General features: G+C 35.0%; 3 protein-coding genes across 4 annotated transcripts in view; 1 reads left to right on the forward strand and 2 right to left on the reverse strand.

Moving 5' to 3' along the window:
• LOC138311018 (E3 ubiquitin-protein ligase NRDP1-like) overlaps positions 1 to 11,931 on the reverse strand; it is a 16,666-nt gene extending 4,735 nt beyond the window's left edge. Inside the window, exons 1-8 of the mRNA XM_069252446.1 lie at positions 11,795 to 11,931; positions 10,613 to 10,710; positions 9,984 to 10,283; positions 8,800 to 8,931; positions 8,161 to 8,240; positions 7,277 to 7,518; positions 3,374 to 3,492; positions 1 to 1,126 (exon numbers count right to left, since the gene is read on the reverse strand). The exon at positions 1 to 1,126 is cut by the window's left edge and continues 4,735 nt beyond it. Of these exons, the coding sequence (XP_069108547.1) occupies positions 3,389 to 3,492; positions 7,277 to 7,518; positions 8,161 to 8,240; positions 8,800 to 8,931; positions 9,984 to 10,283; positions 10,613 to 10,702 (948 nt within the window). The 5' untranslated portion in view covers positions 10,703 to 10,710; positions 11,795 to 11,931 and the 3' untranslated portion in view covers positions 1 to 1,126; positions 3,374 to 3,388. The remainder of the gene's footprint in view (positions 1,127 to 3,373; positions 3,493 to 7,276; positions 7,519 to 8,160; positions 8,241 to 8,799; positions 8,932 to 9,983; positions 10,284 to 10,612; positions 10,711 to 11,794) is intronic.
• A 3,691-nt stretch (positions 11,932 to 15,622) lies between these two features.
• Positions 15,623 to 23,984, reverse strand: LOC138310905 (sulfotransferase 1B1-like). 2 transcript variants are annotated; one of them, XM_069252231.1, is made up of 6 exons: positions 23,865 to 23,984; positions 21,945 to 22,137; positions 20,340 to 20,663; positions 19,184 to 19,287; positions 17,781 to 17,955; positions 15,623 to 15,874 (listed from the first exon to the last, which is right to left on the reverse strand). In XM_069252231.1, exons 2-6 carry the CDS (start codon positions 22,114 to 22,116, stop codon positions 15,762 to 15,764), a joined length of 888 nt encoding a protein of 295 aa, XP_069108332.1. In that variant the 5' UTR covers positions 22,117 to 22,137; positions 23,865 to 23,984; the 3' UTR covers positions 15,623 to 15,761. The 2 variants fall into 2 exon arrangements, with proteins under 2 accessions (XP_069108332.1, XP_069108331.1); XM_069252230.1 differs by lacking the exon at positions 23,865 to 23,984 and adding an exon at positions 23,594 to 23,747.
• Positions 23,985 to 36,239: 12,255 nt separating this feature from the next.
• On the forward strand, positions 36,240 to 57,755 carry LOC138311117 (WD repeat-containing protein 86-like). Its single transcript, XM_069252561.1, has 4 exons — positions 36,240 to 38,006; positions 52,835 to 53,009; positions 53,790 to 53,893; positions 56,894 to 57,755. Exons 1-4 carry the CDS (start codon positions 37,236 to 37,238, stop codon positions 57,056 to 57,058), a joined length of 1,215 nt encoding a protein of 404 aa, XP_069108662.1. The 5' UTR covers positions 36,240 to 37,235; the 3' UTR covers positions 57,059 to 57,755.
• The last annotated feature ends 3,193 nt before the right edge of the window (positions 57,756 to 60,948 follow it).

The raw sequence follows: 60,948 nt of genomic DNA on the forward strand, positions 1-60,948 counted from the left end.
TGAAATACAATGTACGTATGTTTCCAAATCAACACTTTATGGAGAAATATTCTTATCATAAAATGTTATAATCATTTCAACTAAGATGTATGACAAAAACATTTAATGAAAAATTTAATCACCTATGGTTTTTTTTTCATTATTTAACTCATTGACCGCTGAAATTCTATAATGGACTGGTCAAGTGTTTGATTTAGAACAGTCTAAATGTGTCTTCAGGGGTGAATGAGTTTAGAGATGACAATGAAGGGGCTATCTTCGGTTCAACATAAAGATAAAACCTATCCGTCCAATTAAAATCAATACTAGTCTGTGTATAAAACTATAGATTAATGGTAAGATATTCTTTTCAATATTATGTATGTTGTATTTCTGAGATTCAGAATATAATTGATCTTCTGCTCAATATCTAAACTGGCACCTTAAAGTAACCCTATAATCACAAATACTGAAAGAAAACTCATAAGCATTGCCTTTAGTAAAAGGTATTGTGGCTTTTCTTCACTATAGTATATTTAATCAAACACTGTGGAGCAATATACCACGGCAAAATGCACATCTTGTGCTAACACTGGGCAAATTACCCATACACCTGTTAAATTGAATTGTTATTTTGTTGGTGACTGAAAGTCTACCCACTCCAGGTGGATGAATACACTCAGTCTTTAAAAATTTGAAATAAATTAAAGACAAAAATCTTATTCAGATGAGACTTAAAAGTCGAACATATTTTTCATCTTAAAAACTAGTGCTGAGTCCCTCATAGCCTATGAGTATGATAATGTTTTTGGATGTTAAAAATTGCTCAAGAACATCCCAATGAAACTAAATAAATAAATGTTCACACCTGAAATCAAGCATTACTTCTTTTCAAAGCGAGCTTTCAAAAAGTTGTAGGATGAGAGATCTCTCGATAATTTCCAAAATGACTAAGAAATGAATTCTGTGGCATTGAGTTTCTAATTACCCCTTGGCCAACATTTCTCTAGTGTAGACATTCTGTAAAAAATAGTTCTCTATCCTCATCATCATCGTCCTCACTGAAGTCTTTCAGGGCGACAATAGCAGCAAGCGCTTCATAGGATACGTGACTGCCGTCTTCAAGGAACAGGATAAGATTTTATATCTGGAGGGAAAAAAAGAGAAATTTCATACAGTTAAACCTGCTCTTAACAACCACTTGTATATAACGACAGAATTTTAGTCAAACCTGCTCTTAACAACCACTTGTATATAACAACAGAATTTTAGACTCCTGGAATATATCACTTATTTTCTTTTTTAGTCAATTGACAAGTGATTCAAATCTTCTGCCCCCCAGGTAGGTGTTCCATGAGTAAATATCATGACAAAATAGATATGTTGTACTACTAAACTCAAACTCCATGAGCAGATATAACAAATTTCACCAACAAAACAGTAGCACATTCTACTCCATTAGCAACAAGAGATCCCAAAGGGATCTTGGCGCCCACCCAAAAATGATCTATGTCTGACAATGGAAAGAGGGATCTTTTCCCTGCTTTTCAAACTTTTTCAAACACACTACATATAAAATTTGAGACAGATCGCTATAGTACTTTCCAAGAAATAGCGGTAACAAACTTCAACAATGAAATCTAAGATGGCGGCCAGTTGGCCATCTTGTTTACCGATAAGTCCCGAAAGGCATTATCCATCAGTCCTAAAAGGTACTATGCACAACTAGGGTACAAGGGGAACCTATGCATGGAATTTGAGAAAGATCACTTCAGTACTTTCTGAGAAATAGCGATAACAAACTTTAACTATCAAAATCCAAGATGGCCGTCAGTCGGCCATCTTGTTTACTGATCGGTCCCAAAATACAATATGAACAACTAGGATGCTAGGGGAACCTGTATATGAAATTTGAGAAAGATCCCTTCAGTACTTTTTGAGAAATAGCGGTACCAAACTTTAAATATCAAAATCCAAGATGGCCGCCTATCGGCCATCTTGTTCATCGATCAATCCCAAAATGCAATATGCACAACTAGGGTCCTAGGGGAACCTTTATATGAAATCTGAGAAAGATCCCTTCAGTACTTTTTTAGAAATAGCGGTACAAAACTTTAACTATCAAAATCCAAGATGGCCGCCTGTCGGCCATCTTGTTCATCGATCGGTCCCAAAATGCAATATACACAACTAGGGCCCTAGGGGAATCTATATATGAAATTTGAGAAAGATCACTTAAGTACTTTTTGAGAAATAGTGGTAACAAACTTTAACTATCAAAATCCAAGATGGCCGCCTGTCAGCCATCTTGTTGACCGATCGGTCCCAAAATTGCAATATGCACAACTAGGGTCCTAGGGGATCATACATGCGAAATTTGAGAAAGATCTCTTCAGTACTTTTTGAGAAATAGCGGTAACAAACTTTAACTATCAAAATCCAATATGGCCGCCTGTCGGCCATCTTGTTCACCGATCGGTCCCAAAATGCAATAAGCACAACTAGGGCCCTAGGGGAACCTGTATATGAAATTTGAGAAAGATCCCTTCAGTACTTTTTGAGAAATAGCGGTAACAAACTTTAACTATCAAAATCCAAGATGGCTGCCTGTCGGCCATCTTGTTCACCGATCGGTCCCAAAATGCAATATGCACAACTAGGGTCCTAGGGGAACCTGTATATGAAATTTGAGAAAGATCCCTTCAGCACTTTTCGAGAAATAGCGGTAACAAACTTTAACTATCAAAATCCAAGATGGCCGCCTGTCAGCCATCTTGTTCACCGATCGGTCCCAAAATGCAATAAGCACAACTAGGGCCCTAGGGGAACCTGTATATGAAATTTGAGAAAGATCCCTTCGGTACTTCCTGAGAAATAGCGGTAACAAGAATTGTTAACGAAGACGGAAGGACGGACGGACGACGGACCACGGAGGAAAGGCGATTTGAATAGCCCACCATCTAATGATGATGGTCTAAAAATTAGATGGAGGGCTAAAAATCAGGACAAAATAGATTTGCTGTACTATCAAGCTCAAATACAAAACAGTGGCTCATTCTACTCCCTGAGCAAATATAACAAAACTCACCTAGGAAACAGTGGCTCATTCTACTCTCTGAGCAAATATAACAAAACTCACCTACGAAAGAGTGGCTCATTCTACTCCCTGAGCAAATATAACAAAACTCACCTAGGAAACAGTAGCTCATTCTACTCTCTGAGCAAATATAACAAAACTCACCTACGAAAGAGTGGCTCATTCTACTCCGTGAGTTAATATAACAAAACTCACCTACGAAAGAGTGGCTCATTCTACTCCGTGAGTAAATATAACAAAACTCACCTACGAAAGAGTGGCTCATTCTACTCCCTGAGCAAATAAAACAAAACTTACCTGCTAAATTGTGGCTCATTCTACACCGTGAGCAAATATCATGACAAGTCCCGGTTCCATGATGAGATCCTCCGGCATGTGTTGGTTCTCACAGGCCATCACCACCACAGCTTGTTTACCTGGGGAACAATGAATTGGTTAATGTAAGGTAACGAACAGTCAGGAAGTGAATGATCAGGATCCTTTTTGGCTCACTTGAATGTCTATTTGATACATTGATAACTCAGCAGCCTACATTAACAGGCTTTGATACAATCAAACATATTTAAAGTGAACAGTCGGGCAAGGATGGCTAAAGTCAGTAAAAATGGTGTGAATGTATCCATTATACTTTCTTATGAAATGAAAAAAATAAAATCTCTCGTCAAAATCTGTCTGCATACGAAGAAATTAATTTAAAGTATGGAAATTCTAAAACGTCCTCCCGGCTCACTATGTCCGTGGTTACATTTCCATGCAGCCTCGCTTTCAATGCTTTCAACTTTTCTTTACTTTAATGGTCAGAACTGGGAAACTAAGCAGAACTTTACCGTCGTATTAATATGTGAGAACTTTTGAAAGGCCAATGAACGCATTTAGACTGGTTTTCTTTGCCCGACTATTCACTTTAAATCCCTCTCTTGCTTTAATTATTTCCTTTTTTCTGCACTGCCGGTAAAATTGGGCAAGATGACAGCCATTTTATCATTAGTAATTACCTTTAAAATTATGTAACATGAAATTTTATTGGTGATGTAAATAAAATTGGGCAATGAGGTTGCACTTCACATAACTTGAAAAGAAATGGCAAAATAGCTGTCAATTTGACATGGAAAGCTATCACTGCTGAAGAAAAAAGATATAGGAACCACAAGAGGGAATTTTAAAAGAAGCGTCAATCAAGTCAAAGCCTGTTATTGTACCACTTCAACCGTATTGCAATTTACACTTATAATAAGATTAAACACTTGTTTGCATACCATTTTTATAAATGTTTTCTCACTGACATTATATCCACCCCTGGACTATCTCATTTTAAAACTGAAGACAGTTCAAGAGACACCAGTAATTTGTTTCATTGGAGACACCAGTAATTTGTTTCTTTGGAGACACCAGTAATTTGTTTCTTTGGAGACACCAGTATATTGTTTCCTTGGAGACACCAGTAATTTGTTTCTTTGGAGACACCAGTAATTTGTTTCTTTGGAGACACCAGTATTTTGTTTCTTTGGAGACACCAGTATTTTGTTTCTTTGGTGTACATGAAATAAATTGAATATTCGTAGACTGTGTTGCTTTGAAGTTGGAGGTCACACTCTCTCTCTGTAATCTTCAAAGGAAGTCTCTGCTGGCCTGTGATTGGTCAGATTTTTATCCCCTGAACTGACTCCAGTTTTACTATGAGATAGTCCAGGGGTGGAGTCAGTGATAGTAACTCCATGAGTATCGAGGATATATGATGTATTTCTTACCCTATCTTTATCAACAAGAGGCCCATGGGCCTTAACGGTCATCTGACTCATGGCACAAAACAACAAAGTCACAGTATAAAGTATTGGTTAACGATTAATATAAACAATACAAGGAACTCCTTAGTTGAATATGTAAGTTTCTGAAATAGGTAAATGTCATTTGTTGAACAAACTTGGTAGCCCTTTATCCATATATGGTTGCAACCCATTCAAGAATTAATATAAGGAGGAGTCAGATTTTAAAGCCAAATTTCAGCAAAGCTCCCATTTTGGACCTCCGCCATACTATCCCAATGGGTCTTAGCTCGGTCCTTTATAAAATATGATTGTCTTAATTCACCTAAAGTTTCCCCTTCTGAATCAATTAAAACCCCTATAGACCAAATTTTCATTGAGATTGGAGACTGAAACCTGAAAACAGGAAGTGGGCCAGCAGCCATCTTGGAATACAAAAATCTTTACGAAAATGTTTGCATGTTGTTCGGCATCAATTAAAACCCCAATATACCAATTTTCATTGAGATCAGAGACTGAAACCTTAAAACAGGAAGTGGGCGAGCGGCCATCTTGGAATACCAAAATCTTTACGAAAATGTTTGCATGTTGTTTGGCATCAATTAAAACCCCTATATACCAATTTTCATTGAGATCGGAGACTGAAACCTTAAAACAGGAAGTGGGCCAGCGGCCATCTTGGAATATCAAAATCTTTACGAAAATGTTTGCATGTTGTTTGGCATCAATTAAAACCCCTATATACCAATTTTCATTGAGATCGGAGACTGAAACCTTAAAACAGGAAGTGGGCCAGCGGCCATCTTGGAATATCAAAATCTTTACGAAAATGTTTGCATGTTGTTTGGCATCAATTAAAACCCCTATATACCAATTTTCATTGAGATCGGAGACTGAAACCTTAAAACAGGAAGTGGGCCAGCGGCCATCTTGGAATATCAAAATCTTTACGAAAATGTTTGCATGTTGTTCGGCATCAATTAAAACCCCTATAGACCAATTTTGATTGAGATCAGAGACCAAAATCTGAAAACAGGAAGTGGGCCAGCTAAAATTAAGAAAATTTGCCCTTTTGGGACCCCACCCCTTAGCCCCTAGGGGTCGGACAAGACTCATTTATATAAAATATTATTGTCCTTCCCCAATGATGTTTCACACCAAATATGGATGAAATTCATCCAAGGATGAAGGAGGAGTAGGATTTTAAAGCTAAAATTAAAAACATTTCCCCTTTTGGGGCCTCAGCCCCTAGGGGTCGGACCAGGCTCATTTATATAAAATATGATTGTCCTTCCCCAATGATGTTTTACACCAAATATAGATGAAATCCATCCAAGGATGAAGGAGGAGTAGGATTTTAAAGCTAAAATTAAGAAAATTTGCCCTTTTGGGGCCCCATCCCTCGACCCCAAGGGGTCGGACCATGCTCATTTATATAAATTATGATTGTCCCTCCCCAATGATGTTTCACACCAAATATGGATGAAATCCATCAAAGGATGAAGGAGGAGTAGGATTTTAAAGCTAAAATTAAGAAAATTTGCCCTTTTGGGGCCCCACCCCTCAGCCCCTAGGGGTCGGACCAGACTCATTTATATAAAATATGATTGTCCGTCCCCAATGATTTTTCACACCAAATATGGATGAAATCCATCCAAGGATGAAGGAGGAGTAGGATTTTAAAGCTAAAATTAAGAAAATTTGCCCTTTTGGGGCCCCACCCCTCAGCCCCTAGGGGTCCGACCAGGCTCATTTATATAAAATATGATTGTCCTTCCCCAATGATGTTTTACACCAAATATAGATGTAATCTATTCCATGATGAAGGAGGAGTAGGATTTTAAAGCTAAAATTAAGAAAATTTGCCCTTTTGGGACCCCACCCCTCAGCCCCTAGGGGTCGGACCAGGCTCATTTATATAAAATATGATCGTCCTTCCCCAATGATGTTTCACACCAAATATGGATGAAATCCATTCAAGGATGAAGGAGGAGTAGGATTTAAAAGCTTAAATTAAGAAAATTTGCCCTTTTGGGGCCCCGCCCCTCTGCCCCTAGGGGTCGGACCTATCTCATTTATATAAAATATGATTGTCCTTCCCCAAGGATGTTTCATACCAAATATGGATGTAATTCACTCAAGGGTTTAGGAGGAGTAGGCTTTTGTATAAATAGTTTTACGCACGACGCACGGCGGACGGCGGACGGCGGACGGCGCACGGCGCACGACGACGGACGAAACACGATGACAATAGGTCATCCTGACCTTCGGTCAGATGACCTAACAATATAATGGGCATCCCAATTATTTGTATGACTGAAAAGGGATATTTCTCATACAATAAATGTCACATTTAAAGTGAAAATAATCAAAATTACACTGACATAATGATAGAACTAAACAGCCACCAATAAGAAACCGAGGTTAAATAATCTACCTGGAATTCTCTTAGTGACGTAATTCTCATATTGCCTTCTGTTGAGCTGTCGGGTTTCTAAGGTGCTGAGTCCACTGGGCCATCGACGCTCATGGGCATTTTCCATGAGCTCATTTACGATATGTGAGGGGCACCCACTGTCAATTAGGGCACGTTTAATGACAGCTTGGAGGACTGCGTCGGGTGTTGATATCATACCTCCCCAGCGAGTTACTCTGGCTGCCTGTAGGCTACCAGCCCACCTGTAAAATACAAATTTCAGTTAACCATACATCTCATTAACACACAGACTATGGGACTCAAAATATCAGTGAGTTACTATTCAGGTATTATTTTTGTGCTTTTACTTATTTTCATAAAAAAATATAATTTTTAGTGCATTGTTATCTTAGCCAATAATAAAGTTAATATATTTATTTTGGCAAATGACTGTGCCGCTTTTAAGATCTTCCACAAAAACGTTCCTCGTATATAACATCATAATAACTTTACAATTATATACGATTCTTTCAAACCAATATAAATATTCATTCTGAAATAGCACATAACAGATGACAAAACACTGGTGACTATTTTAATTGGTTATATGCACAAACTTTGTCTTAGATGCTGACTTAGCCAATCACAAAAGACAAAATATATAACATTTAGTTTTTAGCTTGGTTTGAGTTATCATTGAAATTATATTGCATAGTACTTTAGTTATTGTGTTGCATATAATTTCATCTTTTAAATGATATTAACATCACAATCAATGATTCCAAATTATTCAAGGTGGTCAAGAGACGAAATCATCTAACTAACAGACCGAAGCCAGGTAGACCAGGTAGGTAGATCACATCAGGGGAGGTAATTTTCAAATCTTGAATGTAAAATGTACCTACCGAACAACATCGGCATTTTCCATTTCTGACTGAATTTCTCTCATTCTTGGGTTTGACACTCTCATAGACCGCATATATTCCTGTTAAAAGATTAGTAGAAAACTTTTTAACAATATTTAATAATTAAGTATTTGTGCAATTTTGTTTCAATTTCATTATTTATCTTATCCCTATGAAATCATCATAGATACTCCAGGAGTTATTACTTGACTATTGTCATAATATCCATCCTGCACGCTGTCATAACAAAGTCAAAGCTTATAGCCATGTGTGCAGTAACAGATGAAACAGGTAGTTTGGCCTTTGATCTACATCAAAAGTATTGAATAACGGTACACTGTTGTTGAATGTGTGGCTTTGAAGTTATACATCACTCTATAAAATCTTGAAAAGAAGCTTGTGATACGTTAGGGTTTTTTCTCTCCTGAACTGCCTTCGATTTCACTATGACATAGTCCAGAGATGGATATGATGGCAGTGATAGTAACCAATGGAGTATTGAGGATGCATGAAATATATAAAGGTAATTATTAAATAATTTGTCCTAATAGAATTGCATTTGATTCACTTTAAAGTGTATTATTGATCACTACAAATCTGTTACAATTGAAATGACAGATATTTGAGATTCTTTTTTACCTTGAGCAGTTGTAATTCTCGTTTTTGTTCACTGATCTGTAACTTGTGGTCCGAGATTTCCGTCTTCATTTCCCCGATCCTGTCTAGCTGTTGTTGTACAAGGTTCCGTAACTCCCTCACACAGTTGTGATCCTAATAATAAAATTCATTTTGTTTGATTTGGAATAAATTAGATGTATTTACATTCACTTTTAATTCTACTATATAAACTAACTGAGCAAAAGTGAAATCTATCTGGATATAAATTATATCCTTAACATGACGACACTTATGTTTACATGGAAACGTTAACTGATTGCTGTTGATATTCTCCTTTAAGGCATGACAGGTTGTTTGTGGATAATAACAGGAGTACTTAACAAACACTACCAACAAGCTATCAATGGTTTTAATAGTCAGATATTTTCTGTAACACAGACTAAAATGAAGTACTCACAGAGGTTTGATTCTTGAACATGATCATCATGAGTGTGTTTGATTGATGTATTGACGCTAGCAGGCAAAGGGAAGGAATTCAAAACTAACACTGCACTAAATGTACCACATGGGGGCTAATTCATCAATTGGATTTTAATTAGAATTCAGAATGCAATACTATAGTACTTTTGCAATTGTAGTTTACAATAGTTAAACTAGCACAAAATAATGTTTTCCTGATAGCAAAAGTATTGCAATAATTAAAATGCTAAGAAGTCACCCCAAGGATTTATAATTGAGCAGGATTTGTCACTTGGGGTTTTGGACTAATACGTCGTAAGCGCTTTTGTGTTGGTGCAGTGATCGTGATGTTGGGCGATTGATTTTCCTTTGATATCTGCCGGCCAATGTTTGATGTAGCTTGCGGTTGCCAGGTTTGTCGTCATTTCATGTACTGTAGTATTTTTTAAATGAAAATTTAAGACAAAGGTTTGTCATCATTTCATATACTTTCGTATTTTTTAAATGAAAATTTAAGACTTCTTTTTATAAATCCTACTTGTTATACCAAGGACTAATATAATCATCGTGAAATCTATTAAGCTTTACATTGGTGTTTCTTTTGACTCGATAAGACAAGTATTTGTTGAGAAAAATGGTTTTTATTCCAGGTTCATAGGCGTCTCTCATAGTATTTAGTAGTGGAGACTGTGACAATTCCTTCTCGTTTACAAATTCTTGGTCACTCCTAGTAGGCTAGTACTTACTTTGAGTTCATCCTTTGGTACGACGAGACCACACCCCTGCTCACAATGTACAGGCTTTTTTGGGTTATGTTCACACTCTAACAAGTGTGAGGCCAACATATCAAGTTTGACTAGAGCTGTGCAGCCATACGACGCATTGTTACAGTTGATTTGTAAACGAGACAGAAGGTTACGGAGGATTCGCGGGACAGGCTTGAGCTGGTTGGGTGTGATCGCGTTCCGGTCGACCGGACACGTAGGCTGATGGGTCAGCCATTCTCGTATACATGCTCCACAAAAGGCATGCTCACATTGTGGTGCCTGAAAAACAAATTTTATTTGCATTTATTTGAATTTTATTGCAATGAATTAACAAGAGGTTACAAGTTTACATTCGCCATTCTGGTGTCCCATTTTGTTGACTTCTAAGAGTATAGCTAACATCACTTAAGGGAGATCATTAATCAAGTGTCACAATACAAATCAAGAATAAACAATGCACCATGCTGTGATTCAATACATTTGCATTTGGGTTTACACAGTCCCCCTATCCTTTTTAAACATAGAAAATCAAAAGGACTCTATTTTTTTCTGGAATTCCATTCCGGTTGATGTTATATTAAGGGATCGACAAACAAAATCAACTTTACCTGTAATGGTTCCTCAAGGACACAGCTACAGATTGGACATATTAATTCCTCATCTGGTTCAGTCTGGAACCTGTTCACCTCGTAGCCCATGTCTATTCCTAAAACACAATATTCAGCAATTTAATTACGTAGCTATATGTAATTGCATACCGAGTTATTTGCCCTTGTGGGTATGGATTATATTTTACTGCATGCGTTTCCTAACTTAACGTAACACTTTTCATATAATATGCAGAGAAAATGACGTGAATTTCATCCACAAAATAATGATATCACAATCAATACCTTCCTGCAAGAAAGGCAACTCTGTAAAATGCAGACAGAAAATACATGTATGTAGTAGGATTTTTCCCAAGCATTTAGTTCAGAACTCTTTTTTTTTCCGATAGATTCTGTAAACTAACTTAATTTCAAGGCTACTAAATTTCACGACTCCAATTTAAAAACAGGTTTCCGAAGATAACATTCACAAATTTTAAAAGTTGAATGGAATATATATATGGTGTAGATATTTATTTGCAAAGACAAACTTTCCCGAATTTATCTTTATCATGAAATTCACTTAAGAAAGTTGGTTTACATTATCTAGAGGTGTACCTCCACTGATCACAAAAAACCCATATGGTCATTTCAGGCTTCTGGATATGATATACTGTACAAAATAAATCAGAATGTAGATGATTTACTTCTAAGTATCAATACAGAAAACTGATACTAAAGATCCAGTAATCGCATGTTACCAAATAAATCATACATGTCTGACACAGTCATAAAGACGTCAAACCCATGAACTAGTCAGTAAGTCTATAAGCCATATGAAGTCCTATTCTTCTGCTCGTTTGCAAGTTGTCATCCGATTCCGAGACCAGATTTGTTTGTCATGATCAGTGACAAACGTAATACAGCAAGTGCTCGGACACAGTTAGACCGCCTTTGGTAGTGTGTTCGTTCATTACGTTAAATTAAATTAAGTTTCGTCGTGAAATAAAAACATCTGCAGTGCTAAACCATCGGATTATCAAAAACAAATATTTGTCGTCATGAAAATCAACAGTGTGTTTGCCAGACACAGAGATGCATTTATTATGACAATATGTCAATTGTTAAGATTGACACGTGGAAAATAAATAGAAAAACGTCTGTAGCTTCGTGTCAAAGGTAGAGTAAAGGAAAATTGATTACCACATAGGTTTGCCACCTGCCAAAACGAATTTTATGTTGTCCAAATTTATGTCAGAACATTTTTCTGGTTCCTACTTCCGCTGTAGCCCAAGTCAGTGCGCAAGTCTAAAGAGTTTGTAAAGGGAAATAACTCGTATATAAAACGCGTTTTGAGAGATTAGCCTGTTTCTGCAAAGGCGCGCAATAATTAATGTACATCAAGGACGTATATCTCTTATAAATCAATGTGTACATGTTCACGTAAATGAAAAAAATCAATGATTTTGATCATTATTAATTTCTTATTATTAAAAATTAAAAACAAAAAGTTAAAAAGATAGATCGACCTTCATCAAATTATATTTCATTGTAACATCTTTGTACACAAATTGATATTTTTGTTCATATTTATACTATTGTTTTTGTAGCTTTGGTTTTGTTAGTTATTAGAAAAATGTTTGTTTTTTGGTTGTTTTTTTATTGATAGAACGACTTATACAGTAACAGTGTCGAAACTTTCATTTTATCACATGACGTGTTACACAAATTAATATCCAGAAAAGCGTCTGGTACCGCGAGATCCTCTTCACCCATCAATAGTTCACACTGAAGAATTGTTGATGAAAAAAAGTGCAGAAAAAGGATGGTGCAAGGAGGGCACCCTGGCGTGGTCACCATCTTTAGCAGTTCGACCTTCTCTCCGAATAGCCCAAACCAATTTGTAAGATAATAATTCAATTTTTGGAACAATAGACATAAGTGAAAAATGACATGGTATCCACTTTTCCGCCATACACAGCAGAATGAGTTTGTAACCAGGCGTAGTTACACGTGGAAATTAATTTCAAATGAGCTAATGTAGTGTGAAGTAGATATACAAGTACAACGTGTAAATATCCAAACGTAACATAAGAATTTACTACACAGTGTTATATACATTATTGCATTTTGATATTTTTTACTTCCACCAGTGCACATTTTGACATCAATATGTTCATAAACAATCTTACTTCATAATTCCGCTTCTGAAATTTATAAAATAAAAAATATACATTTATTATATCCGCCTTTATTAAATTTCTTTACGTTAAAACGATACTGAATTCATTAAAAACGAACTGGTGAAAATAAATTGAAATGTTGTCAAAATGCATTAAATATATACTCTAGTAGAAATATTATGTTACTCAACACGTTTGTTTCCCCTATCGTACATGTTATTGAGAAGATATGTACAGCAGGGGCGTAGGAAGCGCGGGGGGGGGGCCCCCCCCCCCCCCCCCCCCCCCCCCCGTTCCCCAGGACGGTGGGGGGGCAAACATGTCTTTTTGCCCCTCCCATTTTCGCCGACTGAAATTTTGTAAAAATGCTTATTTGAAAGAAAAAAGGGTCCTCCTGCACATTTTTCGTACTTCATTCTAGAAATTTTTTCCGCTGCGCGGCGCATTTCCTAAAACGTTCAAGCACATAATGTCAAACCTTAAATAGTAAAAATTCAATACACACGAACTAGACTAAAAATGTCCATCAAGGGATTCTATGTACTATTTAAAAATGTCTCTTAAAAGATCAATTTGTTTATATGTCTTAGCGAGACAATTAATTCATTTTTTATGTTACACAACAATGCGCCGATGGTGTGAAGCCGGTATATTCAGATCGAGTAGGGTTGCATAATGTTATGACGACACAATTATCATTTCTAAATGCATGTAGCTTTAAATCGAAAAATTACCATGTAAAGAACGCTTTATAATCATTAAAATACATCGTAAAACTCATCTCAGCCATTCTAAATCGTATTTTTTTCCCGAGGAGACCCTCGAACCCCCCTAACACCAAATTCTCGCGCCTTTGGGCGCTCGCAAATTCATCAAAATGCATCGTAAAACTCATCTAAGCCATTCTAAATCGTGATTTTTTTCCGGGGGAGACCCCCCAAACACCAAAATCTCGCGCTTTCGGGCGCTCGCAAAATCTTCAAAATACATTGTAAAGCTCATCTTAGCCATTCTAAAATACAATATTTTTCCCGGGGGTCACCCCCAGACCCCTAAAACACCAAAATATCGCGCCTTTGACGATCACACGCTAATTTGGCCAATTTGCGTATTCGTTAATTTCCTTTCAGCGACCCCACTGCCTATAAATGTGTACAAGGATTAAATTTAATGATATATGAAAAATTTACATAAAGCATATATGGTTGGGAGTTGATTTAATCTCTCCTCCTGAAGGTGCGACGGCGGGGGGGGGGGGGGGGGGGGTTACGAAATATTGAGGACCTTGCCCCCCCCCCCCCATTACGTTTCATCTTCCTACGCCACTGTACAGCTACAAAAAAGTGTACCTTGCGAGAAAATCAATGGATATCACGCGTTGATCTGACACTGGATGCATGGATAAAAAGAATCATGTGCTCTCCTCAAAGTGTAAAAAAAAAAAAAAAAAAAACATTTCCTAGTACCGCTCGTCTCGGGAGAGCTCTGTTAGACCCCTTAATGTGTAAACACGACTTATTTCAGTTAGTTGGTTAACAAATATTTACGGCAAATGTTTAAAAACTTCAAACTGTCTTCCTGTGTTACTACGAATTGTCCAACCCGAAACCAAAGCCCATTGGAATTTCGTTACTGCAATACATTAAAGGTCACATTTGGCGAATATCATAATTCAACTTTTTCTTTGCATGTAATTGATTCGGGCAGGGGCCTTCGTCACAGGGTCGAACATCCAACTGATCCTGAAGACCAAAAGTGAGACGGCGTCCAGGGAGACATTAGGGAAACGAAGGTCAGTTTTGAAGGAAGAGGAGAAAAAGTAATATTGTAAAGTAACTTTAGTCGCCTTTTACGATCATGCAATAGGCACAGCAGGTAAAATACTAACCCCCTACCTGCAAGGTACCCTCCCGTCTGCTGGCATCACGTTGTCAGGATATTAGATTGATTACGTATATACTTTCCGTCCGGAGTTAATTTCAAGTATCGTATACTCGCTTATTTTTGCGAGAGAATTATTTCACGATTGTAAATCCAAAGTGTATTTTAAAGAGTTCTTTACGCGATCAAATTCAATATTTTTTAATGCTTCGCGAATCAAATTTTCGCGATTATTGCGATGTCCTAGCGTAAAAATAACCGGCTATACTATTCATGTGTAAATGGGTATCAATTTGCCGAATTTTAAATAAATTTTACGTTCTTATACTGATATTTCATCAAATAATATAACAATACCAAAAATACACATTACCAATAGACCAACAAGTTTCATTTTCCGAATCGTCTGGTGTTTGTTTGAATTGTGCAGCATCCCGTTATATGCCTGTTGTCAGTATAATGTGACCGGATGGGATGTGCTTGTTCGCTCTATTTTAAAATACTTTGCATTTTTAAAGTAGTATCTCGTTGAGGCATACCGCCAATAAGACCACACACACATGCATGTTTCACATTATACAGACAACTAGCAAAGCTGTCGTCCCAAGTAAAGTCCTCTTTGAGACGATAGTACATATTAATGTAACTACTAGTTGGATTTGAATCTATATACATGTACATGTATCCTACTCTTATTCCATTATTATTTAAAGGGCAAGTGTTTCACGATTACAAGGAGACAAAACACGAATATACCGCAGCCTCCAAATATACAGAATTTGAGTCCAGAAACGTTACAGGCATTCATAAAACACATTGTAGACATGTAGAGAGGACGTCCTTAAATAATCATGGTTGTTAATGGGCGTTTATCTAATAAACCATACCAAACCAAATGTATATTTGTGATATCTGTAATCCATTCGTAAAGTGGCGTTGTTGAATTGGAAAATAAATCAAGACAACATTTGGCAATTGGCAGTATAATTTAATGCTTAATGTAAATGTAATCTTGTTTTGTTCATGAGCTTTCCTTGACCAGCAGAATTCAAAATGACGTGAATGTATTTTCAAAAATAATGCTTATTTGACAGTATGGTATTTCGTCACAATGTATATTTGACTTCCAGGTCGATGCCCTCCATCTTTTCTGCGAGCACCTTGTCAAACATCTCGTTCTGTGCGACAGTGAACCAATTCTTCCAGTCTCCCACATCGCCTGAAACCGAAAATATAAAAGTGAATCATGATATATTCTTATATGCCAGACAGTGAATAAAAGCATTTATCATTTTGATGTCAATACGTCGGTTGGTTGGTTTGGCCTTATTTAGTTACCATCCTATTAATAGCTAGGGTCATTTAAGGACGACTTCGTTGTGTGCGATACGTTGTCTTTTTTTGTTTTGAAGTGCGTGCGTGATTTGGGAGACTGCGAATGTTCGAATTGTGCCGCTTTGTAATAGTGTAATCTAATCTTTTTCATTGAAAAAAAAATGATTGACAGAGGTCGGCGAGATACTCTGGCCCTAACACCAGACTTAGACATTATGACAGATAAATGTCTGGTTTAGGGCCAGTGCGCAGCAGTACATGAAAAGGTGGAATTCGCCGACACCGTTTGGTGTCTCCTGTTCAGACTGAACACCGAGAAGGGCCACTTATTTTTTTTCAACAAATGAATAATTTATCTACCAAAATATAGCAATTCGTCGAGATTACAGGCGATTTGCATGCTATGAGAAAATGGCGACGACGAGGAGGGAAATTTAAAGTTGCGGAAAAGAAACTACTGTATTGACATAATATAACGTGCATGCGTGCTAAAATGGGTTGCTATGGGTAGACAAATTATTCACTTGTTGAAAAGACCAATATGAGTGACGCTTCTCGGTTGTAGTATTATGTAAGTAGTCTGAATCGTAGCTATATATAGATGACCTGGCCCAATACCAAACAGTGTCGGCTAATTCCAGATTTTCAAGTACTAGTGCGCTCTGGCCCTAACCTAGACATCTATCTGCCATAATGTCTAAGTCTAGTGTTAGGGGTAGAGTATATTGGGCTAGCATTTTGTATGATAACAATTGCAACGGCCAAGGTGTAATACTGGCTGATTTCCTGCAATACACTCTTGTCGCTCGAGTTCTGTATTACATGACTACCCATTCAATACAGCCTCGTGACATCAACAAAATTACTTTTCCTCGGTATTTAACTTTTTTTTACAGAAACTAGACTGGTTTTACTATAAACGATGTAAAAACGGAATTGAAAATATCATGCAATTTTCATGTATGGACAATTGATTTTCAGATCGCGGTTTTCTTCGAACTTATGGCGGGATATCATAATTGTAAACTTGAAATAAAACGTCGAAGTATAAGAGAAATATGCTCTTTCATATATGGATATAAAGGATATGGATATTCTACCCAGGGATCACAAAATACTGTAAAACCTCAGCAAGAAATTTCCTTTGAAGATTGCATAAAGTGCTCTTCCCAACTTCAAAGCCGCACAGTCCACCACAGTGTACCATTATTTTATTAATTTGATGCGCATAAAAGGACTAACCTATACCTGCTCATCCGTTGTCTTACACAAAGGTTTTGCTATGGCATATTCCAGGGACGTATCGTTCTCGATACTACAGGGGTTACTATCACTGACATTATATCAAACCTGGACTATCTCATAGTAAAACTAGAGGAAGTTCAGGAGAAGCAGAAGACACAATCAATTTGACCCTTTGCTGTACATCAAAGGGATTATATAACGGTACACTGTGGTTGAATGTTGCTTTGAAGTTGGGCTCTCACTGGAATCTTCAAAAGAAGCCTCTGGTATTGCAGGTTTGTGATTGGTTAATGTTTTCCTGAACTATTTCCAGTTTTATCATGAGATAGTCCAGGGGTGGATAGGACATTAGTGATAGTAACCTGTGGTGTATCGAGGACGGGGTGGATATAATTGCAGTGATAGTTGCCCCTGAAATATTGTGGATGATTCTCGGTTATTATATCCTTAACCTTTTTATCCACATATGACAGAGTCTTATAATCAAATTCATATTTGTTATAATTTTTTGTCTAGAAACGTTGAGAACAGATTGACAAGGTTACCTTTTCTATAGAATGGGTTACTGCCGTCTTTACTCAGCGACAACTCTTCTGTGTTTGTACTTTTGGCTTTCGACATGGCGCCGAACTGACATTTGTTCGCAACTTCATCAAAGAACTCTGGGTCCTGTTTTGATCCCAGGAATTCTGCTATTATTTGAACATTCTTTCGGAGGTCCTGAAAAGACACATAGGGAGTTTGCAAATTTTTTGCCATGTTAAATAATACGCCTAGTTAGAGAATGAAATAGTTAAATCTCTCATTCATTCTTGAACATTTATAATGAACTGTTACATCATTTTGATAAGAAGAGTTGAAATATGTATCCAGTTAATGTATAAAATTCATACTCTCATGAACATTGTTGTTATTACCAGACTACATGAGCCACGACCAGAAGAAATTATCTATGATAGACGGTGGTTGTCCAATAGGACAGTATAATAGCAGGGCCCAGTTTAACGGACATTTCCTAACGTGAAGGAATTCCTTAACTTAAAATTCTGCATTTTTTGCTTCTGTAATGGTTTCTTATGGGGAATTTTAAATGTTAAGTTAAAGAATTCCTTAAATTTAAGGAATGTTCGTGAAACTACACCCTGACTAAACAGTGAACACACGTGCAAATGTACATGAACATAGATAAAAATACGATATGTAAATAACAACAACAACAAATATGACAAAGTTATAGACAAAACTTCAGGGATGTTCGTGAAACTGGACCCTGACTATCAAAACGCGTCATTTTTCCCGTAGGAAACACACGTACCTGAACATAGATACAATAAAATATATAAATAACAAAAAAAGTTAGAGTCAAAACAATTATCGGTGTAAATAATAGGATAGTAGGTCGACATCTGGGGACTTCAGGCTTTGTGATAAGAAATTATCATACGAGTTATGTTATATTGAATACTCCAGAAACAATAACCAGGTTATCTCTAACTCTTGTCTACGCTCTCGATCTCCTACTGTGTTATCAAAATATGAATAACATTTAATCTACTGTGTATGATAGCCTTATAGGGAGCTACCAACTAAATGAAACATCGACATTCGAAATGACTTGTGTGTATTATAGATTGAGCCTAGGATAGTATTTTGTCAATGCCAATTTTTGACTTTTTAGTAATTAATTTCTAAAGTAAAAACGTTTTCTGACAAGTAATTATCCCTACGTTATAATGACATGAATTTGGAAATCCAGTTATAATTTGGAAATCCAGTTTATAATTTATGTTAAAAATATCTAGTGTAATAAGAACCTAGTAATAGTAATAGTTATAAAAACAATAAATATAATTCAATTGATTAAATACTAGATTCAACTTTAACACCGTAAAATAAAAGCGTTCAGTTGGATGGTCTCTCAATGTTGATTAAGCATGTAAATACTAACCTGTTTCATATCCTCGAACGATAATATCAGCACGGGTACATCCGGATTTTTCTTCTTAAAGTCCATCCATGACTTTATGTGTTGGAACCAGGAATTATAATGCACTATATAATAAAAAAGGTTAAATTATCATGTTTGGATTTCCAGCAATGTTAATATCTATAATGTGTCTACCTAAAGAAGTATATACTATCCTTTTAGGGTTAGGGTATTAAACACATTGCTTCCATTACTATTTATTCAACAAATCTTAGCGAATGGTTCATACCGTATAGCGCTTTCAATTCACGGTGTCAATATTTCGCGCTTTCCTATACGGGGTACATTCGCGGATTTTTTAAACATTTCGCTGGTGATTACAGTGAATTTCAGTGAAAAAGAGCGGAAATAAAACACTCACGATATCTTATCAGAATAACTTCAATAATTCAACTAAGGATTCAGATTGTCACAAAACTAGTAACGGAAAAGGAACCAAGGTTTTAATCTTCAAATGTGGTAATTTGTACAACAGTAAGCACACATGCCAATAATAGTTATTTCACTGTCTCATGAAAATGCAATTGAACAATGAATAATTATAAATAATGCCAACATTTATCATAATATTAATTAGCCTAAAAGGTATGTTATCAAACATTTAAAACTCCTGCCTCCTGATTCAAATTTGACTTGTTCATTCGCGTAAGATGATTATTTGTATAAGATATATATGTTTAGCTGAACGTGGTTAGGCATAACAGGACGTTGCTAAGCATAATGAGCCATCCTTTTGATTAAATGAGAAATATGTGTAGAACTGAATTTTCATTAGTTACCCCCGCGAATATTATATTTGTTTTGTCATCACAGTAGTCTTAAGTGGTGGTGAAGACCAAATGTATTTAAAGGCTATTTAACTCTACACTTAATATTCTGTATTTGCATATAACAGAGTTATCTACCCTTGCGGGTATGTATTGATTGTGACGTCATGTGTTTGCGAGCGTAACGTCATACTTTTCTGAGAAAACGACCTGACTTGCGCTCACAGAATAATGAGCTAAATCTATGATATGCAAAGACGGAAGACATGTACATATATGACAAAGTTGACGCGTATAAATGGTTATAGTCTAAATATATCAAAACAAATGATTCGTTTACATATACTCACAATCATGTGTAATGAAAAATTCAACGAAATCTTCCCATGTTCCATTGTAAGTTTTGATGCTTTCAATATTCAGCCGCTTCACGAATGTATGCATGGACACAACCGTGTCTTTTGGGTTCCTGTAGATGTAGACAACCTTGCATTTCTTATCTATCACAGTTTGAGGAATATGTTGAGGGTAAAAATGTGATACGAGGATCCTGGGACTCTTGATGGCTTCTAATTTACTAACGTCTTGAAAGTCCACGGCGGATACATTACCAGTCTTGTATTCCGCCTTTCCGTTTTGTAACATGTACATAATATCAAAGCCCCAGTGTGTTCCTGAAACGAAATATATATATATTGATGATAATTATAATGATATAGGGCAAAGAAGTAATCCTTAACGTTTAGCGTTCGGCATGAAGGGAGTGGGACGACTGGTTTGCCCGTTGTCAGTACATTGTGACCGAGATGGGTGTGCTTCATCGAGATATCAGTATAAAAGGTAAAAGATTCCTCTATCCCAAAGAGGAACAACAAAACAAGCAGCGCGTATTTCAAACAGAGACCTTTCACGGTAGGTCGACCTTAAATGACCATAGCTGCAACTATAACGTTACTTTAATCATCCAAGCAACCTTATAATTAAAATTAATTGTTGAATTTTCAAAGTCAGCGTCTCCCAGAAGACACATATAAACCAAACACAGTCACATGAAATATATTTAAAGATGCTCCACCGCCAACAGAGCATAAATGGTATTCATCATTTGAACAATAATCGGTGTTTAATCGTGTATATATATATGCCTAATTAGCACAAAAATAGCATAAAATAATTTAGTTCGTCTTTGGTGCATGCGCAATCATTACTTCATTCCATATAGGATATAGTGCCACGAAATTTTTATCGGAATGCAATTAATTATTTTTCATATTTTTAACTTCAAGTAAAATTAGAAGCTCAACTTTTTCAATGGTGGTAATGGTGTAAAGTAAGTAACTTTTGTAACCGAAGAAAAATAATAAATCGTCTGTTCCTGTTTTTGATAGTGAAAAAATACTATTTGTCAGCGGTGGAGCATCTTAAACAATCGCAAATGAAAGAAGATGAAAAAAAAACAAATATTAAGGTAAGATGAAACCCGATGGCAGAACCAAGGATAATACAGACTATCGGAAAGTATTTAATGGAAACACAGTGTTTCAATACAGTGCTCGTATAAAGTCAGTTCTCCCTAGGTTTGTTGCGGTCAAGGTTATTTGACAAGATAAACATAACTCTACTATGAACAGCTCAATGTCCTTATAAATAGATAATAGGGCCACAGAAAAATTGGGCAGTTTTAAAGGCAGTCAAGGATAAAACATCTTATTAATCACTAGCCTGCGAAGATATCATCTGAGGATTACGGGGAGAGCTTTGTCCAACTTCAAAGCAACACAATTAACGGCAATGTAACATTATTCAATTTGTTTGATTTATCAATCTACCAACTCGTTTATTGTCACATTACAGAGCTTTACTATGACATAATCAAAGGAACATCGATGATGATTTCATTGTTATGTGGTATTACTCATAATGAAGGACTTGTTAGATACCGTATATATACTTACCACTTTTAGGAAATGTAGCAAAAAATACATCGCCTTCCTTGTACTTCATATTTTTCACTGCATCAATGTGGTCTTTCACGTTTCCTGGTACATTTGGTGGAAAATTAATTCCATCATAACTTTTCACGACGAATACTTCCCCTCCCCTGTCCTTGATCTCACGCAGCTCCATGACCAAGAATTAAAAAATGCTCTGGAACCAGAAATAATAACGTTGATTAATGACATCCAACACCATAATCTGTATCATATGTGTATCTAAAAGGTACATACCCTTACCAAAACGAATTCTATTTTTTAATACAACCTAAAACGAATTTGTTCATTTTAAATGAACGTTAATAGTTATTAATTTACCGTTGATATAACACTTTAACACTCCATGAAAAGTTATAAACAGGTAAATCAAGTGATATTTTTCATAACGCAGGTCGACTTATGTTCCCAACGCCGTCCCAATTACCGCGCTGTATTGGAATAACACTACGCCATGTGTCACACCAGCGAAATGAACATTGGAGCTCATAGTTAGCATAGACTCCCACTGGGAACCTTGAAGCTATAGATAGAATAACGCTATATTTGTTATCAATGTAGATTTAATGTTTGATTTGGAAAATTACTGTTGTTATGTTGATTTTTATGTTAACTAGAAGGAATATACGTAACCGGCCTACTATTCTTTTCCGCCGGTATGTTAACATTGGATTTTTTGTTAACGTATTCATTGAGATATAAGGTCGAACATGTACGAATGTAGCTGCAGTATTGTAGCTCAAAAGACTTTTAGACCGACCGAAAGGTACAGTAGGCCGGGCATGTATATTCGTTCCAGTACCAATGTATTCGTGTGGTTTTAAAGTATAGATTTTAGTTATATGTGCCATATCTGGTTGAAAAATTTGACCTGATGTATTTTCTTCAGAATAACTACATTTAACATGCATATGTTACATATTCCTTATACGTTATATGCAGTCAGCCATTTAAGATATAATTTTAATATAACAGCACAAAACCACGTACACATTGACCTCAACATAGGTTCGTCTCATTTTGAATGTGTTTAAACATGTTTAATAAATGTGCAAGTTTACCTCATTGTTTTCATCTATGTAAAAGGTAATTATCACATTCGCTTATTTAAAATAATCAAATCATCACCAAAATTTGTAAACAGGAAAACTGTCTTCATGTGAACTCCGATCAAGTTTAGGTCAATTTTACCCGAAAATATCAACAACAGTAAACTCGGGATAGTTTGCTCTGAGCGGGACTTAACATTGACCTTAAATTGTATTATCAAGTTTAAAATAAACGTCGTGATAAAGATCCTCTTCTAATTTAAATCATCTTTATGTTGCTTTTGGGTCAAAATACAAAGTTGTTTTGCCTGTGCAATATTCTCACATGCATATTGGACGAATAGTGGTGATAATAACTGAAATATTTTATCACTACACATAATCGAGGAATAAATGATACGGCTATATTTTATTTTAATTCATTGTTCTGTCACAAAAGCAGTATTATTTATAAAGCCTGCGCATTGAACCTTTTTCTATGTGAATAATAAATCAATAACATGGCACAGTTCATCACACTGTGGTTTGCTATTTAAAATATGATATATAAAAGTTAGAACTCACCTCTCTGCTAGTCCTAGCTTTAAACTACAGTGTCTCTCAGACGTTTATTTTATATACGTGGGAAGCGCTGCAAAACCTCTAATATTCTAAATATTGACCCCACGCCGGGACAAGTCGTGTTATAGATATTGACCCTCATTCGGGCTGCTCCCCGACACTAGTGTGCATTTCACTAGTGTGTATTCGGATAACCTCTTGTCAGATTTCGTCAGTGATTGTTTCATTATGTCAACAGCAACACATGTAGCACACGTGTGGACTGCACGCATACCTTCTGCCTGCCTTTTCCAGACACGAATTATTCTGTCATGTATAATAATAAAATCTTCAACGTTCTGTCATCATCTTAAGTCAGATTTCTTCACTTTCAACGTTCTGTCATCATCCTAAATCAGATTTCTTCACCTAGATTGTATATATATATATGGGAGGTGGCTTCATCACACCGTGTTTCACCCTCGTTCACCCTCGTTCGCACTATATGATGTCTTTGGCATGTTATTTATGTGCCCCACCTTTACGCGAGAAAATGAAAATATTTGCATTCAATTGGTGAAAATAGATATACGGCCATCCAAGAGATGAGTCATTTTTCGCCAATACCTTGTTGACTCATTTTCTCTTGAGCAAACAGAGCTTGCTGGCTCTACAAGTGTGGGGAAGTTATTTTAGAAGTAAAGTGAAAAAAAATGTATATATCAACATTTTCGTGTGTTGTTTCAAGTATGGGGTTCATGTTATGATGATTCCAGATTATAATCTATATATGTAACTCTCGTTTCATTTGTGACATTCTACAGGTAGATAAAAATTTTATCACATTACACCTGATTATTTGCATATATCATTATCTGTCATTGACATACATTTAAGACGATATATATATAGTTCATGCGTTGGTTGTATACATGCTGTTGTAGACCTTAATTATCAAATGAACTTTGCTAGATATATTGACACATCACCGAAGGAAACAATTATTGTAATATATTTGTGTTTGTAAACGCTCATGACCTTTCTGAAACGGTTTTGAAATGTAAAACGAGATTAATAATTTTGTAAAGTCATAAAAGTTATTAGCTTACTGTTAATACTATACGTATCATCACCTTCGGCGATCATTAAGTTAAATAAATCAAATGTTAATTTTCATGAAGCGGGTCATCTTATGTTTACCGCCATCTTATTGAATGTAATTACCGCGCTTTAGTTGACTATCACTGCGGTAGACTGCAAAACAGAGAAATGAATCTTCACTGCCAACATTTGTTTGAAATTCGTTGTTCTTATTCTTCTCTGTGAACTCCGTATGACTAATGCAAGTCCTGCCAGGGTTCAAAAGTCCTCCAAGAATTAAAAATACTAATCCATCTTTCAGAAAGCTGGTCCCATTCGACCAATTACGTAAGGAAATGTCCTTAATTGATAAGAATCACTTTATGTTTGTAAATAATGTCATATTATTTATATTTATGTAACTCTTTACATAATTATTTATTATAATTTGTAAACAAAGGGTTTCTAATCGGACGTTAAAATATTAAAACCAAAATAAAGAGTTTCAACTGTGTTTACCTCAAATCAAATCTGTTTGTTTGTTTGTTTGTTTTTGCTCCTTTTTTTTTTTTGTAATTTCAAACAATAATAACGCATGCCCATGCAGGCTATATATTCTCTGTAAGTCCATCTTATTCGCGAGCATTTAAGTTACAGAAAATCTACTTGCTCGCGGACATATCGAAGTTGAATTCCCAACGAATACAAACTTTTACTTTATAAAATATTCTCACAACAGTAGTATGTTAGAAACACTAGGGGGACCTCTCCTATCATCGAAAACAGGCTAATCAGGGGTCGCATTCCTTATATACTACGCTCATGTGTCAAAAACAGCTATGCTATAACTGCGTGTCGTCCAAAAAATCGGGCAACAGGTCGCTAAGGCTATATAAGCCTCTGTTAATGTAGTTTTTACTCCAGCACATCGGAACACTCTGCTGTGTGGATGTACAAAAATATTATAATCGACCAAAGACAAAACTTCTGGGTGAACATTACCTAGTATGCATCAACATATGGAGAAAAAAGGAGTAGTAGTTTTAGCACCATACAAACATAATGTAAACCGCACATGGAGAGATAACTTTTATTTAACTGCGGTATTACAGTGTAAGAGTGATGTGCTTTTCTATTTACATAGTTTTTACTAGTGCTACACCCACAAAATACGACAAGATATCGTTACTGGGATATATGAATAGATACGCCTGTGACGTGTGACATGCTCCCGGGTACATAGGTCGCATTTGCTATAATGGCACCAATAAAAATAATATTCATAAAGGAGGGGTATCACTTTGGACAGTTTTACGACCACTAATTGATAGGCAAAATATGTTGCATGCAGATACCTCAGCTCTGATTGAGTGGCAGTAAAACGGTCCACTGTTATATCCCTCCTTTGTTCACCATTGGACCTAGTGAGTTAGTCATATGAGCTCTTGAAGAGAGAAACCAAAATTTTCGATCATTCATAATACTACAGCAATTAACAACCTATGTGTAGCCAAGGGTAATTAAACATCAATATTAATATATGAGACTAAGTATATCACGTCTACAATTTTGCTAGAATTGTAATATTATGATTTTTTAAAGCTTTTCTAGGTTTACTATATCGGCATCAAGACTTTTTTTATCGTCAGTGAATTTTACATGTCGGCTTATAAAGCCTATCATTTTGTTCCCTGGCGTCATGCTTCAGTGAGATAGCACTATAAAAACACCATGCAAATATACCAGAGCCTCTCGAAATTTAAACATTCACAGACTTAGCGCATTGCACACACGGGAGACCGTCCTCATATGACCTTAGCTGCTAATAGGACGTCAAATCTACCAAACGGTTATCTTTTTACATGGCAACTGATAAAACCAAGGTTCTTGTAGAGTAGATTGCTTTACTTGTCTTATCTTAAGCACCTATTCCCTTTATGCTATGAACTTTTCTCTTCAGACGTTATACTAACACGATTTGGGTCTTTTTAAGCACACCGAAATTGTGCCACTTTAACACGGTTTTTGGTTCTCCCTTGACACCGCCTCACTTTTGGCCTTTGTTTGAGCGCTCGTCCCTGTGAGGAAGGCTCTGGTTTCTGTCCCCTGGCCGAGACACACCAAAGTCTATAAAAGTGGTAGTTTCTGCTCCTGCTTAGCGCTCAGCATAACGGGAGTTTGACGACTGGTTTGTCCGTTGTCAATATAATGTGACCGGGTGGGGTGTGCTGCTTGGTGTCTTCGGCGGCATGCTTCAGTGATATAGCACTATAAAAAGGGTAACAGTTCCACTATACCAGAAGACACAACATGAATATACCGCAGTCTCCCAAAACACGCACCTCGCACAACATACACGCAACACACTGCATACATGGGAGGCCGTCCTTACATGGCCCTGGCTGTTTATACGACGTTAACTAATCAAACAAACAAACAAACAAACAAAAACACGGTTTTTGGACATCCTAGCGATGATCACAAGAATCTGATCTTCAGCTAAAGAAATGTAATATTATAATAAACTAGTTGGTTGCTTGTTTTATTTGCGTCCTATTAACAGCCAGGGTCATTTTAAGAAGGAATACCCTATATGTAATGTGTTTGTATAAATGTCTGTATATTTTGGGAGGATGCTGTATGTTCGTGTTGTGTCTTTTTTCGATAGTGGCAGTTCACTTTATTTGCACGAGATTAACTTTCTTCATCAGTCAATTCAAGCAACAAAATTGACAATCAATCCTTAAATGAATTAAACTCGATTACTATTTTATCAAATGATGATGGTATCCTAAAAAAACATCAAGCTAGACATTGATATCCATCATATCATGTAAAACGTCTCATACTTCATATCATTAAATTGATATATTTATATAAAAACGCCTTTATCATATCTTATCAGTTTTATCATGGCCATTTAAACGTATTAATCATAAAATCGATTATAAATAAATCAAAAGAAATGTACCTCATATTTCCCAAGCGAAAGAAAACGTTCATCTTCTGACAGATTCGATTGCATACCTCTGATCTGATAACGATGCGTTAAAAACATAGACTGCATTTACCAATTTTAGATAAATTACCAGGTAATTACCTAGGACATAACATAGATGTTGTTCAATCCAAAATCAATTAATTTTGAAATAAAACTTTGTTGAATTTAAACATAAGACATTCATATCAAAATGTATAAACAAATGTGTCGTATTAATGTTGATAAAGTCGACTATTTCCCCGAGATAGAGCGATTGGCGAAGTTCTACCACGTTTTGGAATTGCTACATGTATATAGGTCTAACTGATAAGGACATTCTACGCTGTTTAGAACAAGACAGATCATCGTCACGTAAACAGCTGGAAAAATGGATCGTTTTCTGATTATCCTAACACTTACAGTTGTGTTTGGTGCTGGTAAGTATGATGGGCTTTTATTTATAACGATATATTCTTCACATGAGTAAAAAAACAAAAAAACAAAAAACAACAAAAAACAGAATGGAATATTTTATTTCTATCACTGACCTTGTACACATGGCTCAGGTGCTGGTCCGGTTTCAAGACAGGCTTAGTTTTTAGACGCTTTAAACATTTTTATATTCATTTTTACGTAACGGAAATTTTTCTTGCTGCATTTATATTGTAAAACATGTAATGAATGCAAGTTTTTGTGAAACCTCCCTCGTAGACATCGAAAGTGTTTTTTATTTTCATTGTTGAAGTTAATTAATATGAGATGTTTACCTCTAATAGTGTTTCATAACTGTATTCATGTATATATGGACTGCATACGTTTTTATATACCAAAATAAAGGGAAGCAACTCTGGTAGATCTATGTAGAATGTAAACTTGATATGGATTTATATCAATAATATGATGGCTGGTTACGACAATTTAGGAATGGTGTTTATATATATAGCGTAATGTTACTTAGTGCAATTACAACTGATGAAACTAGAAAAGATGATATGTCATGTCTAATATACCGCATCTGATTACAATTTCTATGAGGACATGCCAAAACTATTGATTTATGGTGCTCCATGAATTAACTTCTAAAGAAGAAAGTCTATCACTTTCGTTCTAAGATAAAGAATAACAGAAAAATAACAAAGGAAATGTCTTTGTACAGCTAGCAGTTCAATATTAACACATTTAATTAGACACGTTTTAAGTAATTTGTAATCTAATGACACCTTCATGTTCTTTCTATCAACATATGCTACTTGTATCGGCTTTTACTTAACATATATCAAACTTGCATTGATATATTTGACTGTTAATACCCAAAAAATAGCAACTTCAAAGAAGAAACAAATTATTTTGAGTTTCTTTTGGTACTTCTGAGCTGAACATCATATCTTCTAAAACGGTAATGAGTAACGCAGCTCTACGACATTTCAATTCAGAATGAAGCTATTTATTTTTAACTATATTTAAGATTATACATGTACGTTTCTTCTTCTTTCACTGATGAAAGTTAAGCGGCAATATCCATTATTTGCGAACGAAATCATGAAAATATCAAACCGCAAACATTATCGATTATACAGCAAGTTAAGACTAAGAAAAATTGTAATTCCAATTTTTTCAAATTTTATAGCTATGGTATACTCCCAGCTGATTACACCTTTCCAGATATGTGAGATGAAATGCTTCCGGGACAAAAACCTCCCAAGTGGCGTTACTTTCGAAAACGACGAGGCTGCATCATGTCGGGACTACTGCTTGAAACATGCGTGAGTACCATGACCAATCGGACTTCTTTGGTATGACCATCCTCGATATTTCAGGTGTTACTATCACTGTCTTTATATCACCCCTGGAATATTTCATAAGACTGAAGGTTTATGTGTCACAACTGATGAGAAATGATATTGTCCTTACTGTGGCTTTGAAGTTCGGCGTCGCTGTCGATGTAAACTTCAAATGAAATTTATTTTTTCTCTGCAGATGAGAAGGTAGTGTTGGTACTATAGTATACATCAAAACTAGTGAAAATATATATTATAAATAAATTGGTAAAATAAAGAGAGATATATGATAACAACAAATCTTTTGATGACTTTTATAAACAAATATACATTTTTTGTAATTTGATCAACATAGCCACGAGCAAGCTAATAGCCTTCAAATAACGAATTTCCCAGTATCTTATTATTCTGGAAGTTAACACTACCCGTCTTTACACGAGCGAGACTGGAGTTTCAGATCTAGAAACGAATCTGATACATGTATTTCATCTCACATGATACATTGATGTAAGCAATTTTAGACCAATATCTGCTTTACCAATACTTTCAAAAATTCTCGAAAAGCATGTTCACTGCACTTTTTATAAATACCTTTCTGATAACCATCTTATTGTATCAACACAGTCAGGTTTCCTTCAAAATCACTCCTGTGAAACTGCACTGTAAATATTGTCAATTCGTGGGCAAAGAATATAGATGATGGTTTTAGCACAGGTGTTATATTAGTCGATTTTAAAAAGGCCTTTGACCTTGTAGATCATGATGTTTTATTACAGAAGATGAGCATGTATAAATTACACGGTGTACCTCAAGGGTCAATTTTAGGTCCCCTTATGTTTTTAATGTTTGTTAATGACCTGCCGTTACATGTTTCGTCTGCTACAGACATGTATGCAGATGATTCTACTCTATCTGCTGTTGGTAACACACCGGATAGCATACGTGAAGTTCTGCAATCAGACTTAGATAATGTTAGTGTCTGGTGTACAGAAAACAAAATGTTGTTGAATGTCAAAAAAACTAAATGCATGTACATTTGCTCTCAACGAAAGCAACGTAGAAATTGTGTAAATCTTAATTTATCTTTGTGTGGTGAACCATTGGAACAAGTAAGAAATGAGAAATTACTTGGTGTTCACATAGATGATTGTCTTACATGGGTAAATCATGTCACAGCTATTTTATCTAAAATAAGACAAAGATTAGGCTTACTACGACGTACTAGTCCATATTTACCCATGGACGGGAAATTGAAATTTTTTGACTCGTGTGTGTTTCCACATTTTTTATACTGTAGTACCGTATGGTCAGGATGCAACTAAAATCTGATGGGCAAGCTTCTCAAGGCCCAGAAGCAGGCAGCTAGGCTTATTTTAGGTGCACCATATGATACACCATATCAAGATATGTTTTACTGCCTTAAATGGATGTCCTTAGACAAATATTTTAAATTCAGAAGACGTTGTATGTTACATAAATGTTTTAACCAGAATGTACCTGAATACTTATCAGAAAACGTGTCCCTTGTACGAGAGACTCGTAATAGAAATACAAGATTATCATGTCAAAATAATTTTAAAGTACCTAAACACAGAACTGTATTTTATTCAAAGCAATTTCTTGTAAACAGCATCAATGATTGGAATTATTTACCAGATGACACGAAGAAAATTCAAAGCTATCAAACCTTTAAACGAAATCTTGTCCAGTACTGTATATCATTACCATAGACCAGTATTGTATTTTTATTGTGATGTCTAATCATTTTTCTATCTGATTTTCTTATTTGAAATCCTTATAATATCATGCATACTTATTTTAGATTATGCTATATTAGCATGTAACTATGTCAATTTTTATTATTTGCTATATTAGCATATATGTATACAAGGCATATGCCTTTTATTGACGTATAATTATATGCATGAGATTTATGCATCTTGTGAAAATTTTAAGTATATTTTATATTTTTGTGATTGTTTATAAATTTGCTTAATTTGTCTGCTATTTTAACTAACAAATGATATTATGTTTTACTAACAGGAGGACCATGTGGTAGATAAGCCTTTGGCCTAACATGTAAATCCATCCTCAATAAATAAAGTTTATTATTACTATTATTATTCCATCTCCTATCCTGTTAACGTGGGTTTTTTTTCCATTAAACTACATGTATTACAAATGATATTTGATTCTTCATTTTTATTTTTTTTTCTGTTTCAGATATGACGATTTAATGGGCTTAATGACCCAACCACCATCTGATGAAATATTAAATTAGATTGATTTTGATGATCGACCTTGAGCATTAAATGTGTATTAAACCGTTTTCTCTTTGTTGCTGTGAAGTCTTAAAACGAAGGTTTAACTCCTACATTTTATCCCCTTACCTAGCAAGACTACATGATCCTGCTGACAGGATTGTTATGGATATTACTTGGATGACGTCACATGATGACGTAATTAACGATGACGTCATGTTATAACTGGATAGTGATAAAGGGAGTAAGTAGATGACGTCACGTGATAACTGGATTAGCGATGATGTCATGTGATAATTGGAATAGCTATGACAACACGTGATAACTAAATTAGTAATTACAATGTTAAATAGATGACGTCACGGTATGACTATAATATATATGACAACACGTGATAACTACATTTGTGGTGTCAGGATTAAGTAAATGACCTCACGATATGACTGGAATAGCTATGAAAACACGTTATAACTAAAGTAGTTGTGTCAGGATTAAGTAGATGACGTCATATTATGACTGAATTAACGATGGCATCTCGTGATGAATAAATTAATGATGATAGGAATAAGTAGATGACGTCACGATATGACTTGATTAGCGGGGACACGACTGGATTAACGTTGACATGAAGACGTATATATAAGTAGATGTCATTATCACCTGATCACTGAATTAGTGCAGACAGACTGAAAGTGAGATCGATGCCCAGGTGAAGTCAAAGTACATCAAATGAAGCCAAGGACAACACCCTGTGGTCTGATCTATGGTAAAGGACAATATTTGTGTTCTAATGCGTTACTAACGAACAGGCATTTAAGTAACGACCGTACTAATGAACAAGTCTATGAAGTACCGACCTTGCTCTATAATCGATAGCACAGAGTATATAGACAATTTGTTGGAGAATCGTTCCAGTGAATAGCAGGACAAAGTTGGATTCAAGCAACTTGGGAAATTTGCATAAAATAAAATCGAAAAACTCATGAAATAATTCATAAGACATAGATATCCAATAAAAAACAACAAAGCGAATCATTACTGGCGTTAAACAGTCAAACCAATTGCGTTCTATGCTTACAAAAGCAGAAAATAAAAAGTCCATCATAGCGATCAATCAATCAAAAACAGAATGTAATTAATAATTCTCGCATTATGAATGCAGTTGACTCTATTTTGGTTTAGGAACATGTTTATCTCCCCTGTTTGTACGGGTAGTGTTGGTTGTATGTGTATAACGTCCTATGTACACCCTGGTCGTACAAGAACACATCGAGTTTCAGAGGTAAATGAAATCCGAAGGTTTTATTTGGGTTTTATTAGTTTAACATCATATAAACAACCAGGTTCATGTAAGGACGTGCCAGGTTTGTTGGCAGAGGAAGGCTGGAGTACCAGGAGAAAAACCACCGACCAGCGGTTCATTACCTGGCACCTGCCTCACATGGGATTCACTTGCGAGGGCTTGTGGTAATATGCTGAGAGGGATCTTATGGGTTTTTTCACTCGTGCCTCGGGTCGAACCTCGTGTGGCTAGGTGGAAGATATAGTGTCAAAATTATTCGTAATTGTTATTTTCCTTATTTATACTATTTTTTTAACAATTTTTCTTTCAATTTTCCTTATCTCAAATATTGACTGAATAAAACCAAATTTGGCATACTTGTAGAAAATTGTCCACATTTCAGCTCATAATATTTGTATAATTTCCCGGTGTTTCCTTTTCAAAACATGATTATTTTTGTGCACCATTTCAACTTGATGACGTCGTTTTCGTCTTTGTTCTTAACAAAATGAAAACGAACAAGTTTTGATTGGTAATAAAACACGGCTTCCTCTAAAAGTACATAAAGCAAAATTATGTAAATATACTGCGCTAAAAATGTAGACAATTCTCTATAAGTACACCAAACTTTGATGAAATCCGTTGATAGATGATATTAGAAAAGCTCAAAAAAAGAACAAATACATATAATATATAGGGGAAAATTAACAATTACGAACACTTTTGACATCTAGCTGTAAGTGGTTTAACCAATACACTATCCGATCACCCATTATACTGACGAAGACTTAATAAGAAGACACTCGAATGTATCATAAATTATCAATGGGAATACGTTGAAATTTCAGGATATTCCGCTTTTATATTTCGTCTTTACTCTGTTATGAATAAAGGGGAAAGAATTAACTCTAACAGTATGGACAAAAATAGTGTGGATTTTCGAGACGTTCTGCCTGAATCGTGACCGTCCTTTATATGTATTTTTAATTGTTCTTTTTGTGTCGTGACAAAGGCTCAAATGGCCTCGAAAATTCGATAATGCTTTGTCCATACTGTTATAATTACTTCTTTGTCCTATATTTACTACTTAAAGCAGTTCGTATCCTACAGACAAATGTCTATAAGGATCCAGTGTTGTATGGAAATCAACCATTTGTATTACTTCCTTGACCCAAATCCTCTCTTGTGAATGGGTGCATTGATTGTGACGTATTTTTTTTGTGAGCAAAAAAAAAAAACCAAAGTGTCGATTTCACTGAAACACATGACGTTACAGTCATAAAAATATTACCTAACAATCAGTACCTACCACAAGGACGTATAACTCTGTAATATGCTAATATAGAATATGAAGGCGTCCATTCATAGGCCCCTTGTTTCTTTTTTAACAATTCTATTTTCCGAGAGATATGCAATAGAAAGGGATAACGCTGTAGTATATATTGTTCAGTATTTTCAGCAGAACTTGAAATAAATGTTTGAAATGATGTCTAGGATCGATATGGTATCATTTATAGCTAAGTACATGTTGACACCGACATCCGGGCATTAGTTTAATTTCTAGAAACGTCGAACTTCTTGTCAGTTCAAAGCAATCCGATTTTATGGCAGTCACAGCAATTTAGCGAGGAATATTTGTCGGCGATACCGATTGAATGACATTTAAATTGATCGTGTTTGCGTGGTGTTGCTTGCGGTTTCGTTAGTACCATCGCTCATGGTCATACGTTGAAATCAGGATACTTATTTGTTAGACGAAGCGAAACTAGATTTAACTCATCATACACAATGAGAATGTTTGAAAGAAAAACAATAACACTGATGTAATCACAAAACCATCATTCATATTAAATATCGATTGAGTAAAAGCAAAGTGTTAGTTTTTATAAATGAACTGATGGTGAAAACAAAACAAGTAACGGACAGAATATAGTGCTGCAACACAATGTGAAAAGTCGGTCGTCACTTTACTTTATTAACCCCCTCAACCGAGGTGATTATCCGGATATATCCTATGGCATCTTTGATACTTCAGGGGTTACTTTCACTGTCATGGATACAACGATAGTGATAGTAACCCTAAGAAATCGGAGATGATTATATGAGTATAATGTAGCCCGTTATCCGACTGTATTCTCTATTTGTTCGGCGCATGTTGCCTTTAAAAAGGTCCAATTATTTTGTAGTAAACAATGTATTGGTCATGTTTCATAATACATTTTACGTAAGTCATCTTCATTTCTGTCCTACAGGAAGGGCTTTCAATTGTATATGCTGTCATCATTGAATGATCGTAAAAGGTGATTAAATTTGGTATCTTCTTCCTAACTTGCTTTCTTCTTCCTAACGTCTCCCTTGACACCGTCTCACTTTAACTCAGCGCCTATGAGGAAGACTCTTGGTTCTCTCCCTTGGCCGAGACAGATGTTAGTATGTAAAGTGGGTTTCTTCTCCTGCTTAGCTCTCAGCATAAAAGGAATTAGACGACTAGTTTGCCCGTATTCAGTATTGTGTGACCGTGCGGGGTGTTCTGTTTGTTGTCTTTAGCGGCATGTTTCAGTGGGATGGCACAACAACAAGGGAAAGGTATCGCAAGAAGACACAACATGAATTTATCGTAAAACATACAAACAAAACATAACATACAGGGGTGAGCCGTCCTTAAATTAACCTTGCTGTTTATATGAATTTAAGCCTAATCAACCAGCCACGTGCACCACTTTGATTTGTATGCCTACATTTAAACATAACCAACCAAAGCCTTAAAAATGTATATAGTTGACCTATATTTACTGTATTTAATGAAGGGGTATACACAACGAAAATTAATTTGCTTTCTTCACCAGACATTTTCTATTTGACATAAATCATAATATAAGCAGGCGGTATTTGAAAAAAAAAATGTAAAATATTTTATTGCACTGTATAACATAACTGGGTATATTTTTCGCCCGTGGTTTGAAACTTTCTCTATTTTCTTATATCTATAGTTCATTTACACTTGTAATGATCATTTTTACACGGCGATCAATTTATGTTGTACAGCACGATTTGTTGTCAAATAAATAAATCCTCTTCAAAATCAGTCAACGGTATCGTCCACAAAGTCCATGTATACTGATAATTACAAGTAATTAATCATTTTTGCCAGTCAACTGTTACCGCCATTTGATCCCCTGTTGTAATATAAGTATATTCCAATGCATGAAATATTGATAAAGACGGAAATATCGGCTCAGCCACTGTGACGGATGGTTCATGGCATATTATTAATTCACATCCTTCATTGCCACAACGCCGCACTGAATTGAACAGTACAGAATCGTCCAACCTTCTATCCAAGAGACCCGGTGGCATTGTTTATGTTTGTGACAACGACGTCACAACGACTATTGGGAGTCGAACCGACAGTTTTGAATGGACCAATGAAACGGTGTTAAGGCGTATTTCAATACGAGGCGAAATGTCAATGAAGTCTTTGTATTCTTTGGATTAAAAACATCAACTTCTGACAGACGACATTGTCTAATTAAGCTAGCATTGGACTCGTGCGTGTTGGATGCTTTCTTGCCTTTACTAATTACTCACTTTAAAGCGTCATGTCCGCTGTATAATGTGGGATTTATCTGGCAATGTGATACGCGAACCAATATATTGACTATTTCCGTACCAACACGGATATAATGCGAGTGATTATCAGTCGTTTTGAGGTAAGAACTTTGTCGGTCTGATTCACCTGACTCGCTTACAATTCACTCTAACGACCCGTTGTAAGGAACGATAACTACTTCAGTGGAATTTTTAATGATTTTTAAGGATAACGGCTAAAACGTTCAGGTGAGACTTACAACCTGACATTACACCTGACTGGTCTACATTGACAATAGCTGATTAGAACCAAAATATCATTTGTTCAGCAGGACAATTGTGCAGCGGGATTTGTTTGTCAGTATATATTGTGCTAGATCATGCGTTTTATCATTGATTGAAATCAAAATTGGAAACAGAGAACGGCAAATGAAAACATCGTATCTGCTATAATATCACAAACCTATAATAACGTTTGCTATCAACTATATGTGGATTTTCGCCCGGTTGATGCAATCCTACTCTGTAAACATGTAACGAAACATAACAAACATCAGTTTTTGTAATATAGTTTATATATCATACATGTAACAAAGACTTCTTTTGTGTTGAAGAAAAAAATTGCTCCAGAAACGCTTGGTTTTGTTCTTTGTGCAAATTTAACCACTAATACATCTGACAGCAATACAATTAAGGAATGGGTTCAGGAACGAGCAAAGAAATGACCAATGGCAAGGCGAACCTTATCACCACATTTCAAGGTCATACGGACGGAATCAATTGCATGGCTTTGAGTGACAATGGCTACATTCTTGTAACAGCTGGAGATGACAAAACCGGAAAAGTCTGGGACGCCCGATACGGAAAGGGTTTCCGTAAAATGGGCGAACTGGTCGGACATACTGGTTACATTTCTTGCATTCTCATTGTTGGGGAATATATATTGACCGGAAGTAGTGATAAAACCGTCCGGAAGTGGGATGTTGAGAATAACTTCCGGTCAATTACGATCTGCAAGGGTCATATTTCGTTAATCCACCGGATGATTTGTACCGGAGATTTTATATTTACCAGCAGTTTTGACCACACGTCACGGTGTTTTGATTTTGATACGGGTGAGTGCCTTCGCGTGTTTAAAGGTCACAAGCGCGCCATCTATCCCCTGGTGTTCATTCCAACAATTGATGAAGATGATGACGACACTCAAGATGAGGATGTTGATATGTCTATTGGGGTACTTTTGACGGGGTCAGCAGATGGTACGGCTAGATCATGGAACTGTGATTCCGGTCAAACCATCAGCATCTTCAAAGGGCATAAAGGGCCTGTAACGTGCATGGCAACGGATGACTCAAGAACATTACTTGTCACCGGAAGTGTGGACTCTACAGCAAACATTTGGAAGATTTCATCGGCAACCTTATTGAAGACCTGTAGCGGACACACCAACACCATCGTCTGTCTCCAGGTAAGTCATTTTTTTGGTCTGCTTGTTCAGCTTAAAAACATCAGGAACTAGGCTTTATGGTAAACGTATTGAAAAAGTTCATTCTTTGTGGCCCAAAGCTGTTAATGCAACATCATATAATAAAAGATGTGTCAGATTGATCACTATCAGTGCTCAGAAAGTCACATTTACTTAGAATATATTGATCATTGGAATGTAATGTGTAAAAATTGGGAACGAATCTGCTTTTTCAAATGTTTAATTTTGCCTTTTCTAAAGTGGGATCCTTATAAAATAGTATTCCTTGATTTTAACATTAAATAAGCAAGAACTATAGGTAACGAATATTGAATACGTAAAAAGGCAGTTTTTTCGTACTTAGCATATAGTGCTAATTTGAATATACCTTGTTATTTTCAAATGAAATACGCTTCCTTCTTTTCAATTTGAAATTAACAAGACTAATAAGAACTTTATGATATATTAACCAGAAATATTTCTCTGTAATTTTTTTACAGGTAGAGTTCCATTAATGACATAAAATTTTAGCTCTAGCCACATTACCACATCACCCCTTTCACCACTAGTATCAGTCGATCTTTGCTGTACGCTTAAATGATCACAAACAAAGACATCTGTTTATGATACACATGCATAGTTAATCAACAATAGTTACACGGAACCCGTTTCATATTATTACTCGTTAAATCTGAAATACCATTGTGCAATTTCAATCTCAACAGCGACCGTTGTAATTGATTATTTGCCATTTGTGAAAATTCTTCATTTCTATGTTATCCATCTAATCATCCTTTCGACCATTTCTGTTAAAGATGTCACTTGAAAACATTTTTTATGGAGACTAAGAGGACAATCCTGTTGACACTTGCCATTCTTTTCAGTAGAATGACTATTTGAAAGTTGAAACTTGGCATTTTGTATTACTGTACACTTGGAACTGCCAGTGTTCAAGCCCAAAGAATTTTTGACAACATCCTTTTATTATCAAATAGAATAACTTTATAAAATTATGCAACTTAAATACACTATTTACTTGCTATTTACTAATAACACGATACTTTTAAGACCATTCAAATCTCATTTAAAAGAATAACTGAAAGATATATTTATAGTAATTGAGCCAGACGACACATATTTTCATATTTGTAAATGCGTTTTATTGTTTCGTCAATATTTTTTTATTGTTTTTAGATCTAAGTGAATGTTTTGTGAAAAATTATGTTTATCTTTGTTTATTTGATAAGTCATTTATTTCATTTATTCATTTACATGTATTGCATTTATTCATTTATTTCATTTATTCATTTATTTCATTTATTCATTTATTTCATTTATTCATTTATTTCATTTATTCATTTATTTCATTTATTCATTTATTTCATTTATTCATGTAATTCAGTTATTCATTTATTTCATTAAAGTGAACAGTCGGGCAAGGATGGCTAAAGTCGGTAAAAATGGTGTGAATGTATCCAGTACAATTTCTTAAGAAATGGAAAAATAAAATCTCTCGTCAAAATCCGTCTGCGTACGAAGAAATTAATTTAAAGTATGGAAATTCTAAAACGTCCTCCCGGCTCACTATGTCCGTGGTTACATTTCCACACAGCCTCGCTTTCAATGCTTTCAACTTTTCTTTACTTTAATGGTCAGAACTGGGAAACTAAGCAGAACTTGGCCGTCGTATTAATATGTGAGAACTTTTGGAAGGCCAATGAACGTATTTAAACTGGGTTTCTTTGCCCGACTATTCACTTTAATTCATTTGATTCATTTATTGATATATTTCATTTATTGATATATTTCATTTATTGATATATTTCATTTATTCATGTTTTTTTATTTATTAAATTATTTCATTTATTCATTTATTGCATTTATTTATATATTTCATTTATTCATTTTTTCCATTTATACATGTATTTCATTTACTCATTTATTCATTTATTTCATTCATTCATGTACAAAAATTTATTCATTTATTTCACTTTATAATCATAATCCCTGGCCTTGCGAAGTCCTTGAGTATGTCTAACTTGTATACTGTCTATATTTGTATCCATTTAAACAAACACTTTATTGAGTATGTTGTTGATTTGAAATCAAGGTATTAGTACATGCTATGTACTTTAGGGAGGACATTTATTGTTTAGTTGTATCAATATTCGCTCCACAAGTGCGGATATACATGTAGGTAACGCCGATATGGCCAAGATTTGACATATGTATGTCATTAAATTATACACCCCGAATAAATATCGGAACTCTTCTAAGTCAAAGACATGAACAGTCCATTATGAAATTAAAGGGGTTTATTATGAAGCAGATATTGCGTATCATGTACTTTTAATCGACCTGGAGTTTGGAGATAACGATTTCGTTTCTGTGTTATAATTCCTTATTTTATGTTTCTAAGAACTGCAATAACTTTGCCCTGGTTATTAAAACATCACATTTACCATAATGGGAAATATTTTCCGTTTTTTTTTAATTATCGAATTTTTAAAACTGGACGGAATAAAATGTTCAATAAACTGAGAAATAGCAGCAACGAGTGGGTTGCATGTATTCCGCAGAGAACCACCGTATTTCTATTGACTTAAGGCAGTTACATAATTGCTGCTTCATTCCGCTATTTATATAAGCCTTATCAATATAGCAATGTAATACAAAGTAAACATATATTGAAAATATCGCTTAGTTTCCATCATCAAGTATGAAGCGACACACGGAAATATTACTCAATCACTAAGGCCATTTAAAGCAGGTAGACGTTTGATTTCAAATTGCATGAAATCGACCACACACAGTATAGTATGAAATGAAATATTTATGAAAAAGTACATACTGTATATGGGGATGTTTTCACGGGTCAAAATTTTAGCAGTTTGGATCTTAAATAAAAACATTGAATTGCAGAGGAATTTGATACAAGTGCATTTAACGGGTTAGATTTGCACGGATAAAGAAGTACCCCGGGAAATTGCAAACATATTAACCCCGCACAAGTAATAAAATTAGTGAAATAGAGAAATAGCAAGACCATATCACGCTAGCAAACTACAATATGACGTTCATCAGAATGGCCACGTTATAATATACCTGCATGTACGCGGAAGGAGCGTTTTCTTTCCGTGAGTAAAATGCGTTTGTTTTTTGTCGTCTGTGAAAACGTCGTTCTTAGAGTCGACTTCATAATGTTATTACACTGAGGCGTAGTATAGATGGATGAATTATTATTAACTTATTATTTAACTCAAAACACCCAAAATATAGAAAAGAATGGAATATGAAATATTTGAATGGAGTTTTGCTGACATATCAAATGACTATAAAATGTCTGTCATTAATTACTTTGCGATTTTTCCAAAATTTATGTGATTTAAATTCTTTTTTTTTCAATCTATATTAGTGTACAGTTGATTTGTCTATTAGATGGCTTGAGATACGTCTAGTATCAGTATATTTATTTCAATGTTAAAAAAATACAAAATCGCGGTAATATTGCCATGCGGAATATGACCATTCGTTCTTTATGTCGTAATGTTGACCGTAACTTTACATTTACTTATATTTGCGGGGGTTTGAAAATTCGCTAAATTTTCAGATCCATTCAAATTCGCGAAATCTAATACATACCTCGCAAAATCATTGTTTCCTATATTATAACCTGTCGAACACTGACGTCTTAAAGGGCTACAAAGATAATTCGCGACAATCAACCCCTACGAACGAGTTCCAAACAGTGAATCAGGAGATTTAATATCCCCGCGATTTAACAACGATACAGTAAACAGTCATGTCGGAATGACGTTTTATATTATTCTCTACATGGCAAAAACGAGATGGTCATTTTTTCTTCTAGTTGATCCAATCACTATACACTCTTCAAAGCTCACATAAACAATTGACATATAGAACAGTATTTAATGACTTCACTTTGGACGTTACACACAAAAAATGAAAACTGTGTTGATACTTTTTATACACTTATATTGTTATGCTATTTATTGAATTGTATTAATAAACAATGCGAACAATGTCATCCATCACTCCTGTTTCCAACCCATTCATATAATCATCGGTTGAGTATCTTCAAATGTCGGATGTTGTCTGAATGACGTCACTAAAATCAGGAAATATTGATGAATTACGTGTCATTAGGTGTGTTGTATTAGATTCAGAACAGTTCACAGCGACAAGCAGTCACGGATGGCTGAACACAGAGCATCTAGATGTAATTATTTCCGGCTGGCTTCTTAGGTCAGGCTTCTCCCAAAGTAATCTAGGTTAAACTGCGTTTATTTTTTTCTTGAAATACATGTGGATTTATTTCTACGTGGGAGTATATAGACACACCTCATGCTCGCTTATGCACGTGTACCTATTCAATTTCTGAGAAAAAGACGTATCATACAGAATACAAAAATGCAATTGTAAAATGTAAATATGAAATTTTCAAACAGTTTACAACATATAATCAAGAAAAGGTGTAATATCATTTACAGGTACACCCATAGAGGATCTTACTTGAGTGACTATGTGGTATGGAATTTATCAAACGAGTTCAATAATTTGATATGTTTTGCGAGTGACATATCAAATTATTTAAGAAGTTTGATAAATTTCATATCATATTGTCACGAGTGTAAGATTCTATTTATCACATTACCTTTTTAAATAGATATATATAAGCAAAACTTAAAATTTCGTCTCTATATAAAACAGTAGAAATCCGGTCTACTGAAACAATCATGCGACGTAATACAGATAGTATGACGTCAAATTTATATTTAAAAAAAATTGACGTCAAAATAGTGTTATTACAAATGTGTCTTACGATATTTATGACATGGCTGGACAGGCCAGTTGTGTGATAAATATAATTTTAGATATTTTTGCTGAAAAAGTCACAGTTTTAGTTTTGTTACATATCTCAGAATGTTTAGATATTAAGAAACCTAAAATAATGGAAATGGTGTCTTTTTTTTAAGTATTACTGTTGAAGGCTGGTAATTGGTTTTTACAAGCGATCGTAAATTTGTTTTTGTTAGGTTTTTTCGTGTCATTTTGAAATCTTTATATTTTGTGGGGACTTCATTTTCGTGACCTTCGTAATGGTTATTTTTACCAAAGTCATCGAATGTACGCCACGAAATGATCGTCTGAATAGAAAGTATGCAATGTTAGTAAAATTCATTTATTGAAGATTGGGGCTTTATAGTTGGAAAACATGTGCAAAATTCCGTCCTATCTGAAATATTACAATGAAATATTATTAGTGAGTTATTATTTCAAATATTATATAAAATATTACAATAAAATATTATTATTGAATTAATTTCATTTAAGACCAAGCACTCCTAGGCGCCGCGGTGGCCGAGTGGTTATGATGCCCCGACATATTATCACAAACCCTCCATCTTTGGGATACGAATTCCAATCCCATGTGGGGCAGCTGCCAGGTACTGACCGTAGGTCGGTGTTTTTTCTCCGGGTACTCCTGTTTTCCTTGACCAATAAACCTGGCACATCCTTAAATGACCCTGGCTGTTAGAACACTCCTAACTCTATCAATATGCGGTAATCTGATAACCTAGCAGTACATACCTACAATGTACATTAATTATAAGCCTTGACATCACACAAGCCCATCCTCTTCATTCGCATCATTATAATCGTATACTTCTGGAAACTTCTCACAGCATATCGTTAATGGGTAATGGCATTAAAAAAACTATTCAATATTCTAGGTTATCGTAGCTCGTTTGTTTGTTTCTGATTAAAACATCTGCTAGCAACGGCATGCTTTGTTAGGTATTCACCACCTAATGTCGTCATACATTTTTATTTCCCAATCCACGAAATGGAGTACCTAGAAAATAAATGATTCCATAGTGCTTACTTTTTAATTATTTATCAGATTTCAAATAGAGCGTGGGGTTAAATTTGTTCATGGGAAGAGTCAGGACTAATGTCGAAATATAAACATTTACAGTTTTCAAGGTTTACGTTCTTTCTCCAATTCTGCTTATTTATTTTCGAACACGCGTCCTCCAGGATGAGCAGGTATATACTGTAAGCGATACATATGTCTTTTACATATGTAAACCTCTTGAACAATTAAAAAGTAAATAAAAATATAATTCATCTAGAACTTGATATCAAGAAGTTCAAGATGGATCTTACAATTTTTTTAGGATGACCAAGAGGCCGAACATTTGTAAAAGATATTTCTAAAAGTTTTTTTTTGGTCAGTTACAGTGATATTTTTAAAAACAGACGTACTGATCTATACATTCACTTAACGTTTTTATGTGAGTAACATTGTTCAATGTGTGATATATACATTCATATAACGTGTTAACTCAATGTCATTGTTCAATGTGTGATATATACATTCACATAACGTGTTAACTCAATGTCATTGTTCAATGTGTGATATATACATTCATATAACGTGTTTACTCAATGTCATTGTTCAATATGTGATATATACATTCACATAACGTTTTTACTTAATAACATTTTTCAATGCCCTTAGAATTGCCCAAGTTTGCCATTTGACACAATACATGTCTTTTATACAGACGCCAATTATGTAATAATTCACAAACGAATGGTGTTGCTGAATCTGTCTTTTGTAGACAGGTGTTCTTTATTCAGAGGTCAATTCTGTATTAAGTTGTACCTAATGGGGTTGATGAATCTGTTTTTTGTGAACAGGTGTCCTTTATACAGTGGTTTTCTTTATCACATGTTTTACAACAAACATATTAACATTATCGCTGTTATAAGATACAACCGACGGATGAGACATTAAAAAGAGTTGCAGAATCAATACTGTCTTACATCGATTATGAGTTGCAAAGACATTTTCGTCATTTGTAGTTTGCTTTTGAACAAAGAACACAAAACAAGACAAATTCGATTCATTCGTCATTGGGATAACTGTCTTAAGAGGCTACCCCGAAAAGTTTCTAACCACGAAAAGTTTCTAAACACGAAAAGTTTCTAACCACGAAAAGATTCTAACCACGAAAAGATTCTAACCACGAATGTTTTGTAACGACGAATGTCTCTAACCATGAATATTTTGTAACCACGAATATTACTAACCACCACAGGTTCTAACTACCAATATGTCTAACTACAAATATACCAAAACTTTTGAAATCCTCAAACCACGAAAGAACGTACCGACGAATAGTACATGTTACAAAGTACACGGAAATACACATGGATCGTTATCATAAAGTACAAACAAATCCAACTGTTCACCCATACCGATATAAAGAATAGCAAGACAGTTGGAATGCATGAAGCGTACGAGACTAATCATTGGAAATATCGTCCCACGTGCAAACGTACCTAGTGTCTCCATCAACTGTATCAATTATTTGTTTTATTGATCATTTTCTGTTTCCAGGACAAAACGTCAATATTTACAAAATGAACATGTCAGGTGTGCTAATATGATATGAAGATAAAATCATTCTTGCAAGAGGTTCTTTACCTCTGTCACTTTAAATGACTAACAGAGTACTTGTGGGTATTTCATGAGGCGATGCTTTGGTTTTGAATGAATATTTATAGTGTTATAAAGATATCAACATATATATGTAGTATATATACGATTCTATATTTAACTGATCTTCATGCTTCGTTGTTATTCAGGTCAATGCCAGATCATTATTTCATGTTTTTTCTAAATATTTTACTATCTATATTAGTACATTTGGAATATAGGTTTTAGTACTTTTAACTTATTAGTAGTTTAGCATTCACCAATTCATTTGCTTAATAATCTTTGTTTTCCAAATGATAAATAAAAATGAAAACGCACAAATCATCATCCTCTTTAAGATATTTATTCAGACTGTTGGCAAAACAAATCAACTTTACAACACGTTTGATAAATATTTGAAGACTTGGCCCTAGTGCTGCATAAGAAAAAAATACAATGATGAGAATTAACCTACTGAAATCAATCCAATATCAACATATTCCGTCTTTGCATATTACAGAGTTAGCTCCCTTGCGAGTAGGTATTAATTGTTACGTCATTATTTTGTGAACGCAATTCACGTCGTTTTCTCCGAAACGTATGACGTTTCGCTCCCAAACACATGACGTCACAATCAATACCTACCCGTAAGTGCAGATAACTCTGTAATATGCAAATTCGGAATTGTGATGATTTATGTTTTTGTATAATTTGTCTATCACTATAATTCATTATTATGTTATGGGGACATTTATCCGTGACAGATGAGTGCACATTTATTAGTATTCAATGCCCATGCATATTGATGCATGTATATTCAATAAGTTTCAGGGACTATAGTTCAAACACTCTATGCATGGTTCAGATAATATGAATTAATATTTGATCTAAAGGTATTACTGACAATGTGATACATTTTTTTATTATCACACCATTATCTAGTATATCATCGCTTTTGTCCGCGGGTTATTACTCTGCAAACTCTTGTGTGTTACAACGGTCTCTCTCAGGGAAATTCATGAATGTCCAATACATGAATTATTTGCTCCATGGATTGTAATTCCATTGTGACACCCCGAAGTAGGGAAAATTACAAGAGGTAACATCTCCCAAATGTCATAGCTCGTGACGACAAAGCAGAATAAAAAGCAAAGTTTAGTTTTATTCTGTCGGCAGTAATAAATGAAAATTGAAAAAGCAGGTCTCAAAGGTAATTTTAAGAGTGAGGTGTCACATGTAAAATGCGAAGAAATAAATACTGTGTACGTGATCACATTTTGTCAGAACTTACAGATATCGCGAGTCCTTGGATAGATTACTAGAACATGATTCTAGAATGGGAAACATGAGTAATAAAGCAATAATAAAACAGAAACAAATATTCCAAAACTCACTCATGAATTCTTACAACTATAACGTGCCCACTAGGGAAATTTATATATAAAATATACTAACATCATGTGTATTTACATATTTTACTATGAGCACTATAGATATATAGGGAATATTCCTAAAATGGACCGCTGAGCAGTTAAGCAATTTAAGAAAAAACATTCCAAAATACGCGCATGCGTTCCTATAACTATAACATATTCAGTGGAGAAAGTTATGTAAAGAAATGATATAAAATGGTAGATTTGTTTATTAATTACTACCTTTATAATGATATTATACAACGGAGATGTCTTATGTCATTTTGTCAGCTTTTCATGATGTATGGTGATACCATATGCCGTCCTGTAGGTAGGCCATTAGAATTGTACCTACTGCTCCTAGTGCTTTATCGTAAAAGGCAACTAATTTCATTATCTTATTTTTACTTTCTTCCTAACTTACTTTCATCTTCCTCACACCATCTCGTTTTAAGCCTTTCGATGAGAGAACACTCTGTGAGTTGGCTGTCCTCTGACACAGACACACCTCAGTCTATAAAAATGGTAGTTTCTGCTTCTGCTTAACGCTCAGCATAAAGAGAGAGGGGACGATTGGTTCGCCCGTTGTCAGTATAACGTGACCGGTTGATTACTTTGTGTCTTCGGTGGCATGCTTCAGTGATATAGCACTATAAAAAGGGAACAGTGTACAACACGAATATACCGCAGTCTGCCAAAACACGCATCTTGCTCTTCACATATGCAGGACACATGGGAGGCCGTCCTGACCCTGGCTGTTAATAAGACATTAATTACTCAAAACACAAACAAACAAAGGCATCCTATATCAAAATGTTCAGTCGACCACCCTTTCTCCCAAAAAAACTGATCGTGTCATTTTTATACAATTTAAAGGTCAAATGTCAAGTTGTTTATTTGCTGAACAAAGAAACGACTAAAACTTGACAGGGAGTGAAATTTTATTTTGATTTTCAGAGGAACTAACTTAATATTTCTAATTCAATATCTGTCTCATCTCTTAATTTATTCACATAGGTTCTGTTGGTTAATAATGGAAAACTTTTGTTAAAAAGTTAGATGTAGTTTAGATAAAAGGCCACAGGTTAATCGTCTCTATTGCCAGCCTTTTGCAGCAAGAAGACTGCATAAGACATTTACGTCCATCACCCACGACCACCCTTGTTTCTACCCTATCTACCAATTCCTGGAAGTATTAAATCGTTTTTCAGAAACTTAATAATCAGCTTAATGTCGAAATGGTAACCTTTTCTTTTTAATTTTTAAGGACAACTTACATTTTGTGCAATCAGATCATAATTGTTCGGTTTTGTCTGGGTTTTTTTTAACATTTCGTTTCTAGAAAGAAATGTGAATATCTAACAATTAAAGTATTGTTAGATTGCATTTATATCTCTAATAAATGCAATCTAACAATCCTTTAATTGTTATATTTACATTTTACTTTCTAGTTCAAAGTAAAGCATTATTTAGATGCGAGTGTACATTTGAATTTCCCGCTTCAGCCATTTAACCTGCATGAACACCCAAGTTCAATGTGATAAAAAATAATCCCTATAAAAAAATAAAAAGATAACTAAAATTTCAATGTTTTTCGATAGCTTTTCAGTTTACTTTCAATCATCCAGACATTTAAAAAAAAGTTCATAAGTTTCATAACCAAAATTGTTCATTCAACTACAATGTTACATTTCCCGCGCGGAATAACGTGGTGTCAGTAAACAAAACTCGCATCCATTTACGTAGATATTATCACACCAATTCTAGGCTGCATTTATTGGCTCATAATGCAGATCAAGTTTATCATTAGAGTAATGGGAATCGCAGTGGCAAAATGTAAATATATAAACTTGTGGCATTGCATAATTATGGCAGCAACCGTCAGTCGTGTTATTACATACCAAACAGGAAACCATTATTGTCTTAATTGGCAATTCAAATACATAATCTACTTGAATATATGTTATCTTTTTTTTGGTTTTAAAGACAAAATTTTTTAACGTTTTATGAGTACAGATATGTGGATTTGCCGTCACTAAAATATATATTAACCAGATATTGCATGTCAATTGATGTCAAGATTACATCAAAGTTATTACGTACAAACTTACTGATAACATGTCTTATATTCATGAACCTATGTATTTTAATAACCATCTGCTAAACCTGTACCTGTATCATGGGAAACTACACACATTACCTTAATATAAGATGAATCATGTATTTTTAAATTCCCATTAAATCATTGTGTATTTTGGGCTCGTTTTCTTTTCAAGGCTTCGTTGTTTTGTTGTTGTTGTTGTTGTTTTGTTTTTGGATTTCGTATTAACATTGATTTTTTACTGTCTCTTTCTGAATGTCAATATCAATGAATAATTCCATTTTATTTTAACGTGATTTTTAGTTTTATTTTTTATTCCGTTGACGATTTAGAACTGTGGTATACGTCGGTGAACAAAAACTTCTACAGAACCACACAGAGAGCGGACTTTTTCTGTTGTTGCTCTTCATTTTTGCCATTTCTACTTTAAAAATATCTCATCTCATAAATTTGTTTTAATAAGTTCTTAGTCAACACTTTCCTCTGCGCTGTTCCATGGTTGTCCATCCATGTAGTTGGTAATATTAATGTCACATTAACTCAATCACCCCTGGGATTTATAATAGACAGGTCTAATCTTTGATTTAGAAGAGCTTAAATGTGTCTTCAGGGGTCTATGAACATCCAGCTAGATTTTAAGATGGCCTTGCGTATAAATCTATCGGGGGTGTGATTGATTCGTTTTGTGTCTCCTTGTCATAGTGGAGCTCAACTATACTGAACGGCAAAACCCAATTTTATATCTGTAGTGAAATAATCAAACACAGTAAGTTTGTCTGATAAAAAATACATGTATATCATAGTGTGGTTATTTTAACAAATACGGTTGTTGTTATGAAAAATAAACAATCGCATTTTAAAGCTAGTGTTGGTATGAAGATACTGTCACAGTAAATTGAATACACTGTATTTAGTTATTCAAGAACAATACATAACTCATCACGTTGCAATGAAATCTAGCAGCAAGACTTGAATACGTACCAGTTACAAATGTTGATATTCATTTTCACGAATGTTTATCAATTGGGATGACCGTGCTTAATTTATATTTATGTAATAAATGTTTTATTAAACTGCGTTGAAATCAGTTGACATTGCAAATGATCGAAATAATCTTGACGACAAGTTGACTGTTGGGAATTCTCGATAGGCGGACTGGTTAATATTACGTTCTGGCTATGATAACATATTTACTGACTTATTGTCCTATGAAATCATATGTCAACCATCTGGCATTACCCATGTGTTGTGATCGCAGGGACACACTTATCACATTTTTATGTGACGTTTTTAAAGACCAATTGTATTTCCCGAACACAACTTAGATGTTTATTTAGGGGGCACTACGTCTCCGGAACACAACTTAGATGTTCATTTAGGGGCCACTACGTCTCCGGAACACAACTTAGATGTTCATTTAGGGGGCACTACGTTTCCGGAACACAACTTAGATATTTATTTAGGGGGCACTACGTTTCCGGAACACAACTTAGATGTTCATTTAGAGGGCACTACGTTTCCGGAACACAACTTAGATATTTATTTAGGGGGCACTACGTTTCCGGAACACAACTTAGATGTTTATTTAGGGGGCACTACGTTTCCGGAACACAACTTAGATGTTCATTTAGGGGGCACTACGTTTCCGGAACACAACTAAGATGTTCATTTAGGGGCACTACGTTTCCGTAACACAACTTAAATGTTCATTTAGGGGCACTACGTTTCCGGAACACAACTAGATGTTATTTAGGGGCACTACGTTTCCGGAACACAACTTAGATGTTCATTTAGGGGGCACTACGTTTCCGGAACACAACTAAGATGTTCATTTAGGGGGGCACTACGTTTCCGGAACACAACTTAGATGTTCATTTAGGGGGCACTACGTTTCCGGAACACTAGACTTAGATTTTTTTTAAGGGCACTACTTTCCGGAAACACAACTTAGTTTTATTTAGGGCACTACTTCCGGAACACAACTTAGATTTATTTAGGGCACTACGTTTCCGGAACACAACTTAGATGTTTATTTAAAGGGCACTACGTTTCCGGAACACAACTTAGATGTTCATTTAGAGGGCACTACGTTTCCGGAACACAACTTAGATATTTATTTAGGGGCACTTCGTTTCCGGAACACAACTAAGATGTTTTTAGGGGACACTACGTTTCCGGAACACAACTAAGATGTTTATTGAAGGGAGAATATGTTTCAGAAACACCACTTGGATGCTTATTCTAGGGGGACTACGTTTCCCAAACACCACTTACTTGGATATTCATTAAAGGGGCACTACGTTTCCAAAACAAAATAATGATATTAATTACCAAATGTTATAATGTCAGATTATCTATATATCGTGGCTTTAGAAGTAGTTTCAATACTAAACATATGTACATCTTTATTAACAGAGGAAGTTTATTTCGCTCTTTTGCTGTCTGGCGTAGTGATAGTCAACTACCGTGTAGTACTTCGGACGACGGCGGAAAACATAAGACGACCCGAGTTATAGAACACTAACATTTAGTTTTTTATATTCAATTGTTCAGAAAGTAATGATAAGTGTAGTATTAACAGTTAAAATCAAACTCATTTCAAATTCATATCTTAAAAATTAAATTTGGTGTAGGTGTAACCCTTTAATGTATATAACAAATGGGATTTGTGGCATAAGCGATAGAAAAAAATGATATAAAAATGTAATATTATAAGTATAATCGATAAATCACGAACAATAACCAATGAAATTGAATGATTAATAGCATAGGATTTTTACAATGTTTTTTTAAAGTAATTAACTGGAATCATTTGCCATGAAATAATAAGCGCTGTACGATCGATTCATGACACTTGTCATGCCAATGTATTATACTTTCATGATTCGGTGACGTGACCATCAGTTTGATGAAGTTATTGGTAGATCGAGAACTAGGTTCAAATGACAATTTATTATTTAATCAAGGTTGTTGAAATGGGATATCTTAGATTTTTTAAGTTAACATAACGTATAGCGGGAAAACATGTAACTAGCGGTCGTGATATTTGACAATTTTGGCATGACAACTGAAAATTAAATTTTGACGAGTTAATTTTTTGGCGATTTGTCCTAAGAAAAGGTTTTAGAATGTATCCAAAATAAAACTTTGTTTTCCTTTTTTCCTTTCAATACTATGTATATATTGATTACTTCCGTTATGTGAACAGGCAGGAAACTACTAAACAACACTTGAGACTTGATGGTGTGACAACAAACAACAAGCGCTATAATGTAGATTAGATATGTATGGAATGGAGTATGGTACATGTAAACTTTTAATATGCATTTGAAACAGTTTATTCCTTGTTTTGTCTCCCTGATGGAGCCAGAGGTAACGTAAAGCTAATAAAAGGCGTATTTTATACACCTTCATTATGCATAGAATAGGCCTAACGCTTCACAGATATATCTTAGAAAAAATACAAAGGTTCACGACCCTTTGATATCTGGCAATTTGCACGTGACTTTTTTACGTCCCCGATAAAGAAAAGACTCTTATACTTCATGAGTACTAAATTTCGTGGAGTTTTTTCCTCAAAATTACCTTATTTTCGCGAATATGATAGATACTGACTAAAAGGTATCAACATAAATTAATTGAAAATAGTGATTTGAAGAGTATGCTACGGATTTTTGATATTTTAATTATATAGGAAATTAAATCATGCGTTTGCATTTGGATATAATTAAGTTGTTGAGACTTTTCCAGTATTCATCATTTTTATTCCTTATGTAGTCATTGAATTGGATATCATTGACTTTTTCAGCTGTATGGCCACTTATTGTACACAGGCAGTTCGGACGGTACTGTTCGGGAATGGGTCTACAAGTTTGGGGAGTGTTCGATGCTGATGAAGGGACATACACACACGGTATCTAGTGTAAGACTGGAGACACAGAGCGATCAAGATGCTTCTGGTCGCATCAGTACAAAACGGACAGGTAAGACAATAAAGATGATAGGTAAGGCAATAACAAGGATAGATAAGACAATAATCAGGACAGAATCTCAGAGCGATGAAGATTTTACTGGCTGCGTCAAAACGATACGGACAGGTAAGACAATACATAGGACGATCGGGATACTACTGACCGCATCAACACAATACGGACAGGTAAGACAAGACATAGGGCGATCAGGATTCTACTGACCGCATCAACACAATACGGACAGGTAAGACAATACATAGGGCGATCAGGATTCTGCTGGTCTCATCAACACAAAACGGACAGGTAAGACAATACAAAGGACGATCAGGATTCTTCTGGCCGCATCAACACAAAACGGACAGGTAAGACAATACAAAGGGCGATCAGAATTCTACTGACCGCATCAACACAATACGGACAAGTAACGTTATCGCGGAGATTAGGATTAGAATTGAATAATTTTATATAATTAATTCGCGGAATAAACTTTCCCGATTTTACCTTAATCGAGAAATTCGCGATAATACATCGCTTACATCTTACAGTATCCATTCTACTTCGATAAAGATCATATTTACCAAATTACATGATTTTTTTTCTTTCACTCATTATTTTCATCTCATTTTTCTTCATTTTAATGGTTTGATACCATACATTTTTCACTTTTAGTTTTTGGTATAAGAATTTCTTCTAAACATCAACTGTCTATTCTATTGAATAGATAGTTCAACTTCCTTGTTGGTCGTGTCTACTCTAGTCCCTAATGACATACTGATGTGGTCTTATTTACAGTGTTCACTGGGTGTGGAGACAAATTAGTTCGAGCTTTCGACCCAGATACGGGACGACTGATACGTTGTTTTCCGGGACACGACAAAGGAATTACAGCTATAAAGGTAGGCTGTTAATTATTTACTCTGTCCTACTATGTATCCTTATCATAAATATATCCATTAAGTAAAGGATATGACAGGTGTCTTTCGAAAAAAAAACACTGACATGTTTTCTGAAACAGTTGAATAATTAGTATATCAATTATATATATCGGTTACCAAACAATGACCCATGAAATAACATTACAATCCTTACAAACAATCCCGTTTGTCCGTAATCAACATATGCACAACAACAATACACGTATCGGTAATAATTTTCGTCCGGTTCTTTGTCGAATCAGTTCCCCCTCAGTAATCGAATTATGGACCTCATTACAAAACAACTCACCAATTTAAAGGGAAAAGGACACTTATTTTGGAAGTGTACACCTTTCTTCTACTGGGGTAGCAGGATTTGGAATATCCATAACTGGGAGTTCAGATTGGAATGTAACTCTTTGCAAGTTTATTTGTACCGTAAAAATCTTGTCGATAATCGACTTTGTGCATTTTTTGAAAATGAAGATATATGGGAGCACTTTTACTACATTTTAGGCTTTTTTCATGGAATTTGCTATATTTTGTAGAAAAATATTTATCAAGTGATGATAATATATTGCTTTTTGTTATCTGTAAAAGATTTTATTGAAAATTGTAAAAGATTTGAATGATGATCTATAATAGCACTTTGAACATCCTTCCTCCCATTTACCCTAACCCCATCCTCTTTTTTTCATAAAAATACTCACACTTTTGCTTCTAATTTTTCATATATTACAATTTAATTCAGACCTCATTTACAGATGTATCCTCTACGATAAGATATAGATTAATGTACGTTTTACACTTGTTTTCAAATCCTATATCTTTCTTTTCTATACTTGACGCTATACTTGAAATTCATTGTATAGAAAAAGAAAAATAATACAATTATGTTTATATTTACTATGTATTGGACATGCAAATGTTTTGTAGGCATTGTTTCGGGCTGGTTTTTTCACATGAAGCATTTTTATGACCAGAAATATTTTTCCTTTTACCATTGTTCTTTTTTATAACCATTGCCATATTATGCATGTGAAATGTTCCGCAAATAACAATGTTAGTTTCTAGGGAAATAGATGTATATTATGTTTTTTACAAACGTCTCCATAATTTGACTTTGGATTTCAATCTGAAAATTAAAAAACAAGTCTTTTTCCAAAGAATTTATATCTAGCGTTGTATGTGTTTGTCATTTTACCAAACTGTTTAGATAATAACATTCTGATAACTTACAAACGTCTCATTGAACATGAATTGTCTCTATCGTACAAACGTTTCTTTAAATAAGTCTAACGAACGTAAACACGTCTTATTGAGCATGACTTGTCTGTATCATACATACGTTTCCATAGATATGTCTACCTAACTTAAAAACAACTCACTGAACATGGAACTGATAAATTACAAACGTCTCCTTGAGCATGACTTGTCTGTGTCATACATACGTTTCCATAAATATGTCTACCTAATTTAAAAACAACTCACTGAACATGGAACTGATAAATTACAAACGTCTCCTTGAGTCTGACTTGCTTGTATCATACATACGTTTCAATAAATACGACTACCTAACTTTAAAACAACTCACTGAACAAGGATCTGATAACTGCCAAACGTCTTCTTGAACATGACTTGTACTACATTTTAGGCTTTTACATATGAATTTTTCCTAATATATGTTTAACTTAAAAAAACAACTCAATGAACATGATGATATATTTACTTTTTGTTATCTGTAAAAGATTTTATTGAAAATTGTAAAAGATTTGAATGATGATCTATAATAGCACTTTGAACATCCTTCCTCCCATTTACCCTAACCCCATCCTCTTTTTTTCATAAAAATACTCACACTTTTGCTTCTAATTTTTCATATATTACAATTTAATTCAGACCTCATTTACAGATGTATCCTCTACGATAAGATATAGATTAATGTACGTTTTACACTTGTTTTCAAATCCTATATCTTTCTTTTCTATACTTGACGCTATACTTGAAATTCGTTGTATAGAAAAAGAAAAATAATACAATTATGTTTATATTTACTATGTATTGGACATGCAAATGTTTTGTAGGCATTGTTTCGGGCTGGTTTTTTCACATGAAGCATTTTTATGACCAGAAATATTTTTCCTTTTACCATTGTTCTTTGTTATAACCATTGCCATATTATGCATGTGAAATGTTCCGCAAATAACAATGTTAGTTTCTAGAGAAATAGATGTATATTATGTTTTTTACAAACGTCTCCATAATTTGACTTTGGATTTCAATCTGAAAATTAAAAAAAAAGTCTTTTTCCAAAGAATTTATATCTAGCGTTGTATGTGTTTGTCATTTTACCAAACTGTTTAGATATTAACATTTCTGATAACTTACAAACGTCTCATTGAACATGAATTGTCTCTATCGTACAAACGTTTCTTTAAATAAGTCTAACGAACGTAAACACGTCTTATTGAGCATGACTTGTCTGTATCATAAATACGTTTCCATAAATATGTCTACCTAACTTAAAAACAACTCACTGAACATGGAACTGATAAATTACAAACGTGTCCTTGAGTATGACTTGTCTGTATCATACATACGTTTCCATAAATATGTCTACCTAACTTAAAAACAACTCACTGAACATGGAACTGATAAATTACAAACGTCTCCTTGAGTCTGACTTGCTTGTATCATACATACGTTTCCATAAATACGACTACCTAACTTAAAAACAACTCACTGAACAAGGATCTGATAACTGCCAAACGTCTTCTTGAACATGACTTGTCTGTTTCATACATACGTTTCCATAAGTATGTCTACCTAACTTAAAAAAACAACTCAATGAACATGGATCTGATATCTTACAAGCGTCTGTTGAGTATGGTTTGTCTATAATCACACAAATGTTTCCCTAAATGTGGCTATCTTTGTAAATTTAAAAACGTCTCCCTGAATATGATTCTTTCTTTCACACAGGTACACAGACGGATGTTATACAGTGCCTCCTACGACGGTACTGTAAAGCTGTGGCACGCGTTCGAAATCCCGTCGGAAGAACACAACAACAACTACGGCAATCAAGAAAAACGGAGAATTTCTCCCGTGATGAGGGAAAATGGCGGTCATCAAAAAGAAGCGTAATTTTGATCGTTCTGCAAAATAGTTTCCACCCCATGCTTCTCAGGATTTAGATATAATTAGTGTGAAGATTTGGACTGTCTATTAAACTATGACAACAGGTTAGATTCACCAGGCGATTGAGACCTTCCCGAAGGATAGTGTCGCACATTGGGCTAGAAAGGATAATTAAATGTGACTCTCATAATGCGTATTGGAATTGAAAAAAATATAATTATGGAGGTGTTAAAAAACTGTGATGGTGATTCTTTTGGCTGTTCAAAATACTTCCATGGTGGTTTTGACCGTGGACATCGGCAATTTATCATGGTCACTCATAGAAAATGTGTTATCCTGGATAGAGATTTGATACAAGCGGAGCTGATTAACATCTGGGTAAATTAAGTGGATTTGACAGGGCTTATTACGATTTAACTGATCAGTCAAGTGGTTCTGATACTGAGTCTGTACATTGCGATCAAAATTGCCCTGAACCTGGATATTGTAGTTTCGGATTCAGAGCAGTTGGCCCTGCAAGTGGACATTGTAACGACTGATTCGGTGGACATTGTAACGACTGATTCGGTGGTGACCAGTGTGGTTAGACAAATGTGTTTGGATTTTTGTAATACACTTGGTCGAGTGCTGAATAAATTATCTTAGTAACAGATTACTTCAGAAATACCTGATAACCAGATAGAGAGGTTCTGTTGATGGATGTCACATAATCTTCTGACGGTTAAGCAAAATCGCATTCCATTGCAAAATCGCATTCCATTGCCTTTGGACATATTAGTAAACATGATATGACATTTTATCGCACCTCGGACAGAAATGCCCTCAGATGATATGCGGAGAGCAATCACGTGGTGACCCCTTACACTTTATAGGGGTCAGTGAATTTGATTATGGTGTAATATGGCGGCTGTCAACAAAGACCCAATGAAACCATTCAATGCTACGCCCTCGCGACTCCCTATAAAGGCATAGAGGTGTAGAAGTGTAGGAGTCTCGGGCTACGCCCCGTCTCCTATAAATCTTACTGACCCTCTATGCCTTTATAGGGGGTCAGTATATAACCGACTATATAGCTAATGATATATGAATACACAAGCTTTGGAATCTTCATAAAATGATCTTACTGAACAAAATAAGAGGAGGCCCTTCTAGAGTGCAATGCCATGGTAATTGACGAATATTTGGTAATGCAAATGATGCGATCTTTATGTCTGCAAAGCTCTGGCATCTACATAGACAATAACAGGACGATAGTTTGGTACTTATATTTACATTATTAACTCATTGTAGGGGTCTCTGCATTAACATTGTTTAAGTTAGACCATGAAAACTGTTTATCAACGACGATCTAATCCAGATGATGGAATAGCCTTTTTGACGGTGATCAGTTGACGTTACCATATCAACATTAGTGACGTCATAATGGTCACGTTTTGGGTGTCATTATACCCCCTTTTACTTCACTTTGCCTTTGTTAGTCAATATAATAGAAGAGGCAAGTGAATGTAACTATAATGCGATAGACGTTTTACTGTCAACAGTGATTATTAGGTCATGAATTTCGTCCTGAAAAATCCACGTGGAAACACGCGTGCAGATTTCCTTGCAGTGTCGTCATAATGGTCACGTTTTGGGTGTCAGTTACACTCTCATAAACTTCACCTTGCCTTTGTTAGTCTATATTGTATAAGTGTCTAGTGAATGTAAATATAATGCAATGGATGTTTTACTGTAAAACAATGATTGCTAGGTCATGCATGTTAGCCTGAAAAATCCACGTGGAAAATCACGTGCATATTTTCTTAGTCATTTATTTTTTTAATTCAATTTTGACAACCAGTAAAGTGAAAGCGTCACAATGAATGATCCTTTAACGGCAACTGTCGCTGATATAAGTTCCGCAAACAATGGAAATAGACATCAATTGCTGTCTGTTATTGTGTGAATTCTTTATCGCACGATATGTGACAACAAATGTATCTATTGGAGCGCTCACAACATCGACGCTAAACAATGGCGCTTTAATGAGCATTTGAAATGTGTTTATTTCCGGTATGATGATAGTAACGATGACTATATTTTCCGTTCAATATTTGATACATAAATAATTTGCATTATATACATGTATATATATACACCCCACAATGTCTATTTTTGTACAGAAAGCTCTTTATATTGCGTATGTATTGATCAGACGCATTATATGTATACTCAAGTCATTTAAACGGTCCAACATACTTGATATTAGTGAAATATAGCATGTATACTCTAACCAGCTGTACAGAAATTAGAAATGGAGTTCAATCTACCTAGATTTACATGAGCTGTGTACATACCTACAATGATATTGATGTCTGTCAAATCCATTTAAGTTCTGTTGCACTCCCCCGCGATCAATAGAGCATGCCCTATTTTAAGACAAACATTGGTGGCGGTTATTCCGTCTTCACAGTATATCGTTGTTCAGTTTCAGGGGTGTAAAAGTTCAATATTTGCTTTTTTGGAACTTTTTCGCTGTATAGAAAAATGAAAACCCTCGCGAATGTTAACTTCTGCGAGGGTTTTACCTAGTTTGTGATCCCGAAACCATAATATATCTACCATTTATATTCACATGCGAGTAGTTTGTCTCATATTCGGCGTTTTTTATTTATGTGGAATCTGCATGATATTTTTATGTATACCCCGTTCTTTGTCCTATTACCATAAAACCGTATTTCACGGAGAGAAATGACAATTTTAAACGAAGTTGAAAGAAAACAGCGACTACAAGTCAATTTCATATATGATATTCGCGTGATATTTTACAAAAGTAGCAGATTCTACTCCAGACCTGCTTAAGCTCAACATTAAGGGAGTGGGACGACTGGTTTTCCCGTTGTCGGTGTAATGTGACCGGTGGGGAGTGGGACGACTGGTTTTCCCGTTGTCAGTGTAATGTGACCGGTGGGTAGTGGGACGACTGGTTTGCCCGTTGTCAGTGTAATGTGACCGGTGGGGTATACTGCCCAATGTCTTTGATAATATCATACAGTGAGATAGCTTTATAAATCCTGCCTTAGTTAAGTGTTATAACTTCATTTTAGGATACCGATCTAAACACGTTTTGGCCTTAAAATTGGTATCTGCGAAAACTTTTTTTTTTGGTTGGTTCGGAAACGTTTTGTGTCTTTTGAAGTGATTATAAGCTTCGCACATTGTAATCTCCAGTACAATACACGAAATCTTATCAAAGTGAAGATAGGCTGCTTTGAAGAACTCTAATGTTTAAAAGCATATAACATTCTTACATATAATGCATTTCTAGAATTTACGTTTTAAGTACTTATGTGTAATGCTTATTCTTGATGTTTAGATTTAATGTAAAATCATTAGTTTTGAATGGAAGTTACATTATTTGTCAATATATCATCAGAAGTCTGGTTTATTCTCGGTTGGTGAACACGTCAGCGATTCCGTTACATAACCATTTTTTGTAGTTTTATATCATAACTTGTAAATAAAATGAAATCAAAATGTTTAATGCTTCAACTCATATGAATTCTAGATGTTTTCTAAACTTTCATCAACCATAAATGATACCATTATATTTAACGTCTGTTTTCAATTTTTGTCGCAGGAATTATTTAATAACGGTTTCATATTTTTATCATTTATTGTTTAACATCAATAAAAATTAACTTGATGTCTGTTATTTTGACCATCGCTGTTATGATTGATGGTCAGTATATTGTCATTATTGTCCAAAGAATATGATGTAATTTTTTTCATTTTTCATAATGTATATCCTTTATCATTGTTATTACGATTCGTTTTATCAATAAAATATTTTCTTCGTTGTTTCGTTTTTCTCCTGTTGTTAATTATGATATCGTCTTCGATATTCCAGGAGTTAT

The sequence above is a fragment of the Argopecten irradians genome, chromosome 16 (assembly GCF_041381155.1).
Source record: "Argopecten irradians isolate NY chromosome 16, Ai_NY, whole genome shotgun sequence".
NCBI classification, from domain to species: Eukaryota; Metazoa; Mollusca; class Bivalvia; order Pectinida; family Pectinidae; genus Argopecten; species Argopecten irradians.

What these genes read in the sequence shown, in the direction of transcription:
- LOC138311117 (XM_069252561.1), top strand. Translation starts at nt 37,236, where the DNA reads ATGGGTTCAGGAACGAGCAAAGAAATGACCAATGGCAAGGCGAACCTT. An exon ending in CATCAGTACAAAACGGACAG is followed by an intron (nt 53,010 to 53,789) that starts GTAAGACAATAA and finishes TCTTATTTACAG; the next exon opens with TGTTCACTGGGTGTGGAGAC. An exon ending in AAGGAATTACAGCTATAAAG is followed by an intron (nt 53,894 to 56,893) that starts GTAGGCTGTTAA and finishes TCTTTCACACAG; the next exon opens with GTACACAGACGGATGTTATA.
- LOC138310905 (XM_069252231.1), bottom strand. Translation starts at nt 22,116, where the DNA reads ATGGAGCTGCGTGAGATCAAGGACAGGGGAGGGGAAGTATTCGTCGTG. An exon ending in TGCTACATTTCCTAAAAGTG is followed by an intron (nt 20,664 to 21,944) that starts GTAAGTATATAT and finishes ATTTCGTTTCAG; the next exon opens with GAACACACTGGGGCTTTGAT. An exon ending in TAACCCATTCTATAGAAAAG is followed by an intron (nt 15,875 to 17,780) that starts GTAACCTTGTCA and finishes TTTCGGTTTCAG; the next exon opens with GCGATGTGGGAGACTGGAAG.